The following is a 72,089-nucleotide window of genomic DNA, read 5'->3' as shown; positions in this document are numbered from 1 at the left end:
CCTCTTAGTAAAACTAAAGCTTGAATGATTTTAAAAAGGTAATGAAATCTCGTTGACACTAAATGATTAATTCGGATGTAGGTATAGCGAAATAACTGTAATCTTGATATTTAGTGTTATCTCCATTACGATGTTCCGTTACACTATCTTGATATTAGACATAATAGAAAAGAAGAAAAAGGTATAATATTTTAGATAAAACATTATTTATTCATTTGGGTATCTTGAATGAAGACATCACCTCTTAGTAGAACTGAAGCTTGAATGATTTTAAAAAAGTAATGAAATCTCGTTGTTACTAAATGATTAATTCGGATGTATGTATAGCGAAATAACTGTAATCTTGATATTTAGTGTTATCTCTATCACTATCTTGATATTAGACATAATAGAAAAGAAGAAAAAAGATCTAATGTTTTAGATAAAACATTATTTATTCATTTGGGTATCTTGAATGAATTCAATTCCAGATCCTCTTGCCGTTATCTTGGCTGACATGTCAGTATTGAGGATGATGTTTGAGATACATACATATTCTGTTTTCTAATTTTGAGTTAAAGCTTATTTATACCATCCACCATACATACTATGGAGAGTATATTAAGTTCGCCATTCCGTTTGTAACTCATCAAAATATATATAAATTCTTGATCAGCGTGAAATTCTAAGACGATTTAGCCCTGTCCGTTCGCCTGTCCATCTGTTGTAATCACGCTAGAGTCAAAACGAATAAATTTATGAAGATAAAATTTTGCACAGATCAGTATTTTGTCTGAAGGCAGGTCAAGTTCGAAGATGGGCTTTATTGGTCCACGATATCGTATAGCCCCCATAAAACGGTATCCCCGTTATTCGATATTTAGGTTTGTAAAACGGTGGGCTAAAGAATTTTCTCTTTCTTATATAACAAAACAGTTATATACGTCTCTTGTTAGACACATATTACAATAAGGTTCTGTTGTATGGGATCTTCAATACGCAATATACTCACATAAAATAGAATCAATGCAAAAGCAGTTTCTATCATTTGCCTTGATAGGTTTATAGTGGAATAGTAATTTTGTTTTGCCTTATAATATTAATTAGGTTGCCTACACTAAAAAGCAGTCGTATTATGTTGGTCTCCATGTTGGAACTAAAAATAATCAGATATCATATATTATAATTAATGTTCGGTTTAGATCTAGTAGATACTACCAACTATTACATAGCGATTTTCGTCGCACGAATTGTTCAATGGGAGAACCTTGTAGTAAAATGTGCGTTGATTTTAATTCTGTGTACTGTAATGTAGATGTTGGTACTCAAACAAAATATTAAATGGTAATATACATTCAGATCTCATCTATTAGAATTAATGTTCCGTTTAGATCTAGTAGATACTACCAATAAATACATAGCGATTTTCACCGCACAAAATGTGTCTTCATTTTAATTCTGTAATGTAGAATTTAGTATGCGCTTAGAAATTATTATATCTAGAATAATTTTATTTTAAAACAATTAAAATACAATAAAACCTAGCCGATTAATTAGACTATGTAGCTGGGCTGGGAATGTGGCAGAACATTGTATATATAGGTCCAAACCGAATTTAATCTTGAATGAAAAATTATTGAAATTTGTAAAAATTGTTGTAAAATACTTATCTGAACAACCTCCAATTTGCATCTTATAAGAAAACACATAAAAATCTACATATTTTTGAAAAAAAAAAAAACATTTTATAAATTTTTATATTAATGTTCCCTAGCGTTGATGCATCTACCTGTACGACGAGTACGCAAAATGAAACACAATGGAATTAGAACGACAAAATAAAAAAGTGCAATTCAAACAATATAAACTCAATAAAATTATATTATATTTCTTGCTTAAACACAGGTATTCAGAAAATTTTATCAACACATTTTAGCTGCTTTAATGGCATAATTACAGAAGGTAGATCAAAGCTTTTGGTGCCCTTATTCTATCAAAACATATACACATAAAATACAATCATTTGAAATTATTTATGCATATTTTTATGAAACTGTATTGTCCTACCATTATAGATTCAATTTTGTGGAATAACCCCAAATTCAATTTTTGTTTCGAAGGTTTTCCCCAATATAAGAATGTTGTTAAAAAATTAAAAATAAACAAAACCAACTTTTGCATATTTTTTTTTTTTTTTTTTTTTTGTACTTCAGTAGTTGTCAAGTATGTTGGTGGAACACACAGTGTTCATTCACCATTATTGGTAGTTTACTTGCAACCATATAAAGTACTCTCTTTATTGTTGTGAATTTCTATTTACATATGATTACATTAGTGTGTTTTTAAAAGAGTTGTAGGAAAACAGAATTAATTAAAATAAGAAAAGCAATTTCCGAAAGAGAAGTTGAAATTACAATTCAATTTTACATTTATCGATAAAATTTAAGAGATCATTGAAGTGGTCTATATTCATGGACATAAGAACATCAGGTAAGTTGTTGAAATGTTTGAAAACATTGTAGTTATTTCATTCTCTTCTATATTTTTTGCAATTGAACAATATATGTTCCACATCTTCGATGACGTCACAGGTTTCGCATAGATTGAAGTCGCAAATTCCCACTCTGTGGAAGTATTTTTTGGTATAAGTATGGCCGGTAAACAGTCTATTGATTATTTTTATGCTTTCAGGTTTCATCTGCAAATGTTTGTGCCATGGTTGCTTGGGAGGATTTGGGAAAAATCGGTGGAAGTATGCACCTTTTTGAAGTGATGTCTCCTTGAAATAATCCACAAATTCATTCCAGAGAAGTGCGTCAATTTTTTGCGATGCATCAGTAACCGAAAATTCGAAAGGTATGATACATCCAGCTTCCGTTGCCTGCTTGGCATAGTAGTCAGCCGTTTCATTAATTGAAATTCCAACATGGGATGGAACCCAATTTTGAATAAAAAGTTCTGCTTGGCGGAAATATTACAAACAGCGCATCCTGTGTTATTATTGGATACCGAGGCATCCGTCGCCCAAATGGACACTCCTTCAGACATGAAATCATTTAGAGTGTTGCGGAAAAGTGCTTGTAAAACTTCAGAAGCAACATCTTTTTTTGAAGAATCAAAAATGTTTAGTTTAATTGAAATTTTGGAAAGTTTAACGTTTTGTCCAATTCTGGTTTTGTCAAAAATATTTTGAAATTTGGTATAAACATAGTCAATGCTGGTGTTCCTGGACGGATTACTTATGAAGTAGTGATATAGAGAGGAATTATAAATTTTTAATCTAATTAACTCCTTGGCAGCAAGATGTTGAGCTCTAAGATCTGTTGGAAGAACACCAGCAAGAGCGCATACGACATGATTGGGTGTTGATGGGACAAACCTCAAATTTTTTCTTAGCATTTGATTTTGAAAACTAGACAGTTTCTTGTTTATGTATGCTGGCCTATGAGCCATTGAAGAAATAGTATATTCTGTTTTGGAAAATACTAAAGACTTACATAACTTTACAGCTTTATACGAAAGAATTCCCTGCTTTGGGCCAGTTACCATTTTTAATGCATTTAAGGTGTTTTTGCAGGATAGAATAACTTCATCATAATGTTCTTTGAGGGAAAGACTATTTTTAATATGTCTGCCCAAGAATTTAATTGACGTTACGACATTGACTTGATTTCCATTGATCAAAATACAGAGTTTCTTACTGCCTCCTTTGGCAACATACATCACAGCTGTTTTTCGTTATTTACGCCAAGGTTTAATTTGGAGAGTAATGTTACTAAATTGTTGGTTTTGTGTTGTAGTATCCGGTTTGCAATTTCAAAGTTTGAGTTATGTACTAGGAGAATAAGATCATCGGCATATTGATAAATATCTGTGTTGTTGTCAGATATACCATGCAGACCAAGTGTGTATAGATTAAAAAGAGGTGGACTTAGGCAACATCCTTGCGGAATACCATTGTATATATTGAGGCGGGAATTTCCTATTATAAGTGTTCTTTTGCATAAGAAATTTATGATCCAAGTCCTAATTTGCTTGGGTATGTTTAATTCATGTAATATCGTTCGCAGGCAGCAAATGTCAACACATTCATACGCCTTGGACACATCCATTGATAGCACTAATACTTTATCATTCCTTTCCTTGTGAATGTTAATTGTGTGGAGAATGTCGTTGATGCAAGTTGAGGTAGACACATGCTTTCTATAGGCTTATAGGCCTCCTCTGCCATGCTGTGGATTAATTCTGTCATTTCGTTTGTCTCTCCTCGAAATACTCATGTTAGACCCAAAATAGAAATAAAACACTATCGTTTTAGTTTCTCGATTCAATAAATAACCAAACTACCTTAGTAATTACACACGAACGTGTAATGTTAAAGTTTTGAACACGAACACTCAACCGATAGCAAGAAGGAATCACCAGGACAGATTGAAGTAAGGTGGTAGCTTAGCGCCAATTCATTGAAATCTCACATTGACATATCAAAGTTGCAATAATGCTGCTAAATGTGTTTAAGGTAGACAGATGACTGGGATTACCATCAAACTAAATACACATATTGTGCCTGTACCAGAAAAACTGCTTTAGAATTATTTTTTAAGAACCCCATAGTATATTCCTGCAATTGACATCACCTCTGAGTAAAACTAAAGCTTGAATGATTTTAAAAAGGTAATGAAATCTCGTTGACACTAAATGATTAATTCGGATGTAGGTATAGCGAAATAACTGTAATCTTGATATTTAGTGTTATCTCCATTACGATGTTCCGTTACACTATCTTGATATTAGACATAATAGAAAAGAAGAAAAAGGTCTAATATTTTAGATAAACCATTATTTATTCATTTGGGTATCTTGAATGAAGACATCACCTCTTAGTAGAACTGAAGCTTGAATGATTTTAAAAAAGTAATGAAATCTCGTTGTTACTAAATGATTAATTCGGATGTATGTATAGCGAAATAACTGTAATCATGATATTTAGTGTTATCTCTATCACTATCTTGATATTAGACATAATAGAAAAGAAGAAAAAAGATCTAATGTTTTAGATAAAACATTATTTATTCATTTGGGTATCTTGAATGAATTCAATTCCAGATCCTCTTGCCGTTATCTTGGCTGACGTGTCAGTATTGAGGATGATGTTTGAGATACATACATATTCTGTTTTCTAATTTTGAGTTAAAGCTTATTTATACCATCCACCATACATACTATGGAGAGTATATTAAGTTCGCCATTCCGTTTGTAACTCATCAAAATATATATAAATTCTTGATCAGCGTGAAATTCTAAGACGATTTAGCCCTGTCCGTTCGCCTGTCCATCTGTTGTAATCACGCTAGAGTCAAAACAAATAAATTTATGAAGATAAAATTTTGCACAGATCAGTATTTTGTCTGAAGGCAGGTCAAGTTCGAAGATGGGCTTTATTGGTCCACGATATCGTATAGCCCCCATAAAACGGTATCCCCGTTATTCGATATTTAGGTTTGTAAAACGGTGGGCTAAAGAATTTTCTCTTTCTTATATAACAAAACGGTTATATACGACTCTTGTTAGACACATATTACAATAAGGTTCTGTTGTATGCGATCTTCAATACGCAATATACTCACATAAAATAGAATCAATGCAAAAGCAGTTTCTATCATTTGCCTTGATAGGTTTATAGTGGAATAGTAATTTTGTTTTGCCTTATAATATTAATTAGGTTGCCTACACTAAAAAGCAGTCGTATTATGTTGGTCTCCATGTTGGAACTAAAAATAATCAGATATCATATATTATAATTAATGTTCGGTTTAGATCTAGTAGATACTACCAACTATTACATAGCGATTTTCGTCGCACGAATTGTTCAATGGGAGAACCTTGTAGTAAAATGTGCGTTGATTTTAATTCTGTGTACTGTAATGTAGATGTTGGTACTCAAACAAAATATTAAATGGTAATATACATTCAGATCTCATCTATTAGAATTAATGTTCCGTTTAGATCTAGTAGATACTACCAATAAATACATAGCGATTTTCACCGCACAAAATGTGTCTTCATTTTAATTCTGTAATGTAGAATTTGGTATGCGCTTAGAAATTATTATATCTAGAATAATTTTATTTTAAAACAATTAAAATACAATAAAACCTAGCCGATTAATTAGACTATGTAGCTGGGCTGGGAATGTGGCAGAACATTGTATATATAGGTCCAAACCGAATTTAATCTTGAATGAAAAATTATTGAAATTTGTAAAAATTGTTGTAAAATACTTATCTGAACAACCTCCAATTTGCATCTTATAAGAAAACACATAAAAATCTACTTATTTTTGAAAAAAAAAAAAACATTTTATAAATTTTGACATATCAATGTTCCCTAGCGTTGATGCATCTACCTGTACGACGAGTACGCAAAATGAAACACAATGGAATTAGAACGACAAAATAAAAAAGTGCAATTCAAACAATATAAACTCAATAAAATTATATTATATTTCTTGCTTAAACACAGGTATTCAGAAAATTTTGTCAACACATTTTAGCTGCTTTAATGGCATAATTACAGAAGGTAGATCAAAGCTTTTGGTGCCCTTATTCTATCAATTATTTTATGAAACTGTATTGTCCTACCATTATAGATTCAATTTTTGTGTTTCGAAGGTTTTCCCCAATATAAGAATGTTGTTAAAAAATTAAAAATAAACAAAACCAACTTTTGCATATTTTTTTTTTTGTACTTCAGTAGTTGTCAAGTATGTTGGTGGAACACACAGTGTTCATTCACCATTATTGGTAGTTTACTTGCAACCATATAAAGTACTCTCTTTATTGTTGTGAATTTCTATTTACATATGATTACATTAGTGTGTTTTTAAAAGAGTTGTAGGAAAACAGAATTAATTAAAATAAGAAAAACAATTTCCGAAAAAAGAAGTTGAAATTACAATTCAATTTTACATTTATGGATAAAATTTAAGAGATCATCGAAGTGGTCTATATTCATGGACATAAGAACATCAGGTAAGTTGTTGAAATGTTTGAAAACATTGTAGTTATTTCATTCTCTTCTATATTTTTTGCAATTGAACAATATATGTTCCACATCTTCGATGACGTCACAGGTTTCGCATAGATTGAAGTCGCAAATTCCCACACTGTGGAAGTATTTTTTGGTATAAGTATGGCCGGTAAACAGTCTATTGATTATTTTTATGCTTTCAGGTTTCATCTGCAAATGTTTGTGCCATGGTTGCTTGGGAGGATTTGGGAAAAATCGGTGGAAGTATGCACCTTTTTGAAGTGATGTCTCCTTGAAATAATCCACAAATTCATTCCAGAGAAGTGCGTCAATTTTTTGCGATGCATCAGTAACCGAAAATTCGAAAGGTATGATACATCCAGCTTCCGTTGCCTGCTTGGCATAGTAGTCAGCCGTTTCATTAATTGAAATTCCAACATGGGATGGAACCCAATTTTGAATAAAAAGTTCTGCTTGGCGGAAATATTACAAACAGCGCATCCTGTGTTATTATTGGATACCGAGGCATCCGTCGCCCAAATGGACACTCCTTCAGACATGAAATCATTTAGAGTGTTGCGGAAAAGTGCTTGTAAAACTTCAGAAGCAACATCTTTTTTTGAAGAATCAAAAATGTTTAGTTTAATTGAAATTTTGGAAAGTTTAACGTTTTGTCCAATTCTGGTTTTGTCAAAAATACTTTGAAATTTTGTATAAACATAGTCAATGCTGGTGTTCCTGGACGGATTACTTATGAAGTAGTGATATAGAGAGGAATTATAAATTTTTAATCTAATTAACTCCTTGGCAGCAAGATGTTGAGCTCTAAGATCTGTTGGAAGAACACCAGCAAGAGCGCATACGACATGATTGGGCGTTGATGGAACAAGCCCCAAATTTCTTCTTAGCATTTGATTTTGAAAACTAGACAGTTTTTTGTTTATGTATGCTGGCCTATGAGCCATTGAAGAAATAGTATATTCTGTTTTGGAAAATACTAAAGACTTACATAACTTTACAGCTTTATCCGAAAGAATTCCTTGCTTTGGGCCAGTTACCATTTTTAATGCATTTAAGGTGTTTTTGCACGATAGAATAACTTCATCATAATGTTCTTTGAGGGAAAGACTATTTTTAATATGTCTGCCCAAGAATTTAATTGACGTTACGACATTGACTTGATTTCCATTGATCAAAATACAGGGTTTCTTACTGCCTCCTTTGGCAACATACATCACAGCTGTTTTTCGTTATTTACGCCAAGGTTTAATTTGGAGAGTAATGTTACTAAATTGTTGGTTTTGTGTTGTAGTACCCGGTTTGCAATTTCAAAGTTTGAGTTATGTACTAGGAGAATAAGATCATCGGCATATTGATAAATATCTGTGTTGTTGTCAGATATACCATGCAGACCAAGTGTGTATAGATTAAAAAGAGGTGGACTTAGGCAACATCCTTGCGGAATACCATTGTATATATTGAGGCGGGAAGTTCCTATTATAAGTGTTCTTTTGCATAAGAAATTTATGATCCAAGTCCTAATTTGCTTGGGTATGTTTAATTCATGTAATATGGTTCGCAGGCAGCAAATGTCAACACATTCATACGCCTTGGACACATCCATTGATAGCACTAATACTTTATCATTCCTTTCCTTGTGAATGTTAATTGTGTGGAGAATGTCGTTGATGCAAGCTGAGGTAGACACATGCTTTCTATAGGCATAGGATCTGCTTGGCAGTAAGTTATTTTCTTCTACAAAGTGATTTAAACGCTGTTTTACCATCAGGTTTATAATTTTTGCTAAGACTGATATTAAAGCAATGGATCTAAAGTTCGTTGGCACATCTAAGTCTTTTCCTTTTTTTGGTATTGGTACAATTTTGATTTCTCTCCACTTATCAAGGAAGCTTCAGTTTTTCCATAATTTGTTATAAGCAATTAGGAGGTTTTCCTTTGCTCCTGTTGAAAAATTGCTAATCATTTCATAGGTAACACCATCCAGTCCAGCTGCAGATGGTTTCTTTTTTTGGTGTAAAACGTGAGATAATTCTTCTGTGGAAAAAGGATGGGTTTCATTGATGTATACAACATTGGAAATGGTTTGATTGTTGTTTGGAACTTGGTCCTTTAGATGTTGGAGATAGGTTTCATTATTGTCTGAACACCACTTAGCGCAAGATAGAGTCTAAAAATATGCCTTACAGCCCTTGATGTATCGAAAAAGAAATTTTGAGTTGGATATTGTATTTAAATCATTTAGTTTTGAAGCTTTCGCTAGAGCTTTGGCCCTTTTTATAGCATTTTGGAAATTGTTCCTTGTTACTATGGCATTCAAAGCATTTTCTGTATTCTTGTATCTTTCAAACATTTTCTCAGCAGCATCTTTAAGATGTAGTAATTTCATAAGATCATCGTTCCACCACGAGTTTAACTTTGTTTTAGGTCCGATAACAAAGATCGATTTTTTCACCGGATTATTTAGATCGGATTGAATGCTATCCATATCAGTATCAATACGAAGATTGGAGATATTTTTAAGCAAATGTTTCTTTGCAAGAAAGGTTTTTTCTTTTTGTTGTATATTGTCAATATCCAATATAATGGGTTTATGGTGGCTACCGCCAATGGTTATATTTTGCACTTTCCAGGTAATTTGTGTAAATGAGTTGGTAAAAGTGAGATCCAAGACAGAGCCATTAGATATATTTTGCAAATTTTTATTAAAAGTTGCAGAACCATCATTTATGCATCGAAAGACGGAACTATCGAACAAATTTTTTACGGTCAATCCTCGTACAGTGTCAAAAACATCTCCATATTCTTTGCACCTTGCATTGAAATCTCCAGCAATTATGACATTGGACCTTCCTTCTAATAAAGTAAACAATTTTATCATTTCTGTTTTCAAGTCATTCGATTTGACTGAATGTACAAAATACAATGATACTATGTTGTAATTTGGATATAAATTTGTTGTTTCACAGATTAAAATGTCTAAGTTCGTATTGAAGCTGATTTTTTTTATATGAATATTCTCCTAATGTAAAATGGCTACGCCACCATAGTTATCACTTCTCTTCTTGGTGATAAGCTTGTAATTTTGTATAAATGTGTTGTTCGTATTTTCATCAACATTAAATATTTCACTAAGTGTGCAAATGTCCACAGACCATTTGTGAATGTATATTTCTAGATAGCTTTTATATTTAGTTAGGCTCTGAATATTGTGCTGTAAAATTCTCATTGTTAGGAGAAAATACTGATTTTTCTTCTGTTGTTGCTTTTATGGCAGTTGCAAAACTATTAAGCATATCTAAGCCTTAACTGCAATTTACTTTTGACAAAATAATAGTCATTTGTTGTGTAAATGCCGACAATATTTTTTCGTAGTCAGAAATTTTTGAGAAATTCTTAAAATCAAAAGTTGGTTTGGTGGGAATTAAATGTTCAACATCTGCTGTATCGTTTTGGGACTTCAGTTGCAATTTTGCTATATTTAGTTCTGGTTATTTTTCTATTAAACTCTTCATCTAGAGTCCTGTGCGTTGGTTTGGATACTTTTGAGATGGTTGGGAACTCATTCTCGTATTGTGGATCATCTAAAATGGCGTAATAGTTTGGCGAGTTTTTTTGCACGACCTCCTTTCTAGAGAGATTTGAAATAGCCATAGCCTCATACAGATTTTTTTCTTCCGTATATTTATGACATTTTTTCGCATCCATGGCATTGTGTTTATTATCATTGCATAAGATACAACGAGGAAAGGAACAGAAAATATTACATTTGATAGTTGAGAGACAAAAGTCTCATTTTGACTCTCCGCATTGATTTGGGCAGATTATTTTATTTCCACAGAGAAGACATCGTTTATGGGATCTATATTTGACAGCAATATGTCCTAATCGACCACAATTTTTGCAAAAGCGTATTGGCGGAATATAAAGCTCAGCTTCAACTAATGAGTTGAACATTCTAATTTCTTTCACAACGAAGTCGGCGACAAGACCAATTTTAATAGTTTGTGAGGGGACAAACTGTCCTTTATCGTTTTTGCAATTAAAGCGAAAGATTGAGACAGCTTTAAAATCATTATCACTGTTGTTTATTTGTTCGATAATCATTTTACCATTGAACACGGTAGGCATTGATTTCACCACATAAAATTTTTGCAAGAATCTATCTGGTATGAAAGCATTAAGACCAATATTTTTTAACCTTGGATCCAAAACAAAATTATTCGCAGACTCGCTGTTGTTAAAAGTCAAACGGAAGGTTTTTGTATGATACGTTTTTGGACACAAAATGATATTTGATATTTGCATTGGCAAGTTTTGCGTACAAATGAAGCTCTGAGTTTTTTCTCCTTAAGCTAATTGGCTCATCAGTAGTGACCAGTACAAAAAATAAGGACCAGAATGACGTTTTTGATAAAGAATCTTTGTATTTTCATAGATGTTAAAATTATGGAAATTTGATTCATTGGTGTTAGCAGATTGAGGTACATTGGGTTGAGGTGAGTAGGAGAGGTGCTATTGGTGTTGGAAAAATTTTTATTTGAGCTGATGGTGATGGAGTTGGTGGTATTGGGAAAGGTTGCGTGGGCAGTGGAATTATCATTAGTTTTAGTAGTTGTTTTGCATAATTTTTCATTTGACATAATTTTGTCCTGAGTGTTTTGTACATCCATAAAAGTTGTTGGTGCTGCTGAAGTTTCTGCGACAATATTTTGCTGGGTGTTTTGTATGGATGTAGTAGTTGTTGGTATAACTGATGGAAAAGACACCATTTTGTCCTCTGCTGCATCTAGAATTTGAACATTCTTAAAGTTTTTTCTATCCGGGTTATTCACTGGTAGAAATTTCCTCCGCGTTACAGAACGAGGAGGTGGGTCCTCGTCCTCCCATCCTGTGAGTTTTGAGAAACCTTTTTTTGGCACAAAGTTTTTATTTCCCAATAAATTAAAAAGGAAACAAAATACACAAAGTTCTTGGATTATGTGTTATGTGTGTGTGTTGAATATCAAAACAAAAAAAAAAAACAAAAAACCAAAAGAGAGAAGAAGATAACAAGTTGCGGCCCGCGCGTGTAGTCTAACGTCAACAAGAGCTGAAAAGCGACTGCTTTTGCATATTTAAAATTCTATTTGACACTATAAGACTCCAGCACAGAGTTGCATTTTTCTAGTTTCGATGAAGTTGAGCAACCTTTCTTATCGAGCCATGGCTGCTTTTTCTGTTTTTTTTTTTTTTGATTCCTAACGACAGACCTAAAATTAAACATCATACGTTGAATTCACACAAAAAAAAGCTCCGAGAAAGTTTTATTAAGATGAAGGTTTCAAAATTTTTAACTTGGCCTTTTGATTCTGAGTAATCGCCATCATTTCCCTTCAAAAGGGGAATCGCTTCAAAGTCCAAAAAATGGAATTTTGTGCTTAAATGTTAGTGTTTGAAATATGTAATTTGAAATGCTAATTACGGTTTAATCATTTAGCACAAAAATTTATTTATAAGTTAAAAATTAACTTGTTATTAAAATGTTCACACTGTTCTAAAATTCAGTGTTTTTTCAGTATTGTGTTCATTAGTTCGCGCCTCAATCACAGAAACAATCCATAATCCATGCATTGTGTAAAAAATAACTTTTTTTTCGCACAAAAACAGAATATTTTTCCCGATTTAAACGTCTACATTGATTTCTAATCATATGAAAGAACGAATGAATGAGGAATCAAGACAAACGATTCCTCATTCGTTCGTTCTTTGATTCCTCTAATGTTGCCATTTTTATGCTGCCCTCAGACACACCAACAGTTGGCCCAACTTGTCACTTTTAAGTTGTATGAAAAAGTTGGTCGGTCTCCTCGCACGTACCAACTTTTCGTACAACTGTTGTACCAACTTTTCATTTACAAAGTATTTTTGAAGCGTCAACATGAATAGTATAGTATAGTATATTTTATTTGAGTCTTCTTCTTTTCAGTACAATGATAACATACAAAGCGAATGGTTAACATAATACTTAGAACTATATTCGTCTTGTTCTAACTATAGTGATTGAAGCATTTGCTACATGCGAACGATAACAAAGGGTAAAAAGATAAAAACAATGGTTGTGAGAGAGAGGCTTGCTCATTGCCTCAGCTGTGACGAACAGAGCGATTGTGTCTGCAAACTAATAAATATAGAATCAAAACAAAACTTAAAAAACTAAATAACAAATAGATCTGTTTTAGACAGCGACTAACAGATTTGTATGTGTAAATATCACAGATTTGTTTTAAATAATATGAATTGTTATAAAATCGAATGCTCAGGTAGAGCTCACAATAATTGGTGAGTAAATTGTTGTTACTAAGTTTTTTTTTTAATAATTTCTTATCCTCTGTGGCAACCCTGTATAATTTTTTTTCGTAGAACTGTGGTAGTGTGTATACAGCGGAATCTTCATCGGGTTCATTTATAATTCCTATTGGAGACAAATATGGCGATTCCGACCAGTTCGTGTATTTTTCCAGATCGTGGATTTCATTTAGGAGGAAGTTCTCATGCGTGGCCAGTTTTTCAACAAATCTCTTCTGTTGGTTTTGTGCATACTTACAGAGATGAACAATACTTGATGTATTGTAAATGTAAGTATTTGAGTATCTTTTTTGTTGACTTGAGTAAGATTTGTTGATACATTTTCTTAATATTGTCCGCTCAAGGATTTCCAGTTCTTTGGCTACTATTGGTGAAATGGTAAACCAGACCGGGAACCCATACAATAAAATAGGCCTTATCGCTACTTTATAGAGAAGTAGTTTTGTGTTCTGGGGTAAGTATTTGTTGTTTAAAATGTGTGAGAAATTTCCTAATATTCCTTTTGCCTTTTTTATGATAGATCGTGCGTGCTGGTTGAATTTGAAAAGGTTGGTGAAATGAACCCCCAGATATTTTATTGACGTTTTCAATGGAATTTCAATGTCTTCCAATGTCAACCGTAACAGCTTACTTTCTGGGACTACATATTTTGGACATTTTCCAGAGGCGTTTCGGAAGCAAATTGCTGCTGATTTTGAAGCGTTGATTTGCATACCCCACGTTTTGTAGTAGCTGTTGATAATATTTAAATGGGCTTTTACGCTATTCAGAGCGGTTGTCGGTGAAGCGTCGTGCGAGTAAATCAAGCAATCGTCCGCGTAAAGAATCGATTGCGAATTTTGGCCAATGTGGGGAAAATCGTGCAGAAAAAAGTTAAACATATGTGGCGCCAACACACTTCCTTGAGGTACACCACTCGTTACAAAACCTATTGAGGAAGATATACCATTGATGTGCACCATGAATTTGCGGCAATTGAAGAAACTACGCATCATTTTTATGAGGTATGGATCTATGCCAATTTCAATGAGATTATATAGAATTTCAACATGACATACGGAGTCGAAAGCTTTTGAATATCCAAAGATACAGCAACGGTGCACTTTTGATTTCTTAAATTTGATGTTATGTCGTTGTGGAACTTGAGGAGTGAGTGTAGTGTTGAATGGGCAGGTTTGAATCCAAACTGATTGTTCGGGATTGGATTACTAATTAATTGATTTTCAATTTTTTCTTTCAGGACCGATTCAAGTATTTTTCCAACGTTTGAAAGAAGTGAAATTGGCCTGAAGTCGTCCACCGTGGTGCTATTTGTTTTCTTTTTGATTGGAATAATTTTCGCCAGTTTCCATTGTAAAGAGAAATAGCCGTTGTTTATGCAGTGATTAAATACGCACGTAAAAAATTTTATAATAGAATCAGGAAATTTCTTGATTAAAAAATTTGAAATGCCATCCGGACCACTTGATTTCTTTGGATTTATATTCATAATAATGTTCCTTATCGTTTCAGAAGAGGTGAAGTGGAATCTATCTGGATTGTTTATAGCACAAAATCTATCGTCAAAAGAATAAATGTGCGTTGTGGTGATATTCAAACAGGAATCAACTCGAGAAGTGAGATCGTCGACTGGATTTAAAGGTAACTTTTCTTCAAATAAAGTAGAATAATAAGATTCAAACTTGTTTGCTATTTCAAGGCTGTTTGTAATAAAGTCATTTCCATGTTGCAGTTTTTGACAATATGCTGATTTGTTTTTTCCTGTTATTTGGGAAATTTGCTTGAATGCAGATGGACTGGGTTTAATACTTTTTAACTTTTCATTGAATTTCCTGGCAGACTCTATATTAACTAATTCTTTAATAATAGTTTTTAAAAGTTGGACTTGTTTAGAGAGTATAGAATACTCAAGACTGATTCTGTTTCCCGTCCTATGAAAAATTTTCTTTAATTCTTTCTGCCATTGATGCTTTACTTTAAGGAACTTCTTTATTTGGTCCGAGAGAGGTGGTTTTTTGTCCTTTAATTCGATTTTTTCTGAGTGCATATCATGAATACGATTAAATTCATTGTTAAAATTTCCTATTATGCAATCAATCTCATCATTCGTCAAGTTTCTATTCGTCGGAGGCATTATAGTTTCTGACATTGAGTCCAAGTCATATCGAAAGTTACTCCAGTTTGTGTTTTTATACGAAGAATAACGTCGTGGTTGCCTTAAAATCAAACTTACATTGTCAAGTTTCAACGCCAATTTAAGTGGGAAATGGTCAGAGAAGGTTGGTAGAGAAGATATTTGATAGTTTCGAGTCGTCTGATTTATAAAATGTGAACATACTAGGAAGTGATCCAAATGGGAGGCTCCATTAGGGTAAAATGGTGTTGAGTCACAAAGACGTACAACATCTAGCACGTTGTTGCCTAACCATGTCCGCAAAGCTTTTCCATTTGTGTTTTCACATTGGTCTCCCCATATAGGACTTTTTGCGTTGATATCTCCTCCAAGGATGAAGCCGTCAAAGGAATTGCTTAATTGAAGTAGCTTATTCAAGTCAGATTCAAGCAAGTTTACAGGATAGCTACATGGTACATACAGTGACCCCAACAAGTACCTTTTTGAGCAGTTATTCACAATGGTTTCAATTTCTATTAAAGTTGAATTTATACCAACATTAATTGGGTTTATACGCTTAAAAACAATATTGTTTTTCACTATAACTGCAACTCCCAGAGAAGAATTGTCGTATAAAAATTTGTATCCATAAATCTTTACATATCTTTGTCTTTGGAGATGACATTCCTGTATGAAGGCAACACCAATATTTTCACTATGTAGAATATTTTGTAGTTCAATTCTTCGACTAGTATCAACTAGTGAACGTACGTTGAATGTTAAACATTTAAAGATATTATGGACCATAACTGGTTTTTACTTTAGCTAGGAGCCGTAAAAACTCCTTTTTGGCTTCGTTCTTTGGCATATTCTTGAACTCATTTAAAAAATTTTGAATTTCCTGTTCCAGGGTAAGTTCTTCAGGTTGTAGGAAGATATTGGCCAGTTTCAAGAATTCTCGAATTAACGGCGGTTTTTGAAAGCTTTCCGTGCGATCTGTTGGCATTTTACTGAATAAACTAGAAAAGGCTTTTCCAGGTGAAATTGCCGACATATTAAAAATTTGTTTAACATTTCTTTGTGCGATGTTTTTGTTTTCGGTGGCTTTTGCTATTTTCTGTTTTCTGGCGATGACATATTGTTTATAAATTGGACATCCTTTCCAATTCGCTGGGTGACCATGTTTTTTTGCAATTAATGCAGAAAGGATCTGTTGCGTCAGAGATGGTACGTTGGCACTCACCAGGGAGGTGTTTTTGGTCGCATTTAACGCAGTTGTATGGACTGTTGCAGTTCCGAGCTATATGGCCTAAACCTTGACATCTGCGGCACTGAATTTCACTATCCTTCTTTCTTGGTTTTCCCATGTTATAGCTTGGTTCTGGAGCGTTCTAATATGCTATATTTCTGTAGTATTTTTGCCCAGAAAAAGTGTTACCATGAAAAGTCCAGTATCGACGTTATTTTTAATTGACAATGGCGTTGTGAATTTGGTGACTCTGGCAACAGTATCTGGAACCAGTATGTCTAGTTCCCTTTTTATTTCTTCTGTGTCATATAGTGAGTACAGATTTCGAATTAAGATGGAGGCTTGTTTCATACCCTTAGGTGTAAATGAGTATGATCGTATATTTTTTTCCTTTAATATTGTCATCATGGATGAGTGGGCTTTGAGATCTGAAAAATATAATTTACTTTTAGATCTATTGACATTCTTGATCTTGAAAGATGATTCTGGCAAACTTGTTTTTAGCTTTTCAACCAGATATGATTGATATTGATATTGACATCAAAAATAATAATTGGAGGGCACCACGAAATTTTGGTTTTATGAGCACCATCACAGTCACTCGAATTTTTGGTGTTTTCTACAGGAGCAGACACTCCGATGTCCACATCGGCCAGAGCACCAAGAATTCCATATTTGTTTTGATCTTGTGGATTATGGTTCGTTAATCGTTCATTAAGATCAGTTATGTCGATGTTGATCGGTGATATGGCGCTTTCGATCCTTTGTTTTTTGCGCTCTTTTTGTATATTTATTTTGGCTGGGTTTTGACGCTTATTGTTGTTGTTGTTAAATCCGATTGTAGATGGTCGGATGAAGTTGTTGCTATGATTTCTGAGACATCAAATTCCATGTCTGGCAGACTTTCAGGCATCTCCATTGCAGCTAAATGCAATTGAGGATGCCTATAGGTAGTAAATGGTTTTGAAATACACGAATTATAAATTTTGTTTACACGGTTAAGAAAAATACGTCTGATACGTTGTAGGGTTCGCTAGGTCGCCCGTCAACATGAACTCGGATGCTCTTGCGCTACTGATTATGTTTTGTTTTCGTTTCTCTTCTTGCGCTCAGCGCTCAGCTTATGTATGTGCTGCTTCACCAAAGTCAAGACATAAATAAAGAAAACACTGAAGTTGGTACAACTTGCCCTCGCACGCACCAACTTACGAAATTATCAAAAATTTTTGATATTTCCAACCAACTTCAACCAACTTTCGAAAAAGTTGTACAACTAGCCCTCAGACGCACCAATAGTTGTACCAACTTGTCACAAGTTGGGCCAACTGTTGGTGTGTCTGAGGGCAGCATTACATGCAGGTAATAGAAACGAATTCCGATCGAAAGCAATATTAAGCCCGTATTTTGCTTCTTTAGAAAACAAAACTTTTTTCTGTTTGAAACCCCTTGTAACTTTAAAACACTTTCAAGTAATAAAATCAAATCATTTCGAAATTAATACCACTTTCGATCAGAATTCGTTTCTTGACATGCATGACAATTATGCTGATGACATTCATATTTTGTTTAAAGTAGAATACGGGTTTATAGATGTGTTTCAGTCATCAGTTGATGTTAATATGTTGGTTACTTGGTTGTCCGGTAGCGGCCTCTCAATAAATGTTAAACAAATCTAAAGTTATGTTTTTTGGGAACATACAAGAGGATTCAATAAACGTTTCCTTTTATAGGACACCTATAAGTGATGTAAGCTCGATACGTCTTGGTATGTTTCTTGATTCTGATTTGATGTGCATGTGAATTCTTTAGTACGCAAGGTAAGCTTTATTTTAAAAAAATTGTACGGTTTGGATTTAGTTTTGCCTTTTGAAACAACTGTTGAATAGGGTTATCGATTGTTTTTTTTTTTTGTCATACGTCGTGATCATATATCTCCTTCTGTGAAAAAGTTTTAAATTGCAGAAAACTCTTCTCTTTTGGATCTTTTTAAATTTTCTATGTCTGTAAACAACCGCAAATCATACCACGCTTGACTCCTCTGTTGGAAAAATCCTTTTGTGTAAGAATCACTCGCATTTGTAATAATCTGACACCTAATATTAAGACATTAAATTCTTCCTTAAAATGTTGTTTAACCCGCCAATGGTGACGCTAATTTGACTTTGATTAATGGTGACGCCGGTCTCATGCACCGGGGTTTTCAACTGAAGTTTTTTCGAAACGTATGACTTATAGTTAATATTTTTTTTTATTATTTATCCACTTTGACAATAAAATAAATATATTTAATCATTTTAAGCTCTTTTATTTCAATATTAAAGCTCACAGACATTTTTAAATAGAGCATTAAAAATAACAATGTTTTAGCAATTAATTTTTTAAAATTTAGTCTTTCGACAATAGGAACTTTTATAAAATGAACAAAATTGGTATCCTTCAAAAAAAAAAAAAAAAAAAAAAAAAAAAAAAAAAAAAAAACAAATACATCTTAAAAATTAAATTTCTTCTGGCAAACAGCTGCTGCAATAAGGTACTACGTGTTCAAGACACAAATATTTTTGACATTTTTGGCTCTGGTTCATAATCAATTTCGGATCCGCTATTGAAGAACTTGTTGGTCCGTCCAAATCAAATATTGTTTCTTGTAGAAGATCTTCAAGCTGACGCTGGAAGCTTTCATAAGACGTGCTGTATAAAAATTTATATTCTAAAACACATACATACATACACATGTAAACACACAAGTACACATATATTTACAATAAAAAAGCAACAAATTATAATAAACTTAATAAAAACGAGAATAGTAAAAAAATAATTCTTGATTATTTTACTTACACAAACGGTGACTCACGGTCTCACACACCAGGGTAGAACAAAAATACACGAACTTGTGTTCACTAAGTAGTTTCGTCATGAACTGACGGTGGGGGATGTACTTAGCTACATCTACTCGAAATCGCAACAAAAACGAATAACGGTGAAAAGAGTTATACGAATTTTTTAACACAACCGGTCTCACAGACCAGTGCGTCACCATTGGCGGGTTAACAATGTTCTTAGTTTTCTTGTGTTAATTTCTTTCATTTCCCTTGCATAGCTGGTTCATATAATTATTTAATTGATTTTTTTTTGTTAATTGATTTAATGTTTAATTTCAAATAAGATTTTTAAGTTTAAGAATATAATAAATAGTTTTATAGTAGCCATAGGGTAAGTGTACCAGTAGTCGGCACTTTAGGATTATCGCGTTTTTAATCGCTCACCATTCTGAGTGGAACAGTTCAATTATTATAAAGTTAATTTATTCAGATTCGAAATTTTGCATAGTTTTTGCAATAATAAATAAAGTTTTAATAACTTTTTATTAAATTTCATAAATTTGTAGTTTTATTAGAACAATGCTTTCTTGCCAGTAGTCGGCACCCCTTGCCAATTGTCGGTATGGCATTTTCCAACAGTCGGCATACCAATTTTTTTGTAATAATAATAATAAATTAATTCATTAAAATATAATATTTTTTTTTAGTTGAACTGATTCGACGTCTTTATTGTACTTTTCTTAAGAATATGAATTGTTGAGGACCATCACAGACAAAAATTTAATTTTTATTAAAATAATTCATCTTTTCTTAGCGAAATTGTCCACAAAGATAGCTGACAATTTATTTGAAGTAAACAAAATACATTTAGTTATAAAAGTTTAATTTATTTGGGCTTAAAAATACAAAGTGCCGACTACTGGGACATGCCGAACTTAGGCACACTTACCCTATATAGAAGTTTTTGGAACCGTCCATGGCCCTATAGGCTAGGTTACTGCATTAATTGAAAATAAACAAAAAATAAATGATAAATAATTGCAATTTTTTTTAAACATAAAACACCCTCGGATGCTGAAATTATGGCCCCATTTTGTAAGACTATGTTGCTGATGAATTAAAAAAAATATTTTTTTTTATTAGAAAGCTGTTTTATTTAATTATTTAAATATATGTATATATACGTATATATGTATATATATATTTATATATACATGTATGTGATTGTTATATAAAACACTGAACTACAATATATTTTCCATAATAAAAAACTTACAACATAACTGGGTTTAATACATAAACAAAAGTTTATTATTCTACATGTCCGTATCTAATGTGATGATGAATATAATTATCGGTGTACCTCCTTTATATGTATATGAACTTATAACTACATTTTTGTAGTACTTTTGGGTATGGATATAAAAATTCCCATTCATGTCTTGAATTGCATATAAATACCAGCATTTGAGCATTATTATTGAAAAATATTTGTATGTTTTGCAAAATAAAATTGTATAAGCTGGCCGAAATAGAATGATGGGTATATTGGATGCGATGGTTTCTCTTGTAAATATAAAAAATGAATAAAAAAGTCCATGTATAATGCGACAAAAATGAAGAACACATTTAATATGAAATGATATTAATATGAAATACCAATATTTTGTAAAAATAACTTAAGATATATAAGTCTGAATACATTAATATTTGCACACAAGTTCTTGACTTTAAAAACTATAAAAATACTTATTTTCAGAAATGTTATCGATATATGTTCGATTTGAAATGGAAATTTATGAATCATCTTCAATCGTCAGAAGTTAATTAGCTTTTTACTAGTCACATTCCTTAAGTGTATATTGTATAATTTTATGCTAATGGTATATTTATATAGGGGTCCAATTTGCATATTTTATCTGTAATGGAGTAGTAATGCAAAAAACGCGTTCGCTGCTGTACAGCAAAAACTGCGTTTTTACTTTGATTCCTCCTCTTTTTCCTTGTTTTCTTCAGATATTTCTTTCTCGTTTGTCTAAAAATACAAAATATATATACATTAAAATTCAATTATGTTAGCTACATAATAAATGTGATTTTTATTTAAAAATGTCAGTCGCTTAACAATTGTATAGTAGGATTAAACACAATGACTTACTTTTTCCTTTTCCAACTCCTTTTCGTTTTTATCCACTTCATTTTCTTGTTCTTTTGACTTTTCCATCTCACCTTCCTTGCCCTCTTTGTTTTCTGGTCTAAATGAGGATAAATAAGAACAAATGCGTAAGTACATTATAAATACAAAGAATCAAATTGAAAAAAATAAATGTTAATGCACTTTCATTGAATATCAGTAGCAAATTTTAAATGGCCGTTAAAAATTAAGCTTGCACTTATATTTCTTTGTGTAGTCATCAATGTTCACAATGTAGGCATGCATAACATATTGCAATTTACTATATTTGAATTTCTTTGGTATAAACTTTCTACATTTGTGGTGAACAAAAGATGAACCTTGCATTAGTGTGCAACCCATATGATTATTCACTACCTATCTCATACATTGTTTTGTTTGTTTTGGGATACAAAATACTTTAAATGACGAAATTCTAAGTAGATTATAAAAGTACATGTACAGATTTTCTATCTTTACCTCTATTATCTTTGTAAAAAAAACCTAGGAAGAATATTACAATCGGCATACTAGTTCTGGCATACTGTTTATTGAGAATTAAAAAAAATATGCCTGATGAGCCGCCCACAACGACGAAACCTGACGTAGTGGTAACTGTGTGATAGGATCTGGCTTTCCTTTTCACTGCAAATTTTAGATCGTTAGGTTCGTCGCGAAAAAGAAATAAATAAATCATAAACACTTCGCCTATTAAATTATAAAATTCAGCTGCGTCTGGCTGCATTTTGAGCCGCGGACCACGGTGCAGCCAACTAAAAGTTGTCGTCTCAACGTTCAATGCTATTAACCCCTCTACCTACAGCAGCATACACTGGATTAACTCGAAGGAACAAATCTTCAACCACTTTTCTGACATTACCATTACCCGGAATGTTAGCTCAGTATTCTCTTGGTCCAAGCCGGGATCGATACAATACGTGGTTCTGCTCCGTTTGCCATAATCGAATCCACCACAGATCGATCTCGGTGAGATGCAACGGATGCACATTGACGCCAACTGTGATGGTCTCCGAGGTAAGGACAACGAAATAGTAAGCTTCATGAGCCGGAAGAACATCAAGGTCGCTGTTATCCAGGAGACGAAGCTGAATACCTTAAAACTTCTGATGGATACAACGTATTAACAAAGGGCCGGACTAGAGGTGGAGGTTGAGGATGAGCGTTCCTATTGAACCACTCTGTTCAGTACAGACATATCTCCCCCGAGCTTGACTCTAGTGACCCGTACATAGAATGTATGTGCGTAACGGTCAAGTGTGGAACCGCCAAGTTAGAGGTGCTTAACGTGTACATCCCGCCGTCAAATAGTTACGTCCCACGTTATATGCTCCGCACACTCCACATAACGAAAAATCAGACTTCAGTGGCTTATTTCTAAAAAAGAACATATTATTTCTAAAAAAATAACAAAAAATCAGACTTCAGTCACTTATTTGTAAAAAAGGAACACGTTTTTTCCAAAAAAAAAATTAATAACAGAAAATGTATTTCAGTTGCTTATTTCTACAAAAGGAACATATATCAGCCTTCAGTATTTAGTTGCAATTTTTGTTATAATAATTTAAGAACATTAAACTGTCAACGGCTCTCGGCCCAATACTGTTCCTTTTCTCTGTAATTATATTGTCTGCCAAAGAAAAGGATTTCTGCTGCTGCACTGCTAGCCGGTATTGTGTGCATTTCTAATGCTAGTTGTGACAAATATGGGTAATTGGTTTTGTTATTTTTCCACCAATCCACCAAATTAAAATTTTCTGTCATATCAACCCGTTCAGCGCAATATTTTTCTACTTCGTCTTCAGGCTTATCGAAAATTTGTGTTGCAGAAGATACTTGCATTAAACTTGCAAAAAAGAAAGTGTCATTGTTTTTATTTGAGGTTGTCCGCCTACTTGTTTCCATATCGACTGTACATGCAAGTTCGAAAGTAAAATTCGACAATGAAGTTGGGGAAGGAGTGTTCGGAATTGAATTTGGAACGTAACTGTGTATTCTGGAAAAGCAAAACTCCTTTATTTTATTTATTTCGTTTGGTTGCATATTTATAGCGGGAGGGTATAAGAAAAAAACAACTTTGTGTAGCAAATTTAAATTGGGAATCTATATATCCTCAATGTACTTCGTAATATTTCGTTTTAAAATTAAAATTGCTGACGCATTTTGAAAACTCGGATTACAAAAATTTCTAATTGTGTGTATGGATGGAAGCACGTAGCATAGCGATGGGGAAGAACAAAGTTGCAATTTTTTGAAAACTATTTCAAAATTCTCACAGATTTCCACTAGTGCTGTAACAATTGTTATGTCAATGTGCAACATTCGCAAGCTCTCCTCATTTCTCGTTGGAACATTGTTTATTTCGCCCAATTGTCCATTATCGATTTTAACATTCTATAATGGGAATTCCAACGTGTAGGACACTGACTTTTCAAAGATGTTGGAAGAAGGTGTTGCAAATTTGCCTTTTTGAAATATTTCACCATTTTCTTATACGACTCCAAGACATCTGTAAGTTCTGTGGTGGCGGCGAACGATTTATCCAACACATTGGAGAACAAGTGACTGCTACAGTTCAGGCGAACATTCTGCTCTAAAGACTTAACAATGTTTGTTCCTCTGTCTGTAACAAACTTCACTTTATCGATATTGTTAACACCAAACTCACTAAAAACGTTTTTTAGTTTTTTTCAGAATATTTGAATGTGTGGACCGCTCGAAATCCATTGATTTCATTCCTAACACTAAATCAAAGAATTTGTAGTCTTTTTGGTAGTGAAATGTCACACCCAAATAGTTCCGTTTTATGTAGTTATCCGTCCACATATCGATGGTAGCCGATGCTTTACCGCTGTTTACAATATCATTCATCTCTTCTTTGAGTTCTTGTTTTTTCTCGTTAGCGTAAGTTTTTACTTTTCGGGAAATTGTTGTAGGATCAGATAATAAATCGTCCACAACTACGTGTTCACCATACGTTGCCCCAATCTTTATGAGAAACTTTGTTAACTCAATGAAGCCAGCAGCACTAACAGCAGAAAATGGTCGGCAGTCTTGTGTCACCCAATTTGTACATTTTCTAAAGCGATTACTTTGTCGTTCACTGATACGGATTTTAAGGGTTGCGATTCCTTCAACATTTTGCAGCACCCATGTCGTGTTAAATTTGATGTTTGGCTATTGCTGTACCGCAAGGTTTTATTACAAGTGCGGCAGAAAACAAAGCCAGGTAAAACTGTGCCAACTGATTTTTAAACATGAGTTATGATGTTCCACACAAAACTTCTACCTCTTCGTTTTGTAGATAGCGTGTAGTTTCCATTTGCAACATTTTCGGTTACACTCTCACAATTTCCTTCCATTTCAAATATAGTTCGTCAAAATTACCTGCGCAGGCTTACTTGGATGAATAAACAATGACGCTGAGCGAACTCGATTCAAAGAAAACAATCACGGTTGTGATTGCTCATTTAAATTCATGTGTTCGATCAACTCATGTTGCTGAACACATCGAACCGTCTCCAACACTTATGTTTGATTGGAAGTGATGTGATTCAAACTGAGCGATCGATTCGATCCGATCCGAAAACGGTCAATTCACTCATATCAAACCAAACGGCTGCATCAACAAAAATCATGTAAGAAACCGAGTGTGGTTTAATTTTTGCATACTCGTTGCAGCCCTCTGCTCCACATCAATTCACTTCTGGTATACAATAACCGTCTGGAGCTAGGGGATTCCAATGCCCATCATTAACTATGGCATTCCGTAAATACTAGAGGGGTAGGCGCTGGCTGATATGGCTAGAAGTGGCAGATCCGAAGAGGTGGCGAGTGATTTCAACATACCATTCATAGAGCATCTCAAGAGTGACAGGTCTAAGAGAATGATCCCACGTTGTGTACGATCTCTCCCAGCCGAGGAGGTACCCCCCTCCTCCACAATTTACAATGGAAGATGTAATCAGAAGCGCGTCGCCAGTAGCAAAGACGCTTAGGGCATTACTCCTCCTAGCATAAGTGTTTCGCTGTAGCTGATTATCCACACAGATTGCGGTGGTGTGGTCCTCCAACGTTAGTGCAACGCAGTGGAAAAATATTTAGTCCTGTCAGAACTCCGGCCTTAGAACCGCAACAGGGTGCTTCTCCTCATGACACCTGTCGACCATCCACTTGAGCAGGTCTTACCGTTGCGAAAACATAATAAAAAACTGTCAGTGCAATACCTGCTTGGGTGTTACAAACAGAGCCGTCCATTTCACCATCTGGTGGATATTAAAGGCCTGCACAAGACGAATTGTATGAATTATGCTTTTTATCCCCCATTTTGATTCATGTGTGCCATTGTCTAAAGTTCGATCGTGGCATGGCTGACTCGAATATTTGCATGGTGTTCTCCATAAATGCAGGGTGTCAACGATGACATCGAACCGTGTCATCGTCAAATTGTGTGTCATTTGTGTACGTGTGCTTAAATTGAGAGACAGTGTGTGTGTGTGTTACTTTCGACGGTGAGGGTGTGTTTTTGTGTGCGCTGTAATTTTGAAGTAACAAACACCGCGAAAATATAAAATTGAGTTCAATAACAAAATGTGTATAGACATCAACAAATGAAAAGAAAAAAATGAAATACATTCTGAACAATCCCAATTTATTGGTGATTATCATCAAATTTTGGTCATAAAAAAGAGGTAAATATTGTTTGCCTATTTTCTATCTACATATAGTGTTCTTTTACACCTCAATACCGGAGGCAAACATTTATTAAATTATAATCAAAATAAGAAAAATTTTCAGGGGATTATTGTTTTTTTTTTAATAAGGACTAACATTTTAGATTGTTCGTCAATAACCACGAAATGTGAAAATTTTGTGTGGACCAATTAGAAGTACCTTTAATATTTATATTTATCGCCAAGAAATTCTTTATTACAAAATATTTTTTTTCACATATCGAGAAACCAGGTAGCGATTGCGCTTTGCCTTCATCACGTGTGTGTCTTTTTCGTTGGCAATTGTTTCATAATTGTTGTTGTTTTTTGATAGAACATTTTTGTATGACACACTATTCAACATTCCCTTTTATTGGTCATTATATGTTATGACGATGGGTTCGAGTGTGACCGACATGACGAGACATCGAGCATTTGGTTGGATGTCACGTACTGTTATGCGTTTGATCAAACAGGGCACAACATGACGAGCGTTTTCTCTCCATGGCATAAATAGAGAAAATTGTCACATTTGCAGCCCTTTAGTGGATATGCAACCTCCGCCCAGACGCGTAAGAAAAGACCTTCATGAGGATTTAAAGTCTTTTGAGAATAAATATTCTCCCCGCAATTTTTAAAGCATTAGAGCATCTTATGAATTCTCAAATTTTGGATTACATTGAAGATAAAAGGTTACTGAGCAATTTTCAGTTCAGGTTATAGCACTGTCACTCAATTGCTTCAACTCACGGATACGATAAGGGAGGCTATTGATGCTGGCAGTTTGTACTTGTAGCTCTAGATCGATGTGTTGTTGATACAAAAGTTTAAAAATAACTTTCAGTTCAGTAGCAATGCATGTAAATTCTGTATGACCGATCACAGTTAGTGTGTCTTAATGGAACATCGTCTAGGAAGCTAGTTACTAATAGTGGTGTTCCAAACTGATGTTTTGGCCCCACTTCTTTTTATATTGTACTAGCCGTAATGCATAGTTTTTAAAGCATAATAATTTACAGATCTGGCTCACATAAGTGGCATAATTTTCATTATAAATAAGGACTCGACTTAATAGAAATAAATAACCATTGCAAAAATGTGAATATATGTTCATATACCGGTCGATTTAAAGTGTTTCAAAAAACCTGTTCCTATTTTTCAGCCAGATGCTTCCATTTGAGATTTAGAAAACTAAATGATGAGGATTATAATAGCCCTTTGTAAGATCGTTCTCTACTCCCAAATGTAACCTAAATACACATTTTTACCAAAATAGATTGGAAAATCTGGTCAAGACCCTCGAAATAGATAATATCAGGATGTACCTTTATATGGACGCTACTCCGAAACATTGAAAATGTAACCAAAACATTGAAAAATGTTATCTTTTTCTTACTAAATTTTTATTTTTTTTATGTATATTCCGCATATGACAGTGCCTCTTCATATTCGGTATTTCACTGATTGCAGTCCCAATGAATTTCGCATTTTGAGTTTTCATTGGATATATAGCGAGGAAAGATCACCCTTTAACATCGTATTGTGCATAAAATATTTTACTTATTTCATTCAGATATCAACACAATAAAAATATGTACACTTAAATATAGCAAGTCAAATTTTAAAAACTACGAAAATTTCAAAAAATTATATGTCACAAAATAATTATTCACATTTTTATTGGCGTGATTTGACGCGATTTTTTATTTTTTTCTGAAAATCAGGTGAGCCGTTCTTGAGTGAAAAATGTAGTAACTTACATAAATCTTTTTATACCCTCCACCTTCTAAAGGAAGGTATATTAATTTTGTCATTCCGGTTGTAACATCCCTAAATATTAGTCGTAGACCCCATAAAATATATATTCATAATCAGGATAAAATTTTGTGTGTCTGTCTGTCCATCCGTCTGACGGCAGAACAATGTGTATTGTGTCTAGGATGTGTAGAGGTGCACTTGCCATGATTCTGTTTTACTATCAACGCCATCTTTACATTGTAGTACAGATTTATCAACTTGAAATTTGTTGCTAACTAATGTAAAGTCTAGGGAAAAACGATTTGGTTACTTTTCACGCTCCTGAAGTACGCCCAGAAGGTGATAATGTATCAAAAAAATGTACCAAAAAAATAGGAAAAAACGTGTTTCATATTAAAATTAAAAAAGTGGTAGAGAACGTGGGGAACTTATTAATGTTAATTTTGAAGAATAGAAAATTAAACCGGCAATCCATTTACATTAAATTCATACAAGTAGTAAGACCGAAAACCACAAGTGAAATTACATAAATCTACCAACAACTACTGTATGTTAAAAAACAAACTTCTGTGAGTAAGTGAAGAACATAATTGGAAAAAATCTATCCCATCTAATCTATCTATCTATAAAATGGAAAAGCTATTAGATTTCAGTGGTAAAGGGAATAATCATTTGTATCAAAATAAGAATAAGGTTCTGATTCAATGACCTATTCCCGAAAACCGATGTATTTCAGTGTATCAACAAGTAGCCTGAAATGTTTCCAATAGAATGTTCCAATATAACGATACATTCTATATACATATATATATATATATATATATATATATATATATATATATATATATATATATATATATATATATATATATATATATATATATATATATATACATATATATATATATATATATATATATATATATATATATATATATATATATATATATATATATACATATATATATATATATATATATATATATATATATATATATATATATATATATATATATATATGTATATATATATATATATATATATATATATATATATATCATTAACGATTCATATATCATTAACGATTCATATATCATAAACGATTCATATATCATTAACGATTCATATATCATTAACGATTCATATATCATTAACGATTCATATATCATTAACGATTCATATATCATTAACGATTCATATATCATTAACGATTCATATATCATTAACGATTCATATATCATTAACGATTCATATATCATTAACGATTCATATATCATTAACGATTCATATATCATTAACGATTCACACATCATTAACGATTCACACATCATTAACGATTCACACATCATTAACGATTCATATATCATTAACGATTCACACATCATTAACGATTCACACATCATTAACGATTCATATATCATTAACGATTCATATATCATTAACGATTCATATATCATTAACGATTCATATATCATTAACGATTCATATATCATTAACGATTCATATATCATTAACGATTCATATATCATTAACGATTCATATATCATTAACGATTCATATATCATTAACGATTCATATATCATTAACGATTCATATATCATTAACGATTCATATATCATTAACGATTCATATATCATTAACGATTCATATATCATTAACGATTCATATATCATTAACGATTCATATATCATTAACGATTCATATATCATTAACGATTCATATATCATTAACGATTCATATATCATTAACGATTCATATATCATTAACGATTCATATATCATTAACGATTCATATATCATTAACGATTCATATATCATTAACGATTCATATATCATTAACGATTCATATATCATTAACGATTCATATATCATTAACGATTCATATATCATTAACGATTCATATATCATTAACGATTCATATATCATTAACGATTCATATATCATTAACGATTCATATATCATTAACGATTCATATATCATTAACGATTCATATATCATTAACGATTCATATATCATTAACGATTCATATATCATTAACGATTCATATATCATTAACGATTCATATATCATTAACGATTCATATATCATTAACGATTCATATATCATTAACGATTCATATATCATTAACGATTCATATATCATTAACGATTCATATATCATTAACGATTCATATATCATTAACGATTCATATATCATTAACGATTCATATATCATTAACGATTCATATATCATTAACGATTCATATATCATTAACGATTCATATATCATTAACGATTCATATATCATTAACGATTCATATATCATTAACGATTCATATATCATTAACGATTCATATATCATTAACGATTCATATATCATTAACGATTCATATATCATTAACGATTCATATATCATTAACGATTCATATATCATTAACGATTCATATATCATTAACGATTCATATATCATTAACGATTCATATATCATTAACGATTCATATATCATTAACGATTCATATATCATTAACGATTCATATATCATTAACGATTCATATATCATTAACGATTCATATATCATTAACGATTCATATATCATTAACGATTCATATATCATTAACGATTCATATATCATTAACGATTCATATATCATTAACGATTCATATATCATTAACGATTCATATATCATTAACGATTCATATATCATTAACGATTCATACAAATTCGGAATTGTCCCCTGTCCGAAAAGGATAATATCCAAAAAAAAATCGCGTAAAAATGTGATATATTAACATTTTCATTTTGACTTTTGAAATGTACAATAGTAATGTTTTATTTTGCATGATTTTTTTTCCATTTTGACTTACTTTTTTCTAATGTACATTAGTAGTGTTTTTTATATTTTATTTTTGAATTTGAATATTAATACCAATTTATTTAATTGACTTGATTTCTTGAGAACTGAAATTGATGGCGGGTTACATGGAAGTTTAGTACTGAATTATGTGATGGCGAAACGGAATAGATGATATCGAAATAATTTAATGCGGTCACACAAAAGTTAAAAGATTATTACTTTTTCAAAATCGCTAAGAAATCACAAAAAAGAGATCTCATTGCAAAAATTCTCAAATCGGGAAAAAATCGAAAAAAAAAATTCAATGGAATCGAATTTTAAAATAATAGTACATTTTACTGACAAACTTTGTAAGGATCTTTAAACATTTGCTGTAAAAAATCAGCGAACAAGTGGAAGATTTTTTCAATTTGTTATTCTTCTTTTGTAATTTTTTTTCAATTTGTATTATCATATTGAATTCAGTGAATTTTTTGTGAACAAAATAAAGAATAATTTTTCACTATATACAATTTTTCACAAAAAAAAAAAAAAAAAAAAAAAAAAATAAATAAATAAATAAATAAATAAATAAAAAAAAAAGATATAAGTGCGAAATAGGATGTTAACTGACATCTACCTTTCAACTCTAGGGCCTACATCGTGGTTCAGCTGGAAGATGCGAACACATTTAAACAAACAAAAATGACCGAAAAAGCCTAATGGGGCTCATTTAAAAGCGTGGATCTATTTCTTTTATGTGACAATAATCCGTTCAATGAGAGCTCAAAATGCAAAATTCTTTGGGAGTACAATCAGTAAAATGCCAAATTTAAAGGGTGCAAAATAGTAGAGCGTATGGGACTTTTAATAAGAAAAGGATTTCTATCCTTCCAGAAATTCTTTCCAAAAATTGAAGATACCTTAAATCGCTTTTGCAGGACATGATATCGATCATAACTCACGGATAAGGGTACAACCCGATTTCATATTTATATAACCATCGTATGATTTAAGCTATTTTTGGGGTCTTGGCCACTTTTTTTTCATATTTTGGCCCTTATTTGGCATCTTTGTTTCTAAGGGGGTAGAGAACCTCTTCGCATAAAATTTTATATTTTCAGAGTAGGGCCCATTTCGGTCTTGACCACATTCATCAATTGATTTGGCTAAAAATTGTATTTATGTTATTTATTATGGGAACCATCATACAGATATTTGCCACCTTGGAATTTATGTAAGTAAAATCCCCACATTGGAGTATCCCCAAGTCCACTTTCACATCTAATGTGTGGTCAGAAAAGAAAATTTTGTATTCTATTGAATTTGTAACCCCCAAGAGAATATTGGTTGGGCTACGTTTTGGAATAACCCTTATATGTATATGTATAATGTATCCCTGATTTCAGCTATGACCGTGGTCTTGGTCACGTTTTTCAACTGATTTGGGGGTCTCGACCACATTTGCCAATCGATTTTGCCGTATTTAGGATACTTTGTGAGTAGAGAACCATCTTACAGAAAAATGCCAACATATGTAAATATTTTGGTAAAGTACCAATATAGTCCCAAGGGCCGCGATCTATAGTGATTTTTACCTTTTGGCGGACAACAACACGGCCATTGTTGATTCGTCATTGAATTTTACTATGAACAAGAACAAAGACTTCTTGGGGACTCTAAAGCGCAAAGAGATGCTATGGTAATGGGTGTAAAAGCGTAATTAACTTGGACTATTCAGAAATTGTTTAGCCCTCCTTCTATAGGTATTTATTTCTATTTAGTCGAATCAATATTTATGTTAAAATTTGTTCACCTTTATGAGCCAGATTTGTGAACTATTATGCTATACATAATTTGCATTAAAGGCTAAAACTACGGGCCGTGCTTTTGAAAAAATTATTAGTTATATGTTTTATTAAATTATTTAATCTGGTAAAAAAAAGTGTTCAAAAGTGTTCAATATTGATTTTGTAACTCAAAGTGATAATTGGTGTAGTGTTTTAAAATCTTGTTTTGTGTTTAAAAGTAATATCAAGTTTCAAATTGGGTAGTTTTACATTCTTCCTTTTATCCTGTTTCGTTTGTTACATTAGCTATTTAGTTGTAACATATCTTCTTGTTTTGTTTGTCATCTCAAAAGAGTTGCTAACATTCAAAAAAAAAAAAAAAAAAAAAAAAAATAAATAAAAAAATAAAATAAATAAATAAACAAGTAAGCAAAGGCTACAGTCGAGCGGGGCCGACCGTTGAATACCCTACAACACTATAATAAATGATACAGTTTATATAGGCGAGATACTTGAAAAAATTCCACAAGATATTGTGACAAATTATAAAAGAAAACCATCAGGTTTCGTTCTCTAATTTTCGAATAATAGCAACTTAAACTAATTTGCTCATTTCTAATTTATTGGTAGATGTTGCACTTAAATGGTCTTCCTAGATCCGGAACCAATATTTCCCAAAAACCTATAATCTCCCAGAAGTGGGAAAAGATTAACATTTATTATTGGTTTTTGACTGAAACGCATCTATATGAGATACAGACATTTGACTATATTCTTCAACGAAATCAGCGTTAACGAAATATTCAGAAGTGCGTCTTTCCTGTATTTGTGAATTCTCCAAAAAGTCACTGGAATGAACATTTTCGTATTTTGTCTACAAAAGTTGGCGAACTCCTTCACACATTGAATATTTTTGGATGGCCATCCAAAACTGCTTGGCTTTTACAATGTCCAGTAACCCCCATTCAAATGTGCGTGAGGATCGGGCGATAATTACGACCTGCTGACAATTTTGCAGTTTTTTGGTCCATTTCAACCCCTAAATATATGGCGATCATCTCCAAAAAGAGTAGGCTTCTATTCTGACCCTCATCTTATCCCCATGCAAAATTTCGTAAGGATCGGGCCATAAATGCGATCTGTATATGATATTCTGATGTCATAACTACTTAGTTTTGTTAGCTGTAGAAATATTACCAAATGTTTAATTCAAAATGAAAATATGACAAAATTGAAAAAATATGAGAAAATATTACAAAAAACAATATTTTCATCATTAGAGAGATATTTTTATGCGATTTTTTTAGACGTTTTTTCTTTCCTGCCAAGAGGCCATTCTGAATTAATGAGAACTGTCGAAATCGGTTCAGCCGTTCTCGACATATAAGAGATTTTTCAGGCATATCTTCTTTGATAGATATATATATCGCACATATTTTGCTATATATCCGATTTGTTGGATGTTAACATCAATGTAAAGATCAGAAGTAACCTTGTCATGGCATTGTGATATCGCCGGGATTAAAAATATTCTCGGTTTAATGAAAATGTTTGAATTTTTTCACCAAAAAGATGTGGTCTATTTTACCCGCTAAATATTATCCGATGACCACCCAAATTGGAAGGCTTCTTCCCCGCCCTAAACTCTAGCTACATGCGAAATTCCGAATCTCCAAAAGAAATAGGCTTCTATTCTGACCCTAACCCCACCTTCGTGCAAAATTTCGTTAGGATCGGGCAATAATTGCAACCTGTAGCGTGATTACAAATTAACATGGACAGACGGACGGACGGACATACATAGCTAGATCGACTCAGCTCGGCGAGCTAGGAAGATCCATATCTACTTTCCTATATGGGAAACCAATATTTCGAGGAGAATTTCTCTACATTGTTTTAGAAATACGAAGAATTAAAGGGTGTTTTCTATTTTTATTTGTTTTAGTATACTCTGACAAATCATCATGAATAGACTCACGCTTGAACAACGCTACGAAATTATCCAAATTTACTTTGAAAATCAGGCTCTAGAGCAATTGGCAAATGACCCGTTGTTTTATTGCAAAATTGTGTTCAGCGATGAGGCACATTTTTGGCTTAACGGGTTTGTTAATAAGCAAAATTGCCGCATATTGAGTGAGACCAATCCACAAGAGACCCTACAGACTCCATTAAATCCAGAAAATTGCACCGTATGGTGCGGTTTTCACGCTAATGACATCATCGGAACTTATTTCTTCAAAAATGAGACCGGAGCTCGCGTTAGGTCAATGGAGATCGTTACCGCACCATGATCAATGATTTTTTGTTTAAAAATATGGATGACATTGATTCGGAGGAAATGTGGTTTCAACAGAATGGTACGTCCCATACGGCGAACGCAACCATCGACTTATTGAAATCAAAATTTTGCGATAAGTTGATTTCGAGAAGTGGACCTGTCAATTGGCCTCCAAGGTCGGGCGATTGGACACGTCTCGATTATTTCCTGTGGGGCTACGTGAAGTCACTGGTTTATGCTGATAAACCAACAACAATTGACGCCATGGAGGGCAGCATTGTTGCAGTGCTCGAAAAAGTGGCCAAAAATTGGACGTTCAGAATGCACTTCGTCAAGAAAAGCCGCGGGGCCCATATGACCGAAATCATTTTCAAATGTTAATGCCACGTATTGATCTTTCGAATAAAAAAAATTGATAAAATGTAATTTTTTGTGTTATTTTTTACAATTTCAAATTCTATCGGGCTTAAAAAACACCCTTTAGATGAGTTTGTGTCGTCACCGTCAGTTTCTGGCCAGAAACGCAAACGGGCTGCAAAAAGGCACCAACTAAGGGAATGCTTAGTCGCAAAGCCATAGTTTCTGTGGAGAACACTGTTCCGGTAGTTAACAGCGGTATAAGTGAAGGGGTAAATAATCCTAATGTTATGAGTATTGATAGTGAGGTTTCTAAGAAAACCTCACAATCTACTCGTGACATACAGGAATTATCACTTCCTTCACTTATCACTAGTGATCATCCCGAGACTGCTACTGGAAAAACTTATTATTTATGGCTCCCGCCATGAAAATGACATTTGCAACAAGGTTTGCACCAGAAACAACGGCCGATGACATAAGCTATTATATAAAATCAAAAATTGAGGGAGAATACTTTTTGAGATGTTATAAGCTCCGATCTGCATTTTCTGAAAGTAGATCTTCTTTCAAAATCGTTGTGCCTAAAAATATTTTTACACAGTTGATTTTAAAAGAATTTTGGCCTGCTAGGGCATTTATTAAAAAATTTCTGGAGAGATCCGATAATTTAACTCATTTGCCTCTTAGACCAGATTCGGTGCCAAAGAACTAAATGACTCATTTTCTATTTGCTATCAGAATGTTAGGGGGCTTAATACTAAATTAATCAGTTTATATACTGATAGCATTGGTTTAAATTATAATGTATTGGTTTTCTCCGAAACTTGGTTAAAAACATCTATATTAAATAGTGAAATTTTATGTTCAAAATATCAAATATTTAGAAAAGATCGTGTTTGTCCTTATTGCAATTGATACTAAAGGCCTGCACAAGACAAATTGTATGATTTATGCTTTTTTCGACACACTGAATTTGCCTACAATCATGCGCTATGTATTTGATAGGCAATGACAACCAACAACATCCCCCAATTTGATTCATGTGTGCTATTGTCTAAGGTTCGATCGTGGCATGGCTGACTCGAATATTTGCATGGTGTCAACGATGACATCGAACCGTGTCATCGTCAAATTGTGTGTCATTTGTGTACGTGTGCTTAAATTGAGAGACAGTGTGTGTGTGTGTTACTTTCGACGGTGAGTGTGTGTTTTTGTATGTGCTGTAATTTTGAAGTAACAAACACCGCGTATATATAAAATTGAGTTCAATAACAAAATGTGCATAGACATCAACAAATGAATAGAAAAAAAAATGAAATATATACTGAATAATCCTAATTTATTAGTGATTATCATAAAATTTTGGTCATAAAAAAGAGGTAAATATTGTTTGCCTATTCTTTTAAAATTAAAGTTTGTGGACAGAGATTTGACTCTCATTCAATAACAGAAGTTGCACAGAATTGAACAATGGAAGTATATAGTGTTGTTACGTGAATTACAGTAGCACTCATTCTTATTTACACCTCACTACCGGAGGCAAACATTTATGAAATTATATTCAAAATAAAAAAAAATCAGGGGATTATTGTTTTTTAATAAGGATTAACATTTTAGATTTTTTCGTCAATAACCACGAAATGTGAAAATTTTGTGGGGACCAATTAGAAGTACCTTTAATATTTTAGTATTCGCCAAGAAATTCTTTATTACAAAAAATTTATTTTTTCACATATCGGAAAAGCAGGTAGAGATTGCTTTGCCTTCGTCACGTGTGACTTTTTCGTTGGCAATTGTTTCATAATTGTTGAATCACTGAAAAAATTAAAGATCGCATCCTGATTCTTGGTGATTTTAATATGCCTTCCAATGCCAGATTTTGAAGCTTTGATTCCTTTACCATCCGAAATGAACAGTACCCAGTATACATTTGAAGTTATAAATAGTTTTTGTGACTTAAATCTTTATCAAATAAACAGTGTGAAAAATTCTCACGGGAAAATTCTTCATTTGGCGTTTGTAAATATAACACAGCATTTTGATATATTCAGAATTCCTCCAATATGCACTCCTGAAGATATATACCATCCAACTTTATATATCCCCATGACTCACAGTTATGTAATTTAAGAAAGTCAGTCCGACTCATTTAAAACTGTCCTTAATTACAAAAAAACTATTTTCGAAAACTTAATACCCTCATTTCCTCCGTTAATTGGGCTTCTGTGTGCCTGTGTAACAGCCATAAAGATCTAGAATATGTAATTGATAAATTTTATGATATTTTAAATAGATTTAAACTGGAATGTGTTCCAACCACTAGAGTTAAAAATTAAAATAAATATCCATGGATAAGCCCTGAGTTATCAAGTTTAAAAAATTCTAAAAATAAGCTTTTTCGTAAATATAAAAAAACAGGCTTAACAATAAACTATACTAATTACTCTGTTGCTAGATCTAAATAAACTTTAGAGTCTCGTAGATTGTATAACCTTTACCTAGACAAGATTAAAAATAATTTTAAATCCGACCCTAAATCTTTTTATGACTTTGTTAATCTAAAACGTAAAGTTTCCTCAAAGCCCTTAGTATTGAAATATAACAATAAAGAATTTGTCACAGCCACAGATATTGCTGAATGTTTCGCAGATTTTTGCCTCAACGTATTCAAGTACATCTTGCCAAATTAGAGATTCGTATCCTTATAAGTTATCACAGGCTGATCAAATTTCTATAACTTTTCTACAACGTCAGGAGGTGTCCAATAGTCTGCGTAGTTTAAAATCGATTAAATGTCCAGGACCAGATGGCGTACCTAATATAATTCTTAAATATTGTTCAGAAACATTAGCACTTCCTTTAACTATATTGTTTAATTATTTACTTAAATTTGGTCACTTTCCTACATTCTGGAAAAAATCTTTTATTATACCTTTATATAAGTCTGGTAGCCTTACTAATGTGTCAAATTATACAGGAATCGCAAAATTAAGTCATTCCAAAATTTTTCGGAAAATTAATTACTGCTCTCAAAATTCAAAGTATATTGAGCCCATATCAGCATGACTTTCGTAGTGGTCTCTCAACTACACAAATTTTATGCAAATTACGTCAAGAGTAATAAAATGATTTGCTCAGCGTAACCAATCTGACACAATTTATACTGATTTCAGTAAAGCTTTCGATAGGGTTAACTGTTACATTAAAATATATGGGCTTCAACACAAATTTAGTGAAATTTATATTGTCTTACTTACAAGATATATCATAATTAGTTTTATTTGAAGGGAAGTTATCTAAATCGATTAACGTTTCATCGGGTGTTCCCGGTTCCCTTTCTTTTATTTATCAACGATTTACCTAATTCCATAAATTACTCGAAATTGTTAATGTACGCAGATGATTATTCATCTCTCATAATTGTGATAAACAAGCTAGTTTACTTCAAAACGATTTAGATAGCCTTTTTCAATGGTGCAGGTTAAATTGTATGGATCTTCAATTTAAGCAAATGTAAGCATATGTGCTTCTCCAGATCTTCTTCTCTGATATTGCAATATAATATTGACGGTCATTCATTTTCAACTGTAGATTCAATTGTCGATCTAGGCCTCTTGATGGATCCAAAATTTAATTTTAATAGCCATGTAATAACAATGGTAAATAAAGCAAATGGTGTTTTAGGTTTTGTTAAACGGTGGGCCAATTTTACTGACATCTACCTTTCAACTCCAGGGCCTACATCGTGGTTCAGCTTGAAGACGCCAACACATTTAAACAAACAAAAATGACCGAAAAAGCCTAATGGGGCTCATTTAAAAGCGTGGACCTACTTCTTTTATGTGACAATAATCCGTCCAATGAGAGCTCAAAATGCAAAATTCTTTGAGAGTACAATCAGTAAAATGCCAAATTTAAAGGGTGGAAAATAGTAGAGCGAATGGGACTTTTAATAAGAAAAGGATTTCTATCCTTCCAGAAATTCTTTCCAAACATTGAAGATACCTTAAATCGCTTTTGCAGGTCATAATATCGATCATAACTCACGGATAAGGGTACAACCCGATTTCATATTTATACAACCATCGTATGATTTAAGCTATTTTTTGGGGTCTCGGTCACTTTTTTCGTATTTTGTCCCTTATTTGGCATCTTTGTTTCTAAGGGGGTAGAGAACCTCTTCGCATAAAATTTTTAATTTTCAGAGTAGGGCCCATTTTGGTCTTGACCACATTCATCAATTGATTTGCTAAAAATTGTATTTATGCTACCCTGGGGTAGGGAACAATCATATAGATAATTACCACATCGGAATTTATTTAAGTAAAGTCCACACATTGGAGTATCACCAAGTCCACTTTCACATCTAATGTGTGGTCAGAAAAGAAAATTTTGTGTTTTATTGAATTTTTAACCCCCAAGAGAATATTGGTTGGGGTACGTTTTGGTATAACCCTCATATGAATGTATCCCTGATTTCAGCTATGACCGTGGTCTTGGCCACGTTTTTAAACTGATTTGGCCTTTATTTGGCATCTTGGCTTTTCTTTTCGAGGGTCTTGACCACATTTACCAATCGATTTTGCTGTATTTAGGCTACTTTGTGAGTTAAGAACCATTTTACATAACAATTTTAACATAGGTTAAAATATTGGTACCGTCCTCATATAGTCCCAAGGGCCGCGATCTATAGTGATTTTTACCTATTGGCAGACAACAACATATGCATTGTTGATTCGTCATTGAATTTTACTAGGAACAAGAACATAGACTTCTTGGGGACTCTAAAGCGCAAAGAGGTGCTATGGTAATGGGTGTAAAAGCGTAATTACCTTTGACTATTCAGAAATTATTTTGCCCTCCTTCCATAGGTATTTATTTCTATTTAGTCGAATCAATATTTATGTTAAAATTTGTTCACCTTTATGAGCCAGATTTGTGAAATATTATGCTATACAAAATTTGCATTAAAGACTAAAACTACGGGCCGGCAACGCGGACCGGGCCAGCTAGTATATTTATAAATCCATTGTAAATACACAAATCAGAGACGGATACCTAGTTTTTAAGCTGTAAAATTTTACAAGGTAAATTACAGAAAATGATGGGTATTCTTATTTGAAATTTTACCTTCTTAATTTCACCATAAGGAAAATAAAATAAAAATGGAAACTAATTGCAATGCTGTGTACATAAGCAACTAGGCATTATAGATATAATTTCAAACATTAAACATTTAAATATACTCACTCTGGCTTTTGTATATGAGCATTTAAGTCCAACTTTGTACATATTTCATCCCAATCAGGGAAGCATTTGTCTTTCATGCGAGAAACGTGACCAACAAGATTTGGACATTTTTCAGTCATAAAATCTCGCAGTACGTACTGTACATCCTTTGACAAGAAATGAAGTTGAGATAATACTGCAAATGCAACAACATCCAGTGTGGTAGGCTCATCTCCAAAGAAGAAAGGCTTGCAATCCAACATTTCGCTAAGTACTTTCAGGTCATTTTTGCCAAATTCCTCAATTTCTTCCGCGCTGTGTACACCAATTCCATGAGCTTTGAGTTTTTTTGTACCCTGGAACCACTATTTATGAAAAATTTGCACAATACAATTTGAGTAAAAGTAAACAATTTATAGTGAACTAAAACTTGGAAGCACAACTTGTTTAAAATATGAGCGTTAGACTATAACAAAATGCCACTATATGCCAATGACCAATAATCAGCATATTTGTTGATGTATGTATGTATGTGTATGCACACTGATTGTAATTAGTGAATTGCTAAAGGAAAAAGGCGTAATCGAGCAAAATTCCTTCCCAACATTTGTGAACATGGTTAATGGATAGACATTATTAAGTGGTACGAACGAATATGAACTGTTTGTGAGAATCTATTAATCCAATATATAACATTAAATACTTTATTATTACCTGAGTGACAAACTGAGAATTCCATTCCATGTCTAATTCCAAGATAAAATTGTTGTCACGACTATGGAATTAGTAACAATATTAATTACATATTACAGAACTCACAGATATGTGTAGAGAAAAGGAACAACTGCTATGTACCTTGCATAAATTGTTAATAGACAAATTTTAAATGCAATGTTTTTTATCATATATTTTGCTACATAGTTTTCATTTCCTGATAATTTTATTATTTTTTTAAAACTACCTTGTGCCTTCTTGCCCAAAATATAATAATAAAACAATTGGTAAAAAATATTAATAAAGAAGCTCATAAAACACAGTTTTAAACCCTAAATTTTAAATGTACCATATTTATTACTGTCCATTATCGATCGTATTCTTAAGCAAATGTATGCATTACAAACATTGTAAGATCATCAATCTATCTTTACAGAAATTTGTTCGATATAAAATGTATCCCTATTTAGAAAATACATCAAAATTGAATAAATAAATCATTGGCCTTGTTACAACTACCATTAACTTGTCTGTTTTTATTATTTTATAATAGCTTCGATAGGGCCTAGGGCACGTCACTTTTGTATCATTAGTGTATGTAGCCGAATATTTATAAAGTGAAACCTCCAAACAGTGGACAGTGACGGTCGACCGAAATTGATCTATTGTAAGGTGTCCGCCTGTGGAAGGTTAAAAAACATTTTTTAAGAGTTTTTATTTATTTTTTATTTAAAAAAATGTAACAAAAGGAGACCATTCAGATAAAAATAAAATAAATTAATTCACTAGTACACGTTCCGAATAAATCATTTATAGATTTTGAAGCAAATTTGCTTATTTTTCCTTACAAAAAGATCTTGTAAATGAATTTCTTGTTGCTTTTAAGTGAAGCGCTTTAAAATAAGTCTGCCCAAATGTTTTTAAAAATGTTCTGAGGTATTCTAGAGCTTCAGCAGCATTTGTTTCTTTATTTGATACCACTACCCAGTCGTCACTTGCAGAAACGTCTTCGGCTTCTATTTCGCTATCTGTATTTCCGATTTTACCTGAATTTTAGAAAATTATTTCAGACACAGTCTGTCAAGTTTTAGGTTATTTGACATTGTAAACGAATTTTTTTCTTATTTTTCATATGTTGAAGAAAGTGTTCGCAAATGGGAAAATTTGTATTTGAATCTGCGGTTATTGTCCATTAAAAGGGTTGTCCGAGACAGTGTCCACTATTGAGAGTTTTCACTGTACTTATAAGACTTTTAGAACAGTAATTGATTAAAAAACTTAAGAGATTTTAATTTTACACTTTAGTATTCGTATTTCTCATTGGTTTAACTCCATATTACTTTCTAATGATAATGGGCCAATGTTTTTTGCTAATAATATCTACAATAAAATCATAGTTCTACCAATTTGTAAATATCAATTTTAGAGCTCCATTACATATTCCTATAAATAGCAACACTCGTTCCAGTCAAATTTAAGAATATTACTCCATCTTTTTGTCCTGATTTAGAATAAGCAGGTTTACTTGCGAAATGTTTTTTTTTTTTTTTTTTTTTTTTTTTTTTTTTTTTGTATACGAGGATTTTTTCCTTTTTCATTCCACAACGCAAATCAATTTGCTGATGTAAATTCGGGCTTATCACATTTCGTATTCTTAGGAACTTTCTAAAAATTTTTCCTTTCGTCCTCAATTTTTTTTGTAATAAAAATAAAAAAGTCGGAGCTCATGCTTATTCTAGAAAGGATTTCCAAAATACCGCCTTATCACAAATGGTCAAAATTCAATTTTATTGTAAATGTTGTTGTAATCAACGACTTTGAAAAATACGAACATTTTCACATTTTCGAGGTTAATATATACATGGCAATTATATCAACTATGATGAGGCGAATATTTAACATACATGACCTACCATAAATTATAAAAACCCTAATTTTAGAAAAAAAAAATATATGATTAAAACAGCGGATGTATCATTTTACAGCTAACAAAATTCACAGGGCACACAAAATGTTCATGATCTATACTTTCATGTCTGTTCGTTCTTTACAGCCTGTGTATGTTTAAAAATAAACCCAGGATGTACACCACTTCACATACTACTATCTCAACAAAGAAAATAAAAATTATTTAACATTTAAATTTTAGAGTAAAATACAATATTTACTACTATTTTCCATTTGTTAACGTTCAATATGCAATAAACTTACCTTTCTTCCAAACGTTATCTTAAAGAAGAAATTCAAGATGGAGTTGGGTAAACGTAAACCTAAGGCGTGTTGCAAGTTGACCTTGTATCCCTTAAGAACGTTATCTGGAAACTTAGCTCGCCAGTAGAATATTATCCAAATTAAATGATTTTCAAGCATAGCTATCATGGCATATGAAACATTGCGCTGTTCCGATGTTAATCCAGAATCTAAGTCTTTACCATATTTTGCTGACAACTCCTTTATGATTATAGCTGAATCGGCAATTTCTTCGCCATTTAGTTCTATAAAAGGCAATTGACCTTTCTTAGACCGGAATCTCATCTTGTGATCGACATTCTAAAGTTTATAGAAAAAGAAATTTCAAAGTTTTTGTTAATTTTTAAAGATAGATAGGCTTAATTATAGTGTAGTAAAACCTGTTGAATTTTTTTTTAAATTTTTTCAGTGGTAGGTATTTTTACCCTGATTCCGGGAAACTTTTTTATTGGGGGACGGACCCGGGACCCCAGATTTTTGACCCGAAAGCACGGGTTCAAGACCCGGATTCACTTACCCAATATAGATAATATATGTATATAGAAGACCCATATCTGTGGACCCGAAAAAGGTATTAGCACAAATTATAGCTTTTTGGAAAGGTAAGAGTGTCAGCTATAATTTCCCGGAATCAGGGTAGAAACGCTTAGCTATGGTTAAAATTAAAAAAAAATGCAAGAGTTTGTACTAGAGTTGTTCCCAATGTTGAGAATGTTCAACTTTGACATTTTGTACGGCCGACGTATCTGGGCAAAAACGACATTATTTAAACGAATTGCTATGTAATAATGCAAGTTAGGTTAAAAGAACGATGAAATCGTCGCAAGTAAAATTGCCTAACCTAAGTCGGGACATCCCACAAAAAAGTTTAAAAAAAATGTGTTGTGTGTCTTTAATTGTTATATTAGAATTTATTCTACTACCCCATATTTAAAAATATAATATTAAATGAATTAAATTTTGTTAAGTGTTAAGATTTCTGCATGTTCGTATATGTTGCTATCATATTTGAAATTAACAGGGAGTGGTTCGCATTGCAGCAAAAGGAATGTAATACCAACTGAAAAATGGGTGGGGTTCTTGCAGTTTTGGGTAATAGCTTTGTTTACCTAAAGAGGCATATATTGTTTTGCCGCCCCATATTCGTTTATGTGTACAGAGGCGGTGGCAGTAACAACCACACCGTCATAATTGTGACGAATAAAGTTACATGTTTAATGTTCAATATAAATCCATTCCTATATTTGACCTTATTATTTTAAGTAACTTTTGAAGAATATTTACCATTACAACGGGGATAGGACTACACCCAGGGATAACTTGCGCATTAAACGTATACTCAATAATGTTTTCTTATCCACACCCAGCATTTTGTATTGTGTATTCTTCATGTTTCTTTACAAAACTCTCATTACGCCATGGTGACAATAAATATCAGTTTTAAAAAATGGATGTTGTATATGCGTGTCAAATGGAAACCAATTTAAAAAAGCAAACCAATTATAAAACCGTGTCTCTATAAGAAGAGGCGAAAATCTCTCTCTTCACTTCCAATTGAAGAAAAGAAAACAACCACCAACATCACTCCCAACAAAATATGCACATTTTTTCACTCAAATATACTCATGTGCATTAATTGAGCAAACTTTATGTTCGTTTGAGGACTGTTGTGTGAATCTTTGTTGGTGTATATACACACACCAACACACACTCAAAACTACGGATTGAGCGCTGTGCTATGTATACTGAAAAAAAAATCCTAAAAGGAAATATGCTAAACAAAGGGAGATGTACTACAATTAGAAAAAATCAATATGGCGGATGTATTTTATGCAATTACAAACATACATACAAAAATTAAGAATTTTCAACAGCAAATTTCTCCACTTTGAAGAATTTTTAACAGAAAAATTTGCGATTTTTTAATGCCAAGTACTTTAAATTCTTACCTCGTATTTAAGCCCAGCAAGACGGAGCCAGGTTTCCACTTTAAGGCAGTATGGCGATAAAGATGGCAATAGTGGCGTTCTAGAAAATTGATAGAGGTAAATCATATCCTTCTCGAAATTAGTTTTGTGCACATTGCACTTGGGTGCAGGCTCCGATTTTGTTGTGACTGTTGCAGTTTCCGACTCTTTCTTTGTGTCTTCCACAGCAGCGTCTTGTTTCTCTACATTATCATCTTGGGCGTTACCAGTGTCTACCACATTTTCGGTTTTTTCTGGTGCATTTTCGTTTTCATTTTGGGCGGTAGCATCTTCTACCTTATTTTCTACTGCAGGATTATTAGAAACTTCGGCAGACATTTTTGAGAATTCTTAGCGATCTCACTATACAAAAATCGGTCGAAATTTTTGTTACTGAATAATATCCACTGTCTGCGATTTACTCCAAATACACTATGCACAACAATTGATGAAACCAACGAAACAAATTAAGGCAGGCACTCAACACAAACTCGAAATTGTACATACACATACAATGTACACACCACAAACTGCTTTGTATATCCTTATATACTTGCAACCACAAACAAAAACACAACAGAATCCAAGCAACAAAATCGAACAATATCTCCTGGAATCAGAAATACAACTGACCAAATGTAACTGTACTGTAATGGTCGCGCCTTCAATTGTCGATGTAAGAAACATTGCATTTGGCGGCGTTAAATGGGGATCAGATAACCACAGAAAAATGATAACATTGTTTTGTGCTAATCACTGTAAGGTGATAGCTAGCAATCACAAAAAAATAAAACATAATAGTTGCGTTCCAGTACTTTTTTAGTAGTAAAACTAGCAGAAGAGTTCGAAATGTCATTCTCATTTAGGCGTGCACAAAAAATAAGGGAACGGAAAATTAGCTGAAATGCGATAAAATGTCAAAATTCCAAAAGCAAACAGTTTAAATCGGACTGGTGAAACCGTACTGAAAAGGACGCCAAAATTTAAAAAAAAATGACTATTGAAGACGATAAGTTAAAATTAATAATCTATAATAATAATTAATAATCTGATTTCTCATTCAGCCAGTCCTCTTCATTGCTGGAATCATCTAAAAGTGAATACATCAGTTGCTTCATATTTTCTCTTTTTTTTTTTGCACGACAAATGTTAGTATTTCCTTTAGTTTTTAAGTTGATCATTTTCTTTATTTTTGTTGTGACGCGCGAACATTGAAATGTATCAATACATTTTTGAACCTTGTTAGCCCTGCCAATTAAATGTCAAATTTATAATATGCACCAAGGTAGATCTACAAGGTAGTCGCATCAGCCCAGCTGACGGCACCTTTAAATGTCAAAACAAGTTGTTGTAATGCTGAATTCGCCCTAAATGAATGCAACACAAAAACAAAGCTTGTTTATGTCTTCTTCACTAGAAGTATTTTTTTCTGACCTGATTACCAGTAAAAAAATTAAAAAGAAAAAGATTTTGTTGTTGGGTATTACGTTGTTGGCGATTGGCCAAATTATTAAGATTTTGATTACAGATATTCATATTCTGCTGCTGAATATGTGGGGTATGTATGGCCATATGCATTGGAGTATTGGTGCCCTGATTTTGCATAGAACAATTCGAGAATTGTTGTTACTGCTGCTGCATATGTACACTGTTAAAATCCGATACATTTTGGGCAATGTCGCTGAAGATGTTAGCGGGTGAATCCGTAGTGCAATTTTATTCAAATTCTAGGTGTTGAGATTATGTTCAGCACTGGCCTTGAAATGTAATTTATCGTGGACATTTCCAGGCGGCCCAGACGTCGAAGATATTACAGTGTACAAACATTTCCAGGTCTAACTATTAACATGGGACTTTGGCAATGGTCCCCGAGAGTCGTATTATTACTTGGCTTAATTTCCACACACAGCATAAAATGTAAACAATCATCTCGTTTCTGATTGGTTGAAACAAATTTGCCGCAAACTTTAAATGTCATGTCGAATATATATTTTTCGCCTTAGATGCCAATTTGACATTTGAGGGTACCACAAAAGTTGCTTTGTTGTAGCAATTCGCCGATGCAGTTACCTGTTAGATCTACCTTGATATGCACATTTCTGCTCGGACAAATTCGTGTAGCTAAAACAAGCAGAAATGTGCACCACTCAGCGCCATTTTTTTCTCGAGAGAGCTGCAAGTTTTGCTGGTTTTTGGAGTACGGGAACGCGTTGTAGCAGAATTAGTACTAATTAGTTCTAATTTGTAGGTTCTGGAACACAACTATTAACATTGTTCCTTTGCTTTTGTAAATAGAATTATCAGGGGGGATTTAACGTAACTCGATTCGAAAGTAAATTATATTGAATGCGAATTTTTCTACCCTCTCTAATTTGCAAACACATTTTCTACTTTCGGATTGTCATATCCGAGTATAGGATAGTTATACTCTACTTTCGGATTTGAATAAGATAAAGAGAAATTTAGTTAGGACTAAAAATTACTCTAGTGTGAATTGGGCAAATGGTGAGCGTGGTCGTTATTCACAGCAAGGATGATTTTCAACAGCCTGCAGCATGGTAGAAGAATACAGGTAGATGCATCAACGCTTGGAAACATTGGAAATTTTAAAAGATACAGATTCAGTGTCAGAAGTAGAAAATATTCCAAATTATGATGAAACAGTAAGTAAATTAACCATGAAAGAGTAAGTAATGCAACTTTATCGGATCAAGATGAAGAAGAATATGATCAAGAATCTGCTGAAACTTGTAGAAGCAGAAGAGAACGAAGACGTCCTTTTAGATTCTTAAGCCCTTTCTTTTAAGTATTTTCTCTATGGTTCAGTTTTTAACCTTTACTTTATGAAAAGGCCTTAGACTATTTTCCTAACAATTTCGCAACGTCTGAGTCTTTCAGTAGTACTTTACCAGATATTTTTGGTAAACCTGACTCTCAAAAATATAACAAAGCTGTGGAAGATGAATTGGATTTTATGTAATCCCATGGTAGAATAGTACAGGTAAGAGCAAGTGTTGGTGTACAACAATCGTAACAACAACCACACACAAATTTGTTTTTGTATGTGATACAAGTGTCAGAGTTACGTATCCAAAATTTTAAACAAAATAATAAATTCTCTATAAATTATTTTAATTTCAAAAATAAGTTATTTTTTTTGGAATTTGGGTTATTAAATTTAAAATTCAGTAGTTCCTCAATTATCTAATTTGAATGCTTTATTATCATTCCCCTTAATGTATAATACGCGTTTTCAACAATTTTTACAAATTTAAATAATTTTTCATTCAACATTTTCAATTCAAAAATTGTTTTGGCAGTTCATTTTCCCAGCAACCGAAATGAAACTTTTTTCAAATCAAATGAAACTTTTAGATTTATAGATGAAAACATAGCAAAACATTTTTAGTACGTTTAAAATTAAATCAACTAATTATAACTAATATATAGTTAAATATGAATTTTTATTGGTTAATAATATCTATATTTTTATATTACTTCTTAAATTTTCAATTATTGTAATAATAACTGTTCTTTATTGATTTGATATAAAATATTTCCATATTAAATATTCTTAATACTTAACGCTAAAAGATCTTTAACTATATATTAGTTATAATTAATTGATTTAATTTTGAACCTCCTAAAAATAAAAATGTTTTGTAATATTTCTTTCTATAAATCTAAAAGTTTCATTTAATTTGCAAAAATTTCATTTGCAAAAGGTTTCACTTCATTTCCACTTCAAAAGGTTCCATTTCCGCTGCAAAAATTTCCATTTCAATTGCAAAAGGTTTCATTTAATCTGAAAATGATATATATCGGTAGCTCACCATATTCGGTATTTTGATGATTGCAGCAACATTGTTCACCAGAATCGTTTCAAATTTCGTATTGGAAAATCTTAATCATGTGGCGGTACCTCCCGATATTCTGTATTTTCATGATTTTAGCGACATTATTTACCGGAATTATTTCAAATTTCGTATTTGAAGTTCGCGTATAGCTCCCATATGACGGTACCTCCCAATACTCGGTATTTTTATGATTTGTGCAACATTATTCATCGGAGTTGTAATAAGCCTTCATATAGTCTCCATATAACATTTTTCATTTAAGTTTTTTGATTTTTTTCAAGTTCTTTCCATGTGCTGGAGGGCATTAATAGTTCAGCCTGTCGAATTTAGCTCCTTTTTTATATGTTTGTTTTATGTTTTAATTACTTTTTAAAAACATTTTATTAAAAATACTAAAGTAGAGCAAGGACCGTCAAGTGGCTCATAGAGACCAGATCCGTTAACTTTTTTTGAACATGATTTTAGATATTGCATGGGCCCGATATTACCCAGTCAAAAATGGTGAGCTGGGCCCATCGGAAACTAGTATTGGATTAGGTCTGAGGCTTAATTACCTTATGGTAGACTTCAGGGCCTAAAACCACAGAGACCGCGGATGCTTCGCAGAACCGAGCATCGGCAAGTTGAAGGCCAAAATGATGGTCTTTCAGGCCCTCGGACATAAACTAGGAAGGAGATATGAGGTGCGACGGTTTATCATTCGCGTTGACAAAGAAATGCGTTGCGACGGACAACTGACAGAATCTTTCTGGACCCACATTCACAGGGCACCGTCCAAGGCAGTCAGCCAAAGACCGACAAATCAAACTATGACCCGTACATGGGTCCAGATGTGCCTTGACAGGTATTTTTGAACATGATTTTAGATATTGCATGGGCCCGATATTACCCAGTCAAAAATGGTGAGCTGGGCCCATCGGAAACTAGTATTGGATTAGGTCTGAGGCTTAATTACCTTATGGTAGACTTCAGGGCCTAAAACCAGAGAGACCGCGGATGCTTCGCAGAACCGAGCATCGGCAAGTTGAAGGCCAAAATGATGGTCTTTCAGGGCCTCGGACATAAACTAGGAAGGAGATATGAGGTGCGACGGTTTATCATTCGCGTTGACAAAGAAATGCGTTGCGACGGACAACTGACAGAATCTTTCTGGACCCACATTCACAGGGCACCGTCCAAGGCAGTCAGCCAAAGACCGACAAATCAAACTATGACCCGTACATGGGTCCAGATGTGCCTTGACAGGTATCCGGTTGGTGCCCAAACGACCTGTATACTAGCGATGGACCAAGCGTAGCTACAGACTGGATGGCGTATACAGGCCGGGGTGCAACCAAATGCGCCGCATTATGTCGGGGAGCGATGGCGGGACCAAGGATTGGGAGTTGGGAAGTGGTAACGAGCGGACGTTTCGAAGATCTACGCTTGCGTAGATTTTGGACGTTTTAGCGCACAGGCGTTATATGTTTGCGAGAAGGCTGATGGAGCAACGTATGATGTTGCTTGTTGAAAATAGTACAACGCCGACTGGTGAAATCTCGAAGAGAATGCGTTGGCGCAAAGGGACCTTCAAATAATAAGATAATACTGTTCTCTCCGGTGGGAGGGCAGCCGTCATCTGAGAGTAAGACCTTTTTTATGTCCAAGAAACATATTTTTTTTTAGTAATGGTGGTTTTAATAAGGGACGTGAGTTGTGGGACCCAATATTCAATTCGAATGATGCGTAACATCAGTTCATTTCAACAATGGATGGAAAGAATATGTATGAATTGCAGTAGTAATTGTGTGAAACGACTTTGGCGAGGCAGAATAATGGGTTGTCTTTCTGTGTAAGACAGAGTAGGTGGTTGTGACAAGCATCTATTAAGCCTAATTACCCCGAATTCGTCCAGAAATGGATTTAAGGGTAAAAGAGAACTCTTTGCATTTAAGGGAACCTTATCTGACAAAGACTGGCACTCATCTTTTTGAGATAAAACTGCCAGACGTAATCTTACCGCTTTAATGTCCGAACTTGTAAGGGCCTTCTCATGATAAATGTGACGACCTCTATGAACAGGATGAGTCCGTTGGAAAAATCTAAAAATATAGGAAAGGACTATCTAATGAAGATAAGTCTTCTATGGAGTCGCAATAATTATTGAAAAAAGAGACATAAGTCTTGACAGCAATCATTTCAATTTCAAGCTGAGAAAAATTGGATAAATCATAATGAGAACTTTTTTGGCGTAGACAATGTGGCAAAAATAAATCAAGCTGATCATTCCAATGTATACCTAATGGCTTGGAACTGCTAGCTTCCACATATAAAGAAATGTGTAGAGGCAGGAAGATTTTGTAAAATAGAACGGTAATTTGCTGTCCACTTCCTCAAATCAAATTTGGCGGACGAAAGAGCAGATCTTAATTGAGCGCGAGAATTTAAAGCTGTACGCAAGACATGATATCCTGTTAGAACGTCGTCGATGTACATGCACGTACGTAGTATGTGTGCAGCGAGAGGATATTCATCGTTAGTATCGTCAGCTAACTATAAAAGCGTCCGTATGTCACCCTCCGTATGTCACACTGAACAGGTTTTTGAGGAGAATCCCGGAAAAGTATTCTCTGTAATGGAGAATGTGCCGGTTCGACACGAATTTGGCGATACATCTGATAGTTATATAAAAATTTGAATAATCTCCACCTAAGAATAAGGAATGCTAAGTCATTTAGTCATAATCATTTAGACTTTCAGACTATTAGGGAGCCTAATAGCCTACGAAATAGAGTGTGATGTATTTTCTTACATTTACTACAATTATATGTGGTTGACTAAATGTTTAGGGCACAAACAATTTAAACAACACTTATGTCACCTGATAGAGTTAATTCTTTCAGGAACAGATATGATGAAATTGCCGTGGACATAGAATGAATGTTTTATTGGAGGGTTCAGGGGATGACCTAGATGACGAGGCGTAAAATTAGGAGATCGGCTCTTGCCAGCATTCGTGGAATGTGAACAAACTTCCTTACTACTTGGAGGTTTGACTTTGTCAATACCTCTAATGTCTCGAAGACAGGTGGGAGTTTGGATGCGAAATATATCCAAATTTTTCCAGGAAGACAAGGCAGATTTATCTTGATCTAGCGAACCCGATGCGCTGCGCTACCCCTTTTGATTTTATATGCATTGAAAATCTTATATACGAATATTTGTTAGTAAAAAAATTAAACAAATTCAAAAATTTAAAAAAAAATTAATTATTGTAATACTTTTATGCGTAAACAAACAAATAGCTCGGTCTACCAACGCGTGAACATGCCAGGCACAGCTAACCATGAGGAAACAGGAACATGTTAAATTTAGTCCGCATACACGAAGAGTTTGTCTTTCGGACTTATTAATATCATAGCAAAAGCCAAACGTGTAGGAAACTTCAATCTTTTGAAGTTGAATGGCATTTCTGTTGCAATTAGAGAATTCGAGGTGACAACATTCTTTCCCGTTATAATCGTATCCTCAACTAAATCGTTGTGTAGTTGTTTACTGTTAGTCTAATACCATTGCAAAGGCTTTGTGGGTAATACTTTTCAATAAAATCATACCCCAATCTGAACCGATTTCAATATAATTTGAAAACAAATTACTTTTACATTAAATTCCGTCACACCTTCCATATTTCATTGAAATTGGAGATACATACCGTGCATCAAATGTGTGAAATCGGCCGAGAATATATATATGGGAGCTATATACAAATCTTGACCGATTTATATATATATATATATATATATATATATATATATATATATATATATATATATATATATATATATATATAATATATATATATATATATATATATATATATATATATATATATATTTCGGCCGATCTCATGTATGTTATACACCAAACACGTTATACACCAGAACTGGTTTAATGTGACGCGAACACAAGTTTCCCCTTCGAGTGACAAGTGAAAGTGTCTGCGTAAAATCAAAGTAAAAATTAATAACATTAAATTGAACATTAAACAGTGAACATTCAACAACACTAAACTAAACAAGAACATACAACACGAAGGTGAAAAAACTTACAAACTACTTACATGATAAAACTTATAAACTACTGAATAAAAAAATGTCTAAATTACAAATACTTAAAATCTAAAACTAAGAAAGTAGTGGATTAAAAACTATGAAAAATTTTATAAAATAGATAAACTTAAGAGCTATTGAATTAAAACCTAAGAACTAGTAAATTAAAAACTTCATATAAATTACAAAACATAAAAACTAATTTTACCTACTCCTAAATTGCACTAAACCCCAAAAAAGTTATTGAAAAATAATACTAAATAAAAACCCGCAATAGAAAAACACAATAATTGTTATAATTTATAAAAAGACAAAAAGGGCAAGAAAGGTAAGCCTAAAAACATTTGGTCCTCCAGAGCCGGATCAAAAAAGTGAAGTTTTATAAATTATTAAAAACAAAAAAAAAAAAAGATTACATCGAAACAAAACACAGGAACAGTGTGAAAAAGAACAGTGAAAAATACAGTGGGGTGCAAAAGAAAAAAAAATGTGCCAAGTTAAAAAAGTTAAAAAAAAAAAAATAAACTTTGGAAAAAAAAATCACAGAAAATAGACAGTGCGCAGGGCAACAAAAAGTGAAGTTACACAGTGAACAAAAAATAAAATTTTTTAAAATTTAAGAAAAATTAATTTTTTCTTCAATTTTAAAAATATAAAATCTAAAAAATTAATATAAAAAGTGGCATTAAATTCTTTATACATTAAAAGACAACACGAAGTTTTACAGAAGAGACGTTAAAAAGTGATATACAAGAGACAATATACAGTGACACAAAAAAACAACCACAAATTTCTTTTTTGACACAAAATGGCATTTCGGGAGCAGCCAAATCTTCAATATTTGCATTGGCCCGCATATTCCCATATTTTGCAAGATAACTTTGACACATATTCAAAGCTGCTAGTTGCCCACTCAGACACTGTGAAGGAAAATTTTCCATTTGGAGCCATTTTTGTGGACGGAAAAAAAATTGGCAAACAAGCAAGCGTCTGGTGGACAGACATACATTTGAAACTTAAACTACAAATTTATTTGAAATTTTGGAGAACAAATTTTATATCGGAGTCTGGTGGACAGACATAAAATCGATCCCATATATCTACAATTTTTTATTTTTATTATAATTTTAACCTTTTATCCCATTTAGCACAATAGCTATTGCTCGAAGGAGCTAAAAAAAATTCTGTGACCCAAAATTAATTTCTTGCATTTTTCGCAGAAATATTTTGCTGGTATACTTTTTTTGATTTTGTGACACATAGCACGACATCTTTTTGGGAAAAAATTTCTTCCTTGACATTTTTTTACAATTTCTTGAATTTTTTGCATTTTATTAAATTTTATGCTGAAAATATTTGGATTTTGACCCAAATTATGTTCTTTTGAAATATTTTGCTGGGACATAAATTTTTCCGCTGAAATATTTGGACCTTGAACCAAATCAATTTTTTTGGACATTTTTTGGAAATTTTTACTCAAATTTTTGGATTTTTGACCCAAATTATTTGTTTGAAATATTTTTGCTGAAATATTTGGATTTATAAATACATAATTTTCTCTAACTCTCGTTGCGAATTTTATCGGAAAATTTGGCGAATTTAGAAAATTTGTTAAATCAGACAAATTTGCACAGCAACAATCAAAGCTATTGGCATTTTATAAAACAAAATTTCAATTTCTTGAATTTTTTGCATTTTATTAAATTTTATGCTGAAAATATTTGGATTTTGACCCAAATTATGTTCTTTTGAAATATTTTGCTGGGACATAAATTTTTCCGCTGAAATATTTGGACCTTGACCCAAATCAATTTTTTTGGACATTTTTTGGAAATTTTTACTCAAATTTTTGGATTTTTGACCCAAATTATTTGTTTGAAATATTTTTGCTGAAATATTTGGATTTATAAATACATAATTTTCTCTAACTCTCGTTGCGAATTTTATCGGAAAATTTGGCGAATTTAGAAAATTTGTTAAATCAGACAAATTTGCACAGCAACAATCAAAGCTATTGGCATTTTATAAAACAAAATCCTCCTTTCATAGGATATTAAGAGATTTTAAGTAAAAATTTTGAAACATTTGTTCGACAACCCAACACACATTTTTTTCCTTCGTTGAAATTTTTTTTTGGATTTTCTGAAACTTTTTGGAACATTAAACTTCTCTTTGACTATCAAACTAGACTCTCGTGATTTGCAATTCTCGTTTACACACTTTGTTTTAATAAACTTTTGGATTATTTGTCGATATGCAAAGAAAAAAAATCCTCCTGTAAGTGGACTTTTAGAGATTTTATTTTCCTTTTTGCTCATTTTGGCTAAAAGTTCACTTCTTCTGGCAACCCAACAAACATTTTTAATCAAACCAGTCCGGCGTCTAATACAAAGAATTTTTTTTTAAATTTTTCAAAAATTTTGAATTTCTTGAAAGGAAACGAAATATAATTTGACTCAAACCAATAAGATAATATCGTTTTCGTCGACAAAAATTGGAGAGAGAAACTTATCCTCATTTTAAAAATAAAAATTTGGATAAAGGTTTAAATTCTAAACCAAGTTAGTCCTATTCATTGGGCAACTTTTCTTTTTTGTAACAAAACAAAAATTTCGTAAAGGTTAACGCTCAGCTTTCAAAATGGATAAAACTTTAAGCGATAAATTCACAAATTGCGTCAACGATTTTTGGATTATATTTAAATTTTTTCAATAACCAAACCTGATGACACGGTTCATACATTGGAAACAACACGAATGGAATTCGACTCTGCATGGGACCAGGTCAAAAGAGCATACATAGACTGCCGGGATTATGTTCCAGAAGAGGAAGGAAAGCCGATCGATAAAAATAAACTGAGGAAGCACTATATGGATACTGAGTTCAATAAATGGACAAATTCAAAATCTTTTGGATGAAAAGACACAGAAAAAAATGAAAAGAGAGTCAGAGATGTCACAACAAGGAAGGGAAGTGGATTTTACTAATGTAACGCGGCTACCTCCATGCGATACCGTCACTTTTAAAGGTGGTTACAGAGAATGGCCGACCTTCAGAGATCTATTTTCAGCAATTTATATAAACAACTGAAAATTAAGCAATGTCGAAAAATTATTCCATTTAACGCAAAAGACAGTAGGAGAAGCTAAAGAAATTACATCACATGTCCCACTAACTAATGATGGATTTACATTAGCATGGAAAAATCTCACAGATCGTTACGAGAATAAACGAATGCAAATTAATGAAGAAATCAAGGCACTTTTTAATCTACCTGGAGTTTCTACTGAATCAAGTCACACTATACAAAAACTACAACGCACTGTTAATAGCAGCATTCAGACACTGGGGATGCTTGATGTCGATGTTAAAGGATGGGATCTGATTTTAATATACATTTGTTCAACAAAATTACCTAGAGACTTTTTAGAAGAATTCGAAAACTCATTAAGCGATTGTAAACAAATTCCAAAATGGGAACAGTTTGACGCTTTCTTAACAAACAAATTCAAAACTTTGGAATCATTTGGAAATATAAAACCCTCTACATCGAAATTTGCTCAACAAAAACCAAATAACAATCACACGCCTAGATTTTTGAAAACATTTCAAACAAATGTCTCAAAAAATACAAACAACTTTGGAGGGAGACCTACTAATGTAATATTACCTCAACAAAATAAGCCGAAAAACACTCAATCTTGTCAAGTCTGCAAATCAAATCATTTCATAAGAGATTGCAGTGAATTTTTGAAAAAGAGTGTGAATGACAGAATTCACATCGTGAAAACTTCACACTTATGCTACAATTGCTTGTCATCAAATCACGGAGTAACGGATTGCAAAAGTCGCTTTGGCTGCCGTATTTGTACTATGAAACACAATACTTTGTTACACAAGGGAACGGAAACCCAAACAACTAACTCATACCTAGCTCGAGTGGAAGCACGACCTAGTACTAGTGCTGCTGCTCTTACCAATCAAATACAGTCCACTACAAACCTAGAACCAACTACTATTACTACTTTAATCCACCAAGATAAGCAAATTTGGGAGCGACAATCTGGAGGAACACTACTTTTCACAGCAATAGTACAAATTGAAACCAAAGGACAACTTTACGATGTCCGAGCTCTAATAGACTCAGGATCACAATCCACCTTTATTTCGGAAAAGATGAAAAACTTTTTGACGTTACCTACACGGAACAACTTAGTTCATGTCACTGGCTTAAGTCAATTTGTTTCTAAGACTTCAACGAAATCTTGCTTGTTTACTATGAGATCCAAATACGACCCTAGCTTTAAACTGGAAGTCTGGGCTCCAGTTTTAAAGAACTTACCTTCAAATGTACCACCACAAAACTTAGATGAATCTCAACTTCGAGATGTAACAGCATTAGAACTGGCTGACCCCAAATTTTACGTCAGTCAACCAATCGATTTACTTATTGTATTGGACATTGGCCCATTAATATTTACAATTGGAACTCCAATGAAAACAGTTGGATCAATTTTAACTCAAAAAACCAAATTTGGATGGATAGTTGGAGGACCCATACCAGAAAGCATCCTTCAACGAAAACAAATATCACTTCTAAACACAACATCGATAGAGAAAGTACTTACACGTTTTTGGGAGGTGGAAGAGACCCCTAAAAACGTTTTACGTTCAGAAGAAGTCCAATTTTGTGAACAAAACTTCATTGAAACAACAATACGAAACAATGATGGAAGATATGTGGTGACTCTCCCATTCAAAAAATGCGAAGAATTGGGGAATTCCCGAAACATCGCCCTAGCTCAATTCTACAGAATGAAAAAAAAACTTATGAAAACACCAGAGATCAAAGAACAATATGATGCCTCAATACTTGAATACTTAGAACTTGGTCATATGAGGAAAATCAATCCGAATGAAATAGATAAAATGCCAAATTATTATTTACCACATCACGCAGTGATAAAACCAGATCGACTCACAACGAAGTTAAGAGTCGTATTTAACGCTATTGTCCTTCATCAAACAAAACAAGTCTCAATGACATACTATATCCTGGACCCATTCTTCAACAGGATTTAGTATTGCAAATTTTAAAATGGAGATTCTTCAAATATGCCTTCAATGCAGATATAACAAAGATGTATCGCCAAATACTTTTGGATTCAAAGCAAACAAAATATCAAAGAATTCTATTTAGAAAGTCTCCGGAAAACCCAGTAGAGGATTATGAGCTGCTAACAGTTACATTTGGAGTTAACTGCGCACCATATTTAGCATTGAGAACTCTTCTTAAACTAGCAGAAGATATAAAAGAATCATACCCTAGAGCCGCAAATATAATTTTGAATAATTTGTATGTTGATGATGTATTAGCTGGCGGCCATACTGAAGACGAATCGATCAAAGCCCGAAAGGAATTAACTGCCGCTTTAGACTCTGCTGGTTTTACACTAATGAAATGGGCGTCAAATGATCACAAAATAATAAAAGATATTCCACATGAATATTTATTACCACTAAATTGGTTAGACATTTCCGAAGATGCTTCTACTAAAACCCTTGGAATTCGGTGGAATATCTCAGGCGATTATTTTTCGTTTACACCACCTTCAATGGAAAATAAAAATATTTCTTCAAAAAGAGAAGTTTTATCAACTATAGCTAAATTATTTGATCCATGTGGATGGCTGGCACCGGTGGTCGTCGTAGCCAAGTTAATAATGCAACAAAACTGGCTAGACAAAATTGACTGGGATGATCATTTGAAGCCAATAACTCAGATGAACTGGAACAATTTCGTTAAAAATAGCAAAGATATTGAATATCTCAGATGGATGCAATACATGCTAGCTGGTTCTGTAAAGATTCATGGATTTTGTGACGCCTCGGAAAGCGCGTATGGAGCCACTTTATATATTAGGGTGGAAAATACTGACCATAAGACACATACATTCTTTTTAGCAGCAAAGACTCGTGTCAATACCCAGACTCGAGTTATGCGGGGCAGTATTACTCTCCAAGTTAGCTAAATCCATTGTAAATAGCCTACAAATATCAAAATATTCGACACAATTTTGGACCGATTCTACCATCGTCTTAGCATGGTTAAAATAGCCTCCTTGTCATTGGAGCACATTTGTGGGAAATAGAGTCTCGGAAATTGCCGATAATGTTGGACACGAAAATTGGAGACATGTTGATTCGGAAAATAATCCAGCGGATATTGCGAGCCGTGGATGTTCTCCCGCAGAGCAAAAGACTAGTGATCTCTGGTGGCAGGGACCTCAATGGCTCAGAATGCCAAAAGACCGTTGGCCATCGTATGAAATCCCAAATGACACAAATTTCGAAGCCAAAACGCCAAAGGTCATGACTCTTTTCGCGGAAAGAGATGACCCTTTAAAAAATTTCTCCTCATTATCTAAAGTTTATCGATCATACGCATATGCCCTAAGACTCTGGAAAAATACTGGAGCAAATAGGCAGCACCTTCGCACCCCATCAAAAGACCTTACTTCAGATGAAATCCAAGATGGAAAACGATCTTGCATAATTCGTACCCAGAAATTGGTATATGCAGACGAATGCAACGCACTTATGAAAAAGACTCAAATTTCTCCTTCAAGTCCTCTGTTGACACTCAAACCGTTTATAGACACAAAGGGTATTATTAGAGCAAATGGCCGATTGGTACAATCGCCAGCCCTTACCTATAGCGAACGTCATCCAATAATATTACCACATGGCGCAAAACTTAGCAAATTATTAGTCGAATTTACTCATAAGGTTACTTTACATGGGGGTAATTAATGACCCGAGTATTAAGGTCCGAATTCTGGATATTTGGACTCAAGTCGCTTATCAAACAAACCATACGAAAATGTCGAATCTGCTTAATTCACAAAAAACAAACCCAAACACAAATAATGGCTTCGCTACCACCCGAACGCACTTTTCTTTCTCGACCCTTCACAAACACAGGGGTGATTTTGCAGGACCCTTTAACATTAAAAGTTATTCAGTTAACATTAAAAGTTTATTACAAAAGGCTACGTGTGCCTGTTTGTTTGTTTCGCCACTAAGGCTATACATTTAGAACCCACAAGCGATTTGTCGACATATGCCTTTCTTGCCGCTTTTTCTAGGTTTATTAGTCGGCGAGGTCGTTCGTCTTGTATATTTTCGGGCAACGGAACTAACTTTGTGGAAGCGGTTGATCTATTAAAGCGAGATAGATTAGCTTCCATGAAAAGTATTCAAAATAGCACAATTCAAAATAATTTCACTCAAAATCTTACTTGAAAATTTGTTCCTCCTGGTGCTCCGCACATGGGTGGCTTGTGGGAAGCTGGCGTCAAATAATTTAAAATTTATTTGCGAAAAAGTATCCCAAGAATGAATTTTACCTTTGAAGAATTTACCACAATTTTATCAAGAATTGAAGGCTGTCTCAACTCACGACCCTTAAGTCCTGCTAGCGACGACCCAAACGACCTTTCCCTCTTTGACACTTGGTCATTTCTTAATAGGAACACCTATTCTTACCCCGGCTGAACCAGACATTTCAGATACAGATTTAAGCCTAGTCAATCGTTGGAAAAGACTCAAAGTTATTTAACAATACTTTTGCAACAGATAGAAGTTAGAATATCTTTACGAACTTCACAGAAGAACTAAGTGGAAATATGAAAAAGAGAACATCAAAGAAGAAGATTTAGTTGTCGTAAAAGATGATAGATTGGCTCCGCATGAATGGAAGTTAGGTCGTATCGAAAAAACGTATCAAGGCAAGTGGCAATATTGGCAGACCCATAACAAAATTGTCAAATTGTTTTCCGACTGACTAGTCGGATTCTCACTCAAAAAATAATTTAGTACTCGCCTTAATTTCTTTTCAGATATGGCCGCTTACTTGCCTAACCAGGACTGCCGTCTGGACGATCGCAACCGTAGCCCAGACTCACCTGCCCGTCCCACAACAAGAAGCGCCAATCGACCCAGACGGCCAATCGATCGTCCCAGTTCCACATCCCCTGAAAGACGTCAACGAAGTCGATCCGATGCAAGACCCCACCAACGCAAAGAAAGACCAAGCTACTGGCAATATTCATGTGGACTATGCCAAGAAGACCATGCCTTCAGTGCCTGTGAGAGGTTCCGCCGGCAGACGCCCTTTCAGCGGTATGAGACCGTGGAGCGTCGGGGGTATTGCCGAAATTGCCTGGCGAGAAGTCATTTGGCCCCCGACTGCCCGTCTTTAACTGGTTGCCGGAGATGCAACTGCCGGCACCATACCCTATTGCACGGGGCGTCTCAATTGGAAGAGGTATCCCTAAATATAGAAGCCGTCACCACCCCAGCTTTCGCATGGGACTTAGTATTTGTACCGACGGCTATGGTGCGCATAACGGCCGAGGGCATGGAGGGGTTCAGCATGTTTCGAGCCATAGTTAGCCAATCGGCGACGATGTTCAATATCTCGTATGCAGCTTTCCGTCGCTTGGGTCTGCAGTCGCGGAACTACAAAGGGGAGCGATTCACCACCTTCACCGTTTCGCCCCGCCGCACAAACTCTGATTGGAGTCTGAAGCTAAATGCTTTAATAATTGAAGACCTCCCCAGGCGCATTTACTCAGACCCGATATTAGAAGACCCCACGAGGTGGTTTACGAACTCTGCTCTTGCTGACCCTGATCCCAGAGGAAATAGTCCGATCGATGTGGAACTGGGAGCGGACACTTACTCTGCCATAAGGAAAAATGGATGCACCGCAGCTGGCATTGGAGATGTCCTGGCCTACAATACTCAACTGGGCTACGTGTTTGCTGGGCCAATCAAGAACATGCCGAGGAACTGAAGACCGAGGATCTTTATGGTATATTACAAATAAATACTTACACTTGTCATTCGAGGCCCAGAAAATGTTCATAAATTAACGCAATTTTGCCCAACACTGTTGGTTGGGTATTTACCGGCGGCTGCAAAGATTACATCGAAACAAAATGATGTAAATAATATACGCACCTACATACACACATACATTGATGCAGCTACCGGTAAATTCCAATGCTGAATTCCAATAAATAAGCATCGTCAACAACCAAAACTGGTTTAATGTGACGATGCAAATTGGACAATAGTTAGTTCTAATCGAATTACCGCCACGAACACAAGTTTCCCCCTCGAGTGACAAGTGAAAGTGTCTGTGTAAAATCAAAGTAAAAATTAATAACATTAAATTGAACATTAAACAGTGAACATTCAACAACAATAAGAACATTACTAAAAAAGAACATACAACACTGAATTAAAAAATGTCTAAATTACAAATACTTAAAATCTACTGAAATAAAACTAAGAAAATAGTGGATTAAAAACTATGAAACATTTTATAAAATAAATAAACTTAAGAGCTATTGAATTAAAACCTAAGAACTAGTAAATTAAAAACTTAAAATAAATTACAAAACATAAAAACTAATTTTACCTACTCCTAAATTGCACTAAACCCCAAAAAAGTTACTGAAAAATAATACTAAATAAAAACCCGCAATAGAAAAACACAATAATTGTTATAATTTATAAAAAGGCAAAAAGGGCAAAAAAGGTAAGCCTAACAACAAGTGCTATATCCAAATCTGAACCGATTTAGATATAATTTAAAGTAAATAATAAGTTTGACCAAATTCAATCACGTTCTGAATTTTGTTAATATTTGACATACACAGCGTGTTTGATGCATCAAATACATGAAATCGGCCGAAAATGTATATAATCTCAATCGATTTCAATATAATTTAACAAATAATTTTTTTAGATAAAATCCATCAAGCGTTTCGAATTTCATTGAATTTGGGAATACTTAGCGTGTTTGGTGCATCAAATGTTTGAAATCGGCCGAAAATATATATGGGAACTATATCCAAAGCTGAACCGATTTCAATATAATTTGACAAATTAATTTTTGTTCCCAATTCTGTTACTCATTCCAAATTTCATTGAAATTGGATATACATGGCGTGTTTGGTGCATCAAATACATGAAATCGGCCGAAAATGTATATGGGAGCTATATACAAATCTGAACCGATTTCAATATATTTTGGAAAATAATCTTTTTTTATATAAAATCCATCACACGTTTCAAATTTCATTGAAATTGGGAACACATAGCGTGTTTGGTACATCAAATGCTTGAAATCCGCTGAAAATATATATGGGAGCTATATCCTAATTGGAACCAAATTTCTTTCTCATATAACAAATTTGGAGGCTGTATCTGTAATCGATCAATAGATATGTGCATATAAAAAATATTTTTTTTAGAGGTATCTCCGATTCTGATGCTATATCTCCAGTTCCAAGTGGGATTTCAAAAACTTATATAGCCCATGTTACTTTCAGGCAATGTTGTAGTATACACGGAAATTTTCAGGAAAATCTGTTCAGCGGTTTTCGAGTCCATAAATTACAAACATACAAACATTTTCCTCTTTTATATATATAGATATTCTGTTCCCAAAGTGTTAGGCTATTTTTGGGTAGCCTTTGAAGACATATGAACACTAGAATAGGATCTCAGCTTTCAGTTTTATTCAGTTTATTGTTTAAATGCCACAGACGTTCAACGTCACTAATGTCAGTATTGTTAATATACACTGCCGAGAGTAAGTCTATAAATGTAGGCCAAGAAAGAAAGTCACCATTAAATATTTCTATGTCACAAGGCGGTAAATTCAACCTATGACCAGAAGTATCACCACCACAGTCGTCACCTAACCTTTTTTCTTCAGCAAAATAATTAAGACACTTGTCAAAAACCTTTTTTATCTTTTCCCATAACGTTCGAACCTCATTCTAAAATATATATATATATCGAGCTCTTCGTCCCGTTGGGAACTGAAGTTGGCATTACATTTAACCAAAGCACCAGTAGCTCGGATGAACAAAACTAGAGGTGTGGTGGCCGTTCATTTTAAATTAATGACCGTAATTAGGAAAATGTCTAAAGTATTCGTGGAAAAAAGTTTTTCACAAAACAAAAAATGTAATAAAAAGTTCTTTAAAGTACGTGATGCTTCAAGAAAATTGAAAATTGAATAATACACTGATTTTATAATAAGTCCTTGACTAATCGCAATAATATTTCGCAGGTACCGCAAAAGTATTTAGGTTTAAGGTGGTTAAACCACTCTGGATTGTGTGTGTGTATTGTATTGTGTTCGTCGTAAACAAAAATGAGAGTGACGGACTTGACACTTAATATTGATATTATTTTTGAAATGGACGGTTTTTTTTAAAATTGATTTTCACAACGCAAGAATCACTGTATGTCACTATTTATTTAAAATAAATAAAGATGTGTACATACCTGTGTTGCTGATATTAATTTATTTAAATAAATAAATGAAATAAAAATGTATAAATGATCGTTGATCTCTTGTGTTGGTTGTTGATCTATAATGCTGTTTTATTGAAAATTGTTCGTAAAACAATTATATGACCTTTTTCAGGATGTAGGGTTTGCTGATGCTTTCTGGCCGTGAACCAATTAGCGAGTACAGAATATGAACGTATGAAAAAAGCTAAGACGTCGCAAAGCGAGGTTTAAAAAGCAGCTCGTTACATTTCGTTACTACATTTGTATTTGTCTACGAATAAAATAAAGATGTATAAAAAGGGTGGTAGACAAAATGTTACGAAGGAATGAAAAAATCCCATGGGGAAGTTTTATTCAAAATAACTATGAAAATGGCTTTGAAATTATACAGTAACTGTCCCAGAATACTACAATTTTTTTCTTAAGTAGAGCTGGGCCTCTTTCCCTTTGTAATGAATTCTCATTGCCATCCACGGTTTTTCGTATGCAGTTTTCCTCTCTCGAAGTTACATCATTCTACGAATTATTTTACTAAGATCTCCGTTAACCTATTGAAATCCTTGTCTTTTTCATCTATGCTTAAGCATTCAATGTTTACTTGCTCTAGACTTTCTTTCACTAGGCTCCTAAGTTTCATCCAGTCAGTCTTGGATTTGTCCCGAAAAAATATTGGGTTCGGCGGCGGCCGTGTTAGTTAAAATCTTATAGGACAATAATCTGAAAAGGAGTGTTCATCGAAATTCACCAATTCTGAATCTCGTTAATGAAATTTTCTGAACAAAAAGTAATGTATTTTTTACAACGGTTGCCTTATTCCCAATGTTAAGAATTATTAGGTCGTTAGTACTTAGATTAGTGTTAGTATTACCCTGCGCAATGTGGTGTGAGTTAGTATCGCTATCTATCAGCACCTATCTTGACTGTTTTTTTGCTTTGCTCACCAGCCGCTAGAGTTCCGACATAGGTGGTAGTGTCACCGAGTCGAACGGTAGATATACTGACGATAGATATATGTTGCCGTTCCCTGCTTCATTACTGTTATATCCGATGTTGACAACTCTGAAGAGAAAAGAAAACATAATTATTTGTGACATATTACAATTTCTCGGTCGAGACCCTGTATTAACCCAGAAAAGTTTTTAGTTACAATGGTTTAGTCCAGAGACCCTGTATCTTACCTATATGTACAGGGTGAGATGAAATTGCAACCAACTTCAGATTGCTGTCATTTCTAAGCCACTCGTCCGACGGATTTTAAAATTATTCCATTGAAAGCTCATTATATTGTTAATAAGCGTACAAAAGCATTTCCGTGAAAAAAAAAAAACTTATTCTTATGGGTTGTCTTTCTGTGTAAGACAGAGTAGGTGTTTGTGACAAGCGTCTTTTAAGCCTAATTATCCCGAATTCGTCCAGAAATGGATTTAAGGGTAAAAGAGAACTCTTTGCATTTAAGGGAACCTTATCTGACAAAGACTGGTACTCATCTTTTTGAGATAAAACTGCCAGACGTAATCTTACCGCTTTAATCTCCTTGTAAGGGTCTTCTCATGGTAAATGTGACGACCTCTATGAACAGGATGTGTCCGTTGGAAAAATCTAAAAATATAGGAAAGGACTATCTAATGAAGAGAAGTCTTCTACGGAGTCGCAATAATTATTGAAAAAAGAGACATATGTCTTGACAGCAATCATTTCAATTTCATGCTGAGAAAAATTGGATAAATCATAATGAGAACTTTTTTACTGTGTACTGTGTAGACGCAGGAAGATTTTATAAAATATAACAGATCTTAATTGAGCGCGAGAATTTAAAGCTGTACGCAAGACATGATATCCTGTTAACACGTCGTCGATGTACATGCACCTACGTAGTATGTGTGCAGCGAGAGGATATTCATCGTTAGTATCGTCAGCTAACTATAAAAGCGTCCGTATGTCACCCTGAACAGGTTTTTGAGGAGAATCCCGGAGAAGTATTCTCTGTAATTGAGAATGTGCCGGATCGACACGAATTTGGCGATACATCTGATAGTTATATAAAAATTTGAATAATCTCCACCTAAGAATAAGGAATGCTAAGTCATTTAGTCATAATCATTTAGACTTTCAGACTATTAGGGAGCATAATAGCCTATGTAATAGAGTGTGATGTATTTTCTTACATTTACTACAATTATATGTGGTTGACTAAATGTTTAGGGCACAAACAATTTAAACAACACTTATGTCACCTGATAGAGTTAATTCTTTCAGGAACAGATATGATGAAATTGCCGTGGACATAGAATGAATGTTTTATTGGAGGGTGCAGGGGATGACCTAGATGCCGAAGGTGAATTACGAGGCGTAAAATTAGGAGATCGGTTCTTGCCAACATTCGTGGAATGTGAACAAACTTCCTTACTACTTGGAGGTTTGACTTTGTCAATACCTCTAATGTCTCGAAGACAGGTGGGAGTTTGGATGCGAAATATATCCAAATTTTTCCAGGAAGACAAGGCAGATTTATCTTGAACTAGCTGAACCCGGTGCGCTTCGCTCCTCTTTTGATTTTATATGCATTGAAAATCTTATATACGAATATTTGTTAGTAAAAAAATTAAACAAATTCAAAAATTAAAAAAAAATAATTATTGTAATACTTTTATGCGTAAACAAGCAAATAGCTCGGTCTACCAACGCGTGAACATGCCAGGCATAGCTAACCATGAGGAAACAGGAACATGTTAGATTTAGTCCGCATACACGAAGAGTTTGTCTTTCGGACTTATTAATATCATAGCAAAAGCCGAACATGTAGGAAACTGCAATCTTTTGAAGTTGAATGGCATTTCTGTTGCAATTAGAGAATTCGAGGTGACAACATTCTTTCCCGTTATAATCGTATTCTCAATTAAATCGTTGTGTAGTTGTTTACTGTTAGTCTAATACCATTGCAAAGGCTTTGTGGGTAATACTTTTTAACATGGTACAATAAGGAGGTAGAAACGCTTCGTAAAACTACAGAAATACAGCTCTGAGACTATGCCCGCTTCCTGTCAGAATTATTAAAAGTTATAGGCAACAAGTTGTTTTCATTTATTTGATATTTTTTGTTCATTTCTTAAATGTGTCAAATATCGCGAAAGAAGAATAAAATGTGTGAATGTTCTCTCAAAAATTTGATCCTAAGTGTTCAATCTTTCAATTCCATGCCAAATATGCTTAATATTATTAATGCGTGCACCCCAGTGTAAGTTTCTTCCAATTATTGATTTTGAAAATATTTTGTTTTGATTTTTCAAAACAACAAATACATACACAATATTGGCAGAAGTCGGGCACACTTAGAAAAAAAATTGTAATCAGCTGAGAGTTCTGCCTTACCTTTTTATTGTACCATGCTTTTTAATAAAATCATACCCCAATCTGAACCGATTTCAATACAATTTGAAAACAAATTACTTTTACATTAAATTCCGCCACACCTTCCATATATCATTGAAATTGGATATACATGGCGTGTTTGGTGCATCAAATATATGAAATTGGCCGAAAATGTATATGGGAGCTATATACAAATCTGAACCGATTTCAATATATTTTGGAAAATTATTTTTTTTATATTAAATCCATCACAGATTTCAAATTTCATTGAAATTGGGAATACATAGCGTGTTTGGTACATCAAATGCTTGAAATCGGCTGAAAATATATATGGGAGCTATATCCAAATCGGAACCGATTTCAATATAATTTTTGTTCCAAATTTTTTTTTTCATATACCAAATTTGGTATAATGTAATCGATCAATAGATATGTGCATATAAAAAATATTTTTTTAGAGGTATCTCCGATTCTGATGCTATATCTCCAGTTCCAAGTGGGATTTCAAAAACTTATATAGACCATGTTACTTTCAGGCGATGTTGTAGTATACACGGATTTTCAGGAAAATCTGTTCAGCGGTTTTCGAGTCCATAAATTAGGGTCCCAGCTTTCAGTTTTATTCAGTTTATTGTTTAAATGCCACAGACGTTCAACGTCACTAATGCCAGTATTGTTAATATACACTGCCGAGAATAAATTCAACCTATGACCAGAAGTATCACCACCACAGTCGTCACCTATACTGTTTTCTTCAGCAAAATAATTAAAACACTTGTCAAAAGCCGTTTTTATCTTTTCCCATAACGTTCTGACCTCATTCTAAAAGATATATATATATATATATATATATCGATCTCTTCGTCCCGTTGCGAACTGAAGTTGGCATTACATTTAACCAAAGCACCAGTAGCTCGGATGAACAAGACTAGAGGTGTGGTGGCCGTTCATTTTAAATTAATGACCGTAATTAGGAAAATGTCTAAAGTATTCGTGGAAAAAATTTTTCACAAAACAAAAAATGTAATAAAAAGTTCTTTAAAGTACGTGATACTTCAAGAAAATTGAAAATTGAATAATACACTGATTTTATAATAAGTCCTTGACTAATCGCAATAATGTTTCGCAGATACGGCAAAAGCATTTAGGTTTAAGGTGGTTAAACCACTCTGGATTGTGTGTGTGTATTGTATTGTGTTCGTCGTAAACAAAAATGAGAGTGACGGACTTAACACTTAATATTGATATTATTTTTGAAATGGACGGTTTTTTTTTAATGATTTTCACAACGCAAGAATTACTGTATGTCACTATTTATTGTAAAATAAATAAAGATGTGTACATACCTGTGTTGCTGATATTAATTTATTTAAATAAATAAATGAAATAAAAATGTATAAATGATCGTTGATCTCTTGTGTTGGTTGTTGATCTATAATGCTGTTTTATTGAAAATTGTTCGTAAAACAATTATATGACCTTTTTCAGGATGTAGGGTTTGCTGATGCTTTCTGGTCGTGAACCAATTAGCGAGTACAGAATATGAACGTATGAAAAAAGCTAAGTCGTCGCAAAGCGAGGTTTAAAAAGAAGCTCGTTACATTTCGTTACTACATTTGTATTTGTCTACGAATAAAATAAAGATGTATAAAAAGGGTGGTAGACAAAATGTAACGAAGGAATGAAAAAATCCCATGGGGAAGTTTAATTCAAAATAACTATGAAAATGGCTTTGAAATTATACAGTAACTGTCCCAGAATACTACAATTTTTTTCTTAAGTAGTGCTGGGCCTCTTTCCCTTTGTAATGAATTCTCATTGCCATCCACGGTTTTTCGTATGCAGTTTTCCTCTCTCGAAGTTACATCATTCTACGAATTATTTTACTAAGATCTCCGTTAACCTATTGAAATCCTTGTCTTTTTCATCTATGCTTAAGCATTCAATGTTTACTTGCTCTAGACTTTCTTTCACTAGGCTCCTAAGTTTCATCCAGTCAGTCTTGGATTTGTCCCGAAAAAATATTGGGTTCGGCGGCGGCCGTGTTAGTTAAAATCTTATAGGACAATAATCTGAAAAGGAGTGTTCATCGAAATTCACCAATTCTGAATCTCGTTAATGAAATTTTCTGAACAAAAAGTAATGTATTTTTTACAACGGTTGCCTTATTCCCAATGTTAAGAATTATTAGGTCGTTAGTACTTAGATTAGTGTTAGTATTACCCTGCGCAATGTGGTGTGAGTTAGTATCGCTATCTATCAGCACCTATCTTGACTGTTTTTTGCTTTGCTCACCAGCCGCTAGAGTTCCGACATAGGTGGTAGTGTCACCGAGTCGAACGGTAGATATACTGACGATAGATATATGTTGCCGTTCCCTGCTTCATTACTGTTATATCCGATGTTGACAACTCTGAAGAGAAAAGAAAACATAATTATTTGTGACATATTACAATTTCTCGGTCGAGACCCTGTATTAACCCAGAAAAGTTTTTAGTTACAATGGTTTAGTCCAGAGACCCTGTATCTTACCTATATGTACAGGGTGAGATGAAATTGCAACCAACTTCAGATTACTGTCATTTCTAAGCCACTCGTCCGACGGATTTTAAAATTATTCCATTGAAAGCTCATTATATTGTTAACAAGCGTACAAAAGCATTTCCGTGAAAAAAAAACTTATTCTTATGGGTTGTCTTTCTGTGTAAGACAGAGTAGGTGTTTGTGACATGCGTCTATTAAGCCTAATTATCCCGAATTCGTCCAGAAATGGATTTAAGGGTAAAAGAGAACTCTTTGCATTTAAGGGAACCTTATCTGACAAAGACTGGTACTCATCTTTTTGAGATAAAACTGCCAGACGTAATCTTACCGCTTTAATCTCCTTGTAAGGATCTTCTCATGGTAAATGTGACGACCTCTATGAACAGGATGAGTCCGTTGGAAAATCTAAAAATATAGGAAAGGACTATCTAATGAAGAGAAGTCTTCTACGGAGACGCAATAATTATTGAAAAAAGAGACATATGTCTTGACAGCAATCATTTCAATTTCAAGCTGAGAAAAATTGGATAAATCATAATGAGAACTTTTTTGGCGTAGACAATGTGGCAAAAATAAATCAAGCTGATCATTCCAACGTATACCTAATGGCTTGGAACTGCTAGCTTCCACATATAAAGTACTGTGTAGACGCAGGAAGATTTTATAAAATATAACAGATCTTAATTGAGCGCGAGAATTTGAAGCTGTACACAAGACATGATATCCTGTTAACACGTCGTCGATGTACATGCACCTACGTAGTATGTGTGCAGCGAGAGGATATTCATCGTTAGTATCGTCAGCTAACTATAAAAGCGTCCGTATGTCACCCTGAACAGGTTTTTGAGGAGAATCCCGGAGAAGTATTCTCTGTAATTGAGAATGTGCCGGATCGACACGAATTTGGCGATACATCTGATAGTTATATAAAAATTTGAATAATCTCCACCTAAGAATAAGGAATGCTAAGTCATTTAGTCATAATCATTTAGACTTTTAGACTATTAGGGAGCATAATAGCCTATGTAATAGAGTGTGATGTATTTTCTTACATTTACTACAATTATATGTGGTTGACTAAATGTTTAGGGCACAAACAATTTAAATAACACTTATGTCACCTGATAGAGTTAATTCTTTCAGGAACAGATATGATGAAATTGCCGTGGACATAGAATGAATGTTTTATTGGAGGGTGCAGGGGATGACCTAGATGCCGAAGGTGAATT

At 33.5% G+C, this 72,089-nt stretch overlaps 2 protein-coding genes across 8 annotated transcripts; one reads left to right on the top strand and one right to left on the bottom strand.

Moving 5' to 3' along the window:
• Positions 1-14,240: 14,240 nt before the first annotated feature.
• LOC109614129 (uncharacterized) lies at positions 14,241-63,113 on the top strand. Of its 5 annotated transcripts, none has more exons than XM_059131606.1 (4): positions 14,408-14,547; positions 14,615-14,771; positions 14,887-15,015; positions 61,467-63,113. In XM_059131606.1, exons 3-4 carry the CDS (start codon positions 14,949-14,951, stop codon positions 62,423-62,425), a joined length of 1,026 nt encoding a protein of 341 aa, XP_058987589.1. In that variant the 5' UTR covers positions 14,408-14,547; positions 14,615-14,771; positions 14,887-14,948; the 3' UTR covers positions 62,426-63,113. The 5 variants fall into 5 exon arrangements, with proteins under 5 accessions (XP_058987591.1, XP_058987590.1, XP_058987589.1 ...); XM_020039430.2 differs by having other exon boundaries at positions 14,615-15,015; positions 61,467-62,443; positions 62,823-63,113; XM_059131608.1 differs by lacking the exon at positions 14,408-14,547 and adding an exon at positions 14,241-14,378 and having other exon boundaries at positions 14,615-15,015.
• On the bottom strand, positions 20,843-46,282 carry LOC101893502 (failed axon connections). Of its 3 annotated transcripts, none has more exons than XM_011297361.3 (6): positions 46,128-46,282; positions 45,603-46,052; positions 43,615-43,953; positions 40,711-41,054; positions 21,717-21,813; positions 20,843-21,593 (listed from the first exon to the last, which is right to left on the bottom strand). In XM_011297361.3, exons 2-6 carry the CDS (start codon positions 45,957-45,959, stop codon positions 21,537-21,539), a joined length of 1,194 nt encoding a protein of 397 aa, XP_011295663.1. In that variant the 5' UTR covers positions 45,960-46,052; positions 46,128-46,282; the 3' UTR covers positions 20,843-21,536. The 3 variants fall into 3 exon arrangements, with proteins under 3 accessions (XP_011295663.1, XP_058987587.1, XP_005191025.1); XM_059131604.1 differs by having other exon boundaries at positions 46,134-46,281; XM_005190968.4 differs by having other exon boundaries at positions 40,711-41,045; positions 45,603-46,266.
• Positions 63,114-72,089: the final 8,976 nt, after the last annotated feature.

This window comes from Musca domestica, unplaced genomic scaffold (genome assembly GCF_030504385.1).
Source record: "Musca domestica strain aabys unplaced genomic scaffold, Musca_domestica.polishedcontigs.V.1.1 9, whole genome shotgun sequence".
NCBI lineage: Eukaryota > Metazoa > Arthropoda > Insecta > Diptera > Muscidae > Musca > Musca domestica.
This window is presented reverse-complemented; position numbering and strand designations above follow the sequence as displayed.

Coding starts and splice junctions, on each gene's coding strand:
- LOC109614129 (XM_059131608.1), top strand. CDS start 14,949: ATGTGCGTTGTGGTGATATTCAAACAGGAATCAACTCGAGAAGTGAGA. Junction 15,016..61,466: donor ATCGTCGACTGGATTTAAAG/GTAACTTTTCTT, acceptor ATTTCTTTTCAG/ATATGGCCGCTTACTTGCCT.
- LOC101893502 (XM_011297361.3), bottom strand. CDS start 45,959: ATGTCTGCCGAAGTTTCTAATAATCCTGCAGTAGAAAATAAGGTAGAA. Junction 41,055..43,614: donor AGATAACGTTTGGAAGAAAG/GTAAGTTTATTG, acceptor TTTCATAAATAG/TGGTTCCAGGGTACAAAAAA. Junction 21,814..40,710: donor GCTCATATACAAAAGCCAGA/GTGAGTATATTT, acceptor ATCCTCATTTAG/ACCAGAAAACAAAGAGGGCA.